Here is a 72,089-nt window from a genome sequence, read left to right as displayed (position 1 = left end):
GTATGTTACAAAAGTTCACACCATGGATCTGAGGCCATACATTCAAATGGAGCTTCTCTGCATTCTCTCATGCACAGACGTGATGTTGCTAATCTCAATCTTTTGTACAAATACTATTATGTATTCTTCAGAATTATCTGATTTATGACCTACTTCAGTTCCAGCTCGATTGACCTGTTGGTCTAGTGATCTCTATCAATTCACTGTTTTGATACCTTATTGTAAGAGATAAATATCAGTAGCTTCTTTCCAAGAATTGCATGCTTATGGAACTCTTCCTACTGACTGTTTTCCTCCTACCTAAAGCTTTGAAAAAAAAAAAAAAGAAGAAACACCCTTCGTAATCAGTTTTAATTTCCCGTTTTAATTTGTAATCCCTTGGAAATTATACTTTTTTTTTTCCAAAGCAATGTTTTGTTTTTGTTTTTTCAATTTTTTTTTTTTTTTCATAGAGAATAAAGACAATTGCTTTGGAGGAAAAATTTATCTTTTTTCATAAATGTTCGCGGCACAGAATTTTTCTGAAATATTTAACAGAAGGAAAAGACACGAAAATCCATATCTGCGCGAGCCTTTTCTATTCTCACACAAAAACATGCGTTCACATCTCAAGCTATATTACTTGTCATATACATACGCACACACAAACATACGCACCCACGTCCACACACGTACATATATTCACGTTCGCGTACATACACTCACATTCATGTGTATACTCACACATGCGCACACGTACGCACAAAAGGACAACGTCACTTCCCCTTTCAAAGGAAATCCACACATGCGCAAAAGACCACCGGAAACACCTATAAAAGAAAGAGCAATAAGCGGCTTCTTCCTTTTTCGACCTGCCTTCCGAGGTGGTTGGTCGGCGCACCAGCCACCGCCGTTTTCGGCAGGCATGCGCATACCACACACCACTTCTACTATGTGGGACAAAAAGCTATCAGACCGTACATACACTTTATGCGCTTTCTCTCTCCATGAACTGGATTGACATTCTCACTCTTTCTCACTCTATCTCCCCTTCGGCTTTGGTCCATCAAAACAGACATGTGCGCGACTCTCTACTGAGCTTAACCCTCTCTTTCTACAGGCCGGCTTGCCACTTCACGTTTCTCTATTGCATTCCCCTTTCCTTCCACGTGCATAGTCGTCAACAGCTGAATGAACACGTGTACACCCAAGACTTTCATTTCTCAACAGAAAATGAACGACATGTTTATTTTATTCCAGCATTTCATTTTTTGTTCCTCTGCTCCATTTCCTTTTCTTGCCACGGGCAACAGGAAAATGGTGACCTCGTTATTTAAAAATGGAATGGATGCGTTTGAACGAAACGCTCATACACACACAGACTCTCTCTCTACAACAACAAACTTTCCCTCTCACCAGCTAACAACAAGAGACACACGCCAAACTATAGACCTTCCCTCTCACCAGCTAACAATGAGAGACGCACGCCAAACAATATACTTTTCTTCTCACCAGTAAACAACGAGAGACGCACGCCAAACTAAACACGTGTTGTACCTTTTTCTTTCACTTGTTTCTTCACGAAATAAATCCTAGTTCGTTTAATTCAATTTAACACGTACTTCGTCTCTTTCTCAATTCAATTCATTAGTCTTAATTTTCACCACCACAACAAACTGGCGCCCGACTGACGCGAAACGAACAAGCATGGCGACCCTACCTTTTTGAAATTAATTGTTTTGAGAGACGCGCGTTTTATTTGATAAAGAAAAAAAACGAACTTTTCAACAAAGAAAAACAAGTGAACTACTACCGACAGAAATAACAACTACGAACTACAATGACGAAACTCCTCGTCAGACTCAGCAGAAAACAAACACGGAGCTCTCGACAAACATTTTCACGGTTTCCTGACATTACCCTGCAACAAACACGAGGAGCAAAATCACATAGGCCTATACACATTCCCTCCCGCACAGCAGACGCAACAACAAAGAAACAATTACAGGACATCCCTATCAACACATAGGAAGAATTTGAATCAACAATACGAGTTGAGATGCACCACGCACGCTGATAAACTCACAACTGGAATGAACACGTGTACACTCAAGACTTTCATTTCTCAACAGAAAATAAACGACATGTTTATTTTATTCCAGCATTTGAGTTCTTTGTTTCCTTCATTCAATTCGTTTCATTATTTTTTCTTGTAGCGAATTAGGGTATTTATATCCTAGTTTTCTACATATCTTTTTTCTTTTTCTTTTTTTTTTAAGTACCAACTTGCTGACGGTTAACTTAACTGTAGTGAACAAACAAAGAAGGCAAAAAAATAAATAAATAAAATTGTCAGCGTTTTATGCTAAGGTTTTTTGTTTTGTTTTGTTTTTCGTCAGTGAAGAAACTGCATTAGTTTGGACGTGAAGGTTCAGTTCGAGCTTAAAAAAGTTTCATCAATGTGATAATTGCAAAAACGTCGTGTTCTAGTTCCACACCGAGTTCATAAATGATTTTTTTTTTAATACGAAGATGTTTAATTTTTTTTTTTTAGTCAGCGTTTAGACACTTTTTTTAATGAATTCTCGAATCCTTCGTTCATCAGTGTTAAGAACACTGGTATTTAAACTCGGGCATACTTCGTGCGTTCTTTGAATCCTCGCTCGCCAGTGTTATAACCCTATTTAAAGGGTTACAAGGAAAACGGAACACGAATAGTAGGAAAATGTATTAAGAACATACAACCTCTGTTGGTCCGCCGGATATAGACTTCTGCCTTACAACCTTGTCTTTTGGTATTTATTATGTATGAATCAGTTCATTCATATGTAAGACACGTAGTTCCGCCACAACAATAATCACTTCCTCTTCAGTAATCTTTTTCTTATTCCGCCCAATTTTTCAAATCCTCTTGTGGTGTTCGCTATCAACTGAAAATCTCTTTAATCTTCGAGTATTCCTGCCCCGGTATTCGTAAACAGTGATCCAGTAATAAAAAAAATAATAAAAGTAAACAATTGATTTCTTTGCAAAACTTCTGAAAAATAAATATTTCTTTTCTATTGCAGCCGAAATCGTCTATTCCCATTTACCTTGTCGGCCATGACACCCTACCAGCACCCGTTATTATTACTGTCTTTTCTTCTCTCGGTTAACTTTTGTACAAGCATTCCAAAAATATGCTTCAATGATTACCGTGTTAACTGTGTGGTTGACTGCCTCTACTGTGTTGCCTCTAGATCGGAGAGGTGTCTAGCTAGATCCAACATCCCACATGGGATAAAAGATTGCAGCAGTCAGTGCAAGATCCGCCTGGATGAATTGCCAGAAGATTGGTGGATATTTATCTACCATGTGGCGTATTGTTTTATTAAGCCGGAGGCTACCCTGGAAACTCTTTACAAGTGCTTGTATGAGAATTTTAGAATGTCACGTCTCAATCAATACATGAATGAAAACTGTTAGTGAAGTGCAAAGACGTTACATTTTTGTAAGTGTTCATACTGAAAACAACTAACACTTACAAGCGCCAAAACTATTGAGCAGATTAAAGCACCTTTGGAATATAAAACATTGTTTTAATACTGCTACTTTTATTACATGTAATTCTACGTCTGATAGAAACTTAGTCCCTTGAAGAATTGGACAGAATTATACTACATTTAGCATGAAATATGCTAAGGATGCTAGGTGGATCATGGGAACTGAAAACTTACTGCTAATACTAATTATAAACACTTAAAGGATCCAAAAGTATTGGTTATAATTGCACCAAAATTGTCATGAAGAGCCTTTAAAATGCAGGATGTAATAAAATTAAGAATACTTATGTTTTAAATAAAATCATTTAAAAGTATTCCCTGACGGAACACATTCTTTCATGTGTTTTGATTTCTGACCAATTTGTAATAAAAAATATTTTAATTGTAAAGTTATTTGAATTTTTTAAGTACCTTTTTAATAACTTTGTAATACTTTTTTTTAATTACCTTTTTCTTTAATACATGTGCAATTATTAAAATACCTGTTTAATTAGCTTTTTAATACTTGTTTGTAGTACTTTTATTGGAATGCCTGTTTAATTTTGTTTTTTAGAAAAATTATCTAATTAGGATTCTGCATTTTTTTTTTTTTTTTTTGCACTCATATTCACCCGTAAGAAGAAATATTGCCACTTGAACGTAAGAAGCTATTTAGGACCATACCTAGGGAAGATTAACAAAATATTGGTTTACATTATATTTGATCTTCTGCATATTAGTACAGTCACGGTAGCAGGAAGGGAATTCCAAAGTCTAGCTGTTCGAGGGAAGAAACTATTAGAGTAGAAAGCTTTCTGGCATTTAGGGATACTAACAGTGAACGGGTGGGATTTTGTTGCTAAGCAGGTTTGTCGGGGATATGTACATCGAGGGAGCACAAGTGCATTGAGCTCACGAGAGGACATTCCATACTTTTTAATTAACTTTCAAGTTAAGAGTAGACACAAAAGCTATTCCAAATTGTTAGTAGTGGGTCGGCGTCAGTGGACTTATTTTTGTGACAAAATGGTCATTAACAGTGCTTTTTGTTTTTAAGTTTAACCTATTTCAAACTTTAACAAATTATTACGCAGTAAAAATATTTAAAGCAAATATTTAAAGCAAAAATCGTTTTTACTGATTACTAAATTTAAAGTTATTCTAGCAAATCCCTAACCATTTAATAAACTAAAATATCGTAAAAACTGGAGAATCTTTTGCAAAAAAAAAAAAAAAATAGCTATTTAAATGGAATTTTTACTTGATTAAATAATGCGAAATAAGAAATGATTTTAATTTAATTATTTTTACTGTGCAATAATTTATATCGGTTTGAAATATGTTAAACTAAAAAAGCAAACATTGTTAATGACTGTTTTAGTACAAAAGTCTGATGTCTGCTCACTGCTATGTGAGAAATTTTCCACGTACAACCGCCATATTGGTTTTGGCCGTCTACATGCTTTGTATAGTTTAATTTGAATGCGCCAATTTGTATTCATGTATTATTTTTTCAGTCTGAGAATGAACACAGGAAAGAGCAGACTCACAACAGCGGAGTTCTGTCTAGAGTGCCAGGATTTTACCTTCTTGGACACCAAATAGTGGGTGAACGAAGGACATTTCTCTAAATACAGAGACAACATAATTGCTGAACTTATTCTAATAAGGACATTCTGCTGTGTTCGGCATGATATATTTGATTATAGGAATTATTCCTATTTCTTCCAGAGGCCACGAGATCCCAAAATATGCCATATTGGGCAACAACATTCACGCCATATTCACCATGTACAACATGGATCCTTCTAAAAGGAAACCCGAACTTCGATTCCCACAGAGGAATCAAACTAAAGGCTCCATACGTATGGATAGCAAATTCAGCCACTTTTTTTGCAAAGGACTTACCGTGACCAAAGATCTTTCATTTCTGATACATTGTGAATAAAATTTGAGTTTAAAGGTATGGCTTTGTTTGTGGAATTTCATTTGCTATCTGCAGGGAGGAAATTGGGCATGTGGGAAAGAAATTTCTTACAGCTACGAATTCGAAATAGGGGTATGCGAACGAGAAATAGCGAAAATAGAGACAACAGCTACATGAGAGCCGAATTTGTGTATTAACGACTCTTACTTTGTTGTATCTAAAACAAAATTATCTAGACTCGCATTTAACAGTGACGACATATTAAAGGATTAAAAGTGGCTTCCGAAATCACACATCACAAACAGTGTAAGTAATTGTGAAGGAAACGTACCAAGAATGGAACGTAAAATTTCTAAACTTGTTATAAAATATCTATTAAAAATGACTGATTTTTTTTTTTTCGTTAAAATTCGAGAATTTACAGGTGTTTATAATTGCAGCCTGGTAACAAACAGGACGAAAACAGTGGTTATAATTAACAAAACGTATATTATCATAAGTATGTTGCAAAAGAACACGTCATAATTCTGAGGCCATAACTGCCGCCAACCGCTGCCACAACGTTTTAGTTACCCTGAAAATAAATGCAGTTGTAAGGAATAATTGTCATGGAATAATTCTATATCAGCTTACCCCATAGCAGTAATTGTTTTGAAAACAGATTTTCTCTGCGCCTTCTTTTGCAGACGTGATGTTGCTAGTCTTTTCTATAATACTATTATGGCATATTACCTGCTTCCTTTATTCCAGCTCGTTTGACCCGTTGGTCTAGTCGTCTCCAATTCACTGTGTGTGATTTTTTTTTTTTTTTTGATACCTCATTGTAATGCATCTATCAGAGTAGCTCCTTCCCAACAACTGCAGTCTTGTGGAACTCTCTTCCTGCTGACTGTTTTCCTTCCTACCTACAGTCTTTGTCTTTTCAAGACCAAGCCATTTCTTTGCAGCAATCATCTTTCGTTCTTGTAGCTCATTACATCAAGCGGCTTAATGCCTTGTCTGGGGGCGACTTTTTTTAAAAGTAAGAAAATAATAAAGTGAGGATCCAGAATGGGAATTTCTGCTATATTTCTAACGGATGTTTTACATGTTGATAATCGTCATTTTTTACATGTTTTCTGACTGGTGTAAAAAATTAATTTGAATTTGGAGTCGACTTTTGAACAAAAAGACTAAAAACTTTTACAACGGAAATTATCCAAGGATTTTTATTAACATGTAAATTAAATATTTCACCCAATGGGTCATGAATGTTTGTTGAAAATAAATTAAAAAAGTTACATTTCATTTTCATTTTCTACTTAAAAAGCCATTCTTAACATGGGGAGAGTGTTTTTAACTATTTTGTACTTTCAACTAACTATTTCATTAAAAGAAAAATATATCAAAATTTAAATTTATCTTTAAGTATTATGGTATCTGTTCAGTGAACATTTACCTATAAGTATGGCAAACCAGTTATAATTCTATGGCTGTAAGTTTTTGTTTTCAAAAATAAACAATTATAAGCAGAATGACTCATAGAAATCTATCTATATTCTTTTTTTCATTTTAATATACTTTCATAGAAATGTTTCTGCTATGTCACAGAAACCATTTTCTTTACTTCACAAGTGTCATGCTCATACATTAATTACATAGCTAATATAACATACTGACCCAACGGGTCACGGGTAGTCTAGTCTAGTATATATATATATATATATATATATATATATATATATATACACGATATGCAAAATTCGTACGGAAAAATAAACGAAGATATTGTGCTGTGAATATACATAATTATTTTAATTTTATTTTTTAAAAATATTTGTATATTTTACTTTGTTCATCGAAATACGGACCAAACTTATCAAAAGTAGTATTGTGTATTTTGCCAAATTTGAAATTCAACATTTATTCTTAAAATTTCGAATAGAAAAGAAACTATATTACAAATTGTTTTAAAATGTTCAACCTACCTTATATTACCAAACCGCCGACGAGGCCAAGTAACCATCATGTGGCTAGAGATTCCACAGACCCCCACCCCCCACCCAAAGATGGCCTTAAAGTGAATGCTCATTTTATATTAAATTAATATACAAAAGTGCATGCTTGAAAACCCAATGGTGGTAATTTTAAAGGATTTTTTCAGGGTGGAAAGATACTGCACTTTTTTAATTTTTTTTTTTTTTTTACATAGGAGTCACCCCTTATGAAGGGCCGGAGGCCACTAGAGGATAAGGATTAATGGGTGTACAGTAGTCAATGGGATTATAGTGTAGCAATCGTAAGTAGTGGAAATTTTGCAAATTGGATTACTTAGGGGGACGGTTCATCAAGAACATGTTTACATTGGACCTGAAGACAGATTGTAGTCAGCTGGAAAGCAGGCAAACGGAAGAGTTCCACAGGCGTACAGTTCCAAGAAAGAAGAATGGAATCCACGTTTAGGTTTAGGCACAGATAAAGCATAGGGGAAATTATTGATAGTGGTTTTAGCTAGACGAGTGTTTTTCCATGAAAGTTTGGCGAGGGGGACCATAGATTGGAGCTCAAACGAACACTTGCCATAAAAATAAAGATAAAGCTGAGAGGGGCTCGCAACGTCTCTTCTGTGGGAAAGAGGTTGCAGAGAAGAGAAAAGGGCATCCCTTACTAAGCTACGAAGTCTATTTTGAACTCTGTCAAGGCAGGATAAGCTGCTTCAAGCAGCTCCTGCCCAGATGTGGCAACAGTACTCCATCATTGGACGAACTGGCTTTTATATAGGTAGAGAATTGCATCAGCAGTGAGATATCTACTGGAGCAGTAGAAGGATCCTACCATTTTTCCAGCGACCTTGGCAACAGATTTGATATGTGTTCTGTTTCAGATCAAGAGTAAAAGTCAAGCCCAGAAGCTTGTCAAAACATAGAGCCTCCCCAAGACAAGAGCCATTCATTTCAATTGATACCAGATGAGGATCAGAGCGATGATGGGAGCTTGGTTTTAGGTGCATTAAAGTACCCATCCACTGCTTTCCCCATTCTACTACGTGCTCAAGATAAGAGGAGAGTCAGAGAGAACTTAGTCATTTACGGTCTTTGAAGTGTTGCCATAGATGGTAGTGTCGTCAGCATAAATGTCAACAAATGATCTTAGAATGTTATTTGGAAGAGAATTGGCCAATACTGTGAGCTTCTGATTTCTGCCCATCCACCACTACTCTTATGAACATATCCGACAGAAATGATTTAATAATTGAGAAAACATTTCCAGCTATAACGTAGTTGGATATCTTATGAAGTAGACCTTTATGCCATACCCTATCAAATGCCTATGATATGTCAAGAGCAATTGCTCTTCGTCAAGAGATTCACTAATTCTGTGATATAACCATTAGCACATCTGCTGTAGACCTAGTAGAACAGAAACCATATTGCATATCACTAAGAAGCTTATTTTTGCTGAGGTGGTCTGTACTGAGAGGAAGATGACCGATCACCTAAATTCTTAAATACGGAGCATCCTGATGAGATCTTCTAAGGTGTTGGGAAGCAATTCTCCTTAAGACAACGCTTAAACAGCTTTGTAAGTATGGTAACTAGTTTCAGTTGAAGCTTTTTCAGCACTATAATTGAATGCCATCAGGGCCAGTTGCGTTTACTGGAATTTTTTATTAGCTTGGCAACATCATGCACAGATATTTGCATGTTGCATCGTGTGTTTTCTGATACAAACAGAAATAAGAGAGGTTGACAGGCTTTGTCGCATAGGGTAAAATTAGCTGCAAAATTCTTGGAAAAGAGTTTGGCATTGTTTGATGCTGACAAGATTACCTCAGGTCCATAGATGATGGTTGGGATAGAGCACCCGTTTCTGTTCAGGACCCTGTTTGCTATTTGCTAAAATTGGTGGGAACCAGACCACTGCTCAACTACTTTGGACTTAACAGACTGAGCATACAACTCTCTTGTGTTCTTTATTACTCTTTTACAGTGGCTGCTGGCAGTTCTGAAAGCGGCTTTAGTCTCAGTATATCCATTATGTTGGAAGCAATGGAAAAAGTGATTTCTGTGTGCAATGGCAGCAGCACATTCTGGAGAGAATCACGGCTGGCTGTTAGGTTTTTGCTGGAATTTTTGGAGGGTATGAAGCGGTCTATACCTACAATTAACCATTCCGTCAGGTCTAATACTATAGAGGACACATTATTTTTAACCATGGAACACACAGGTTTTTAGTTTTGTTTTTGTTTTATGGCATATCAACCCTTTTCAGCTTATTTAATGCCGAATCCAGTTATTTTGAAGAAAAATTTTTAATAGAATATATTTCTTTTCAAGTCGGTTTCTATTTAACCCATAGTTAAGACCATAACATGTGCTACCACTCTGGGTCAGAGTGAACCTGGGAGCAATGGCAATTAAAAGGTGGCTCCATTCCCAAAGCCCGCAAGCTGGGGCCTCACCATCGGATATAGTTTAAGGTCATATCCAGAACCAAAACACAGAGGTACATCTGATATGAATGTATGAAAACTATCCCAGTCAGCCATAGAGTATTGATATACAGTACAATGGAGAGGTACGTCTGAGGACATTACATTTTTTTTATCTTAACTGATACAACTGAGTGGTCGGAAGATTCGTGTGGTTATATAACGGAAGATGAACATAGCTCAGGGCAGGTTGTGAGAAAAAGATCTAGGAGACTTGCATACTGACTGTCAGTATTGAGCACATGAGTGGGTTCATGAACAATCTGAGTGAGGTCATAAGCAATGGAGAAATTGTTACAGAACCTTCCCTCATCATGTCTTGTTTGAGTGGTTTAACCATCCCACATTGTGAACATTGAGGTCTCCACAGGCGTGAATGTTGACCGAAGGATGAGCAGGATGCGGTCAATTTTCTCAGATATGCTCTTAAAGATAGTAACTCCGATGTTGTAGGGGAGATAGAGGGCAAATATAAACGCTGTGGTGTGAGCAAGTGCAACATGGAAGCATATATAGGGTAAATTATAGTCCTCTCTGGAAATGTCCCCATCACATGGAAAGCCATCTTAAATGTAGGCACATATTCCATGCCCATTACGATCTTGGGGGGGGGTCACATTTGGATGCTGTTAGAGTATCCTTTAATTACAAAATCATCTAGGGAAATAGTCGGTCCAACCAATGTTTCAATCATAGTCATCTTTTTTCTTAGTTTTGCATATGAATTTGATATGTCCTAAGGTGGCCTATCATTCGGACATATCAAAGATAAAGTATTCCGTGAACGAATAAATAAATATACAAAGAAATATTAAAACTTTAAAATTATAGTTCGATACATTTTTATACTTTAAAATTAAGTACTTCTTGTGCGTTGAGTCTTATAGCTCACAGCCTAAATATTCAATGACCTCTCCCCTTGGTGCGGAAATAAACTTTTTTTATTTTGTAAACAAACGAACGTATTGTACTTATGGATGTTTGATACCGAAAGAAATATGAACTTAAAAAAAATAATGTTACTTTTATTTCATTAAATTGTTAGGTGAAAGTGCAAAATAGTTCACCCCACCTCCATGTTAAGAATGGCTTTCTAAATAGTTATTATTTCAACGTTGTTTGTACTCTCGGGGTGTCAAACATGTATAAGTACCTATTTTAATTCTAATTTATTTAATCATTTAAAAATGTTGAATGGTGCGAAAAAATGTTTGTAAATAAATAAGTAAATAAATTTAAAAAATGTTTGTAAAATTGAGAAAAAAATTCATTACAAAAACTTTTTATTTCCACACAAAGGGGGCGGTTATTAAATATTTATACTGGAGCTATGGAACTCAACACGCAAGGAGTACCTGAAATTATATTTTTTACGTTTTTATACAATACATGTTTTGCTTTTCATCTTTTTGTGTTATTTACTTCGTTATTGTATATTTTTGTGTTATCAGAAAAACTTGTTTATATTTGAGTTTCACAGAACTGCCGGTCAAAGAACAGGTGCCGATAATTCGTCTCTGTAAATTTAAGACCAACACTCAGTTCAGTTCATTTGCTTATAATTTTTGAAAATTTATTTGCATTAAATTAGTAACACCAAATCAAATTATTTGCCATCTTTTTTATTTTGAGATAACATTGTTGACTTTGTCAACTGAAAAAAAATACAAGTACCCCCATAAAAACGCTTACTTAACTGAACCACTACAAAAAAATAAGATAAAAAATAAAACGGTTGCATTTTGTCAAGATACTATCTAGTCAGAATATGGATAATAATTTTACATGGAATTTATATACAAAACTGATCCCCATGCTAAATTCTAAAGTAGTCGTTTTTCTTTTCTATTTAAGCAGTTCATAAGTTATCATCTAAAAGAAAGTACATTCTTATTTTTTAGGAGATGGGAGGAGAATAAGCTCAATTTACAATAATACAAAAACAAAACAAAACAAAAAGCAATAATTTAAAATCTTATGTTGTAACCAAGTCCACATAAGAACTGATTCAAATCTTTCCTGCCTTCTGTGTAGTCCCTGCATAAATTTTTTAGTCTTTGTTGCAAATCAGCATAGATTTTCTTTGTTTTCTTTTTTGGTGGCTCACCAATTGCGTTTGTTGCTATTACTGTACTCACAACAGCCTCTTCTTTTTGGATCATTTTTATCAGTTTCCAGATAGATGGATGCCGATGACCAACAAGATGATAAAATTTATTATTCCACCCTTCAGTTGTTGGTTCGTGAACAATTATTAATTGTTGCTTGATGTACATTCCAAAGTTCTGGTGGAAATTTGGGTGGGATACACCGAAGGTTTACTACTGAAAGTCCTGACTGGTTGTTTTGTCTTCCCGTGGAATGTATGTACCAGAAACATAGGTTTGGTCAAAATACAGCAGTAAAGGAACTGCTTCATCAGGGCATTTTGTCTTGAGCAATTGCATTCCCGCTGGAACATCTTCCACGGGCACAAATGCCAATGAGTCAATCTGTCCACAAAATTGACGAAAGTTTTCACTCTGTTTGTAATGCTTGGTGAGGCCAAGTTCCTGTATTTTTCTCCAAGTACTCTGAGTCAAATGGTAGAAACATCCTTGTGTGCGTGTTTCTGGTCCTAATACATTGTTGATGGCTTGGATTGTCGCCCGTTCAAAGTCTACAATTATTGTTGACGGATCAGGAAAAATATTAATATTATGACAGCGATCTATAATTGCTTGTAGCTGTGTTTCATATGTTTCTTGGGTCTTATTCTGCAGACAAGCAAAAACTTTAGAAACTGCAGTGTTCCCAATTGGAGTTCGTATTACATAAAGCTGCAGAAATCCATGTGGCACCATTGTATAGTTGCCATCCATCAGCCATGTATCAGCAGAAGCAAGTAACTGTAATGATTCATCAGAACCAGATGCTATGATGCGGTTGGCAGTGTTTGGACCACTGTCAAAGAACAAAAATGGTTTGGGCTCAGGAGCAGAAGTAGTTGTCCACTCTCCAGTAAGATGCAGATCTTCCACTGTGTCTGGAATTTGTGGATACCGTTTTGCTCTTTGGTTACGTAAAGTTCTTTTTATAACATCCTCACTTGGAAGTAGTGCTTTTGCATCGACCGGTAAGTAATCCAGGTTGTTGCTATAAATCTGGCTAGGTTTATCTTCTGTTTCTGATGCTCTACTCTTCATTTTGTCGATGCATTTTGCGGATGCAATTTCTGCATAACTAGGAGCGTGGTTGTGGTCATTAGCTGGTACAGGATTAGTCATCTCACAGCTTGTGGTCAAGGTACCTTTACAAAAAGATGTTCTTTTTACACATCTCCATCTGAACGTGCAACCTGTTTGGTATACATATACCCTTGGAAGCAAATTTTCTCTTTTCCTTTGTTCGTCTTTATAATTTCCATGATAGATTTATGATAGTTCTTCCTAGTTTCTTTTGGGGCTGATGTTGTTTCTTCTTGTAGTTCACTTTAAGTAGTGGCGCTGGCAACTTCAGTGAGTCAAAACTGAACTCTGTCATATTTGGTCAGTAAGCTGTTATTTATATTGGAATCAGTTTATAATTTTATGTCAGAAATATACTCAGTGACCGATTGACCCCAGAAATGTCCCCAGAACGGTTTCATACTCAACTGTGAGCATGAAACTGAGATGAATTGGTCATAAAACCTTTTCGCGCGTATACGCGACAACACTTTCACTTTAGTTTATGTGTCTGTTGAATTTGTTAATAAAGCAATAAAACTATTTTTGGTAATTAACAACATTGATACAATTTAGCTTTGAGAATTTTGTGTTACTGTTCCCATTCCAGCTTTGGACTACTATTCTCATCTTGAGTATTCCTATTTACTTGCTTCCCCAAGAGGGCAAAGTTAGACACAAGGTCGTTTTTTTATGTGGGCAATATCCAGCTCTCCTACAAGAGGAACTCTGGATCAGAACAAAAAATAAAATTGTCTTAGTCTGAAAGGATTTATTAATTCTTCATTGAACGGGGAGATAATAGGTGGAGTGTAGCATCAGAAGTGATACTACACTTTGTTAACGTATCAGTCGATGCAACCTCCGACAGAAATTCTGTGCAGATTCTCGAGTTCAACAGAAACATTCCAGAGTTCAATATTTATTCAATAATAGTAGTTTTGGATAAATAAGAAAAAATGGCAAAGCCCAACTTATCAACGATAAAATACATTCAATGATAAAATAAATTTAGAGTGCACCAAAATTAGTTTTTTCTTTTATCAAAGATAAAAGCCGGTCGAGGATAAGTGTCAACCAGGGAGCTTTTAATTACACTAAACAAAGTGCATCTTTTCTGGATCATTTTTATTTTGTTTTGTTTTAGGGAAAAAAACTTATCCCCGTGTGTGTTTTATCCTTGATAATTAGCGATTCATTATGAGAAAAGAACCCAAAAATACAACTACAACTTGTCCAGAAAAGATGCATTTTGTTTAGTGTAATTGAAAACTTCCACATTAACCCTTATCATCGAGTGTGTTTTATCGTTGATAAGTTGCGATTCATTAGTCCTAAGTACCCCATTTTGGGGAGCTAGATAGTCACCAGATTAAAAACCAACATTGTGTCTAACTTTGCCCTCGCGAGGTGCAATTAAATAAGAACCTTTAGATAAACAATGCTTCTAAACTGAGGTAATTGTAATCTTTTGTTCCGATGAAAACTGCCCCTTTGGGGGGGGGCTGGATATTAAAAATCGACCTTGTGTCTAACTCTGCCCTCGTTGACGGCAAGAAAATAGGAACTTTTACAAAACCCAAAATGAGGTTAGAATTTGGGACCCCATAGCTTCAGTAACACCTTTTGGTGCCATTTTTACCTAGTTATTCACTTGTGCCATTTTTACCGGTGCCAATTCTACCGAGCACCCATTCAGTAATACAAAACCCGGCGGAATTCTTAATTCCGGCTTAGGGGAATAACTACGATCCTTTATTTCCGAAAAAGTCAAAGCAATTTATTCTAACAGTACTCATGCACTTATTGATCCGTGCTGAAATAACGTTATTTAAACGGCCATTTTTAACATGGGGAGGGTGTTTTGTACCTATTCTGTACTTTAACCTTACAATTGAGTAAAAAAAAAAAAAAATCATAAAACCAACTTAGAAATAGGATTTCAAGAGCGGATCAGTAAGTGCATTAGCACCAACAGATCAACTATCAATTGCAGTTTGAAGATTTTAAATTCAAGTCGCTTCTGCTTTTCCATAGTTCATATAGTTAACAAGTCTGACGTCACGGGATTTCATGCGCTCCTTTCTTCACAATCGTTTGGCAGAGCCCAGTGACAACTTTTCTCTTCAAAAATATAAAATATAATATAAATAAAATATAAATAAATTTAAAAAACAAATAAAAATAAAATCCGACTCAAATATTACAGTCATTAAAATAACTCGTTTAAAAGCGACATTTTTCTTTTCAAATACATCTGAATTTCAGAGTCCGGCACTCGAATTGCCATTCATAGTCTATAGAACGAATTTTCCAAGTACGACTTGCATGTGCATATTAAAAAATCTCCACCGCCCGACAAATTATCACAAAGTCGGAACTTTGAATGCGTATTTAACTTCTCCATAGAATCAAATTTTCGCAAAATCCGGCTTTTGAATACGTATTAGTGATGGGAGGATTCCAAACTTTTTCCCGATTCCGATACAATTACCGATTCCGATTCTTTTAAAATTTATACATATTTAATTAGAGATTAATTTATATGGGCTACTAACTCTCCATCCTAAATTCTAAAATAATTTTGTTTTTAGTGGGTTCACAAATATCGCTCAAAAGTAGAATTTCAATGCAGGTGACTTAAATGTAGATATATTTTTTTTCAATTTGAAAATTTTCTAAATGTTTTCTCTTTATTTTATCCAGACTTTGATAAATTCATTGTGATACGTTCATGTATATTTTTAACGTTTGCGAAACCGAGAATGATACCATAAAAACAGCCGGTGTCAGACAAAGTGGCTCCAGGAAAATAAAACTCGTCCAGTCGTTTGAAATTTAACATTAAACTGAACTCCCTGGGAAGCGGCCTGTAAACATTTGGCAACTAGGTGCGAAAAAAAAATACTTGACCTTTTGAAACCGTTTGATAAGGGGATGGACAAGTAGCCTCTAAAACATTTACTTAAACCAATAAAAAATGAAAGATTCCCCTACAAAAATACAAAACAAAATTGTTTTTCGCCATTCCTTATTTGCCAATGCCAAGTAAGGGAACGGACAAAAACCTAACCGGACAAAAATCCAACAGTATTATATTCTACTTTTGATTTAATTAGCAATGTTTGATATTTTTCTTGGCAAAATATTTCTTTAAATTTAAAGAATTTTTTAAATACCTTGAAAACAAATTGCATCCTTCTAAAGGTTATCTAGCGAATTTAAGTTTTATTTTGTTTATTTTACGCAGATAAAATAAATTTAGATCTTTTAATGTTATGATCTAGAGGTTAGTTTTACTAATAGTTTAAAAGGAATAAATATCGGTATCAGCAATGAAAAATTAACATAAAATATTAAAAGAAACGGTTTTGGAATCGGAAATTGGGCACAACTTTTTCCGATTTCCCGAAAACTACAGATTTCGATGAATCGGTACAACACTAATACGTATATAAAATTATCCATAGCATGAATTTTCACGGTGACTTTCGAATGCGCGTTTACCATTCGACCGAATTGTATTCCAACACGTTCATTTCACGACGACAATTAAAGAGGAGTGTTCAACAAATCCCACTGGGAATACCAAATAAGACAAAAACGGTCCGACTCACTTCATATCTTAATCTCTGACCACAACTTACTAAAGTGTTCCCTTTCTCAACGCGTTATATTTTTTAAAGTTCGACACGAATCATTTTAATCTTTCCATTTTTCAACGCCTTCTATCCTTCCAAAATTCGACGCATGCCATCCAACCATCGTAGTTGGATTCATTTAATCTTTCGCTGTCAAATTCCGATGCGACTCGTTTAATTCTTTCTTTGACAACGCTTTCAAATTTCGTCTCGGTCGCAGTTACTTTATTTTTCAGGCCGAAATAGCTTCTACCAAAAACAACCTATACTTGATTCTTGTCGCCATTCGCATATTCCCGTTCAGTCCGGATTGCCGGCCTTATATTCCCTCATTCCAGTGTCTTGCCTCATTGATATGCAAATCACATCAAACCACAATTGGTTACTATATACTAAGGTGAGAATCGGCTCTATGCTTATGATAAATGTGTAATCTGCATAAATTAAAATATATTTAAGAGTATTATACGATTAGGCAACGCCGGGCGGCCTGCTAGGATATATATAGTGAAACAGCGGCGACGTGAAACACAACATATGTTGGCAGCAAGTAACATCAGCTCTCTAGTACGTGACTCTGAAACGTAAGTAACCATTTTCTTTGTAAAGACTCGCACTGCATATTTGATAGTTCACGGGAAAAATATGCTTCTCCAGTGTTCACGATTCATCTAGATATATTAGTAAAGTATTCACGTAAATCGTACACTTATGTCAATTTAATTTTCACGTGCACACTCATCAAATAATGGACAAAATGTTAAGATTTTTTTTTCTTTTTTTTTTTTAATATATTTTTTCTAACATGTTTTTGTTTTTAAATATACTTTACTTTATTTCAACCTGCGCTGTCTATTACAATTGTGACCGATTAAAGTTTGGTACTCCTGCACTTATTGATCCGTGCTGAAATAACGGTATTTTAAAAAGCCATTCTTCCCATGGGGATGGGAGGGTATTTTGCACCTATTCTTTAATTTAATCTTACAATTGAATAATAAAACTTTAAACTTGGAAATACGATTTTAAAAAATAGCGTGGATCACTAAGTGCATTAGCACCAAATTTTTAGTTAACTATAATTTAGGTTTATTTTTTCACCCCCTTGAAGTAAAAATATATAAATACATTCTTTATCAATGGATTTTTATCGCACATCTTTTTCAAATAACTTTATATATACATATTTTTTATGCGATTAAAAAAACAATTACGTATTATGGGGGGGGGGAATAAACGTAAAATTTAGTTAAACTATATTTAATCGGCGACGATCGTAAGACTGCGCAAGTTCAAAGTATATAAACCTGTCGCCATCTTTGAAACTTAGATCTCGTTTTATGCACCATTACCGTTTGCGTTCCCAACTTAATTCTGGTTCCTTTGGATACAAATATTTTTATTTAAGAATTCTTTCAAATTCGTTATCATTTATACCTAAGGTCCGTCAATAAATCTTGCAGTCATGATAATTATGTACTATATATTTAATGACATTTTACGATTTATGTTAATTTCAACTATACCGTTGACCGTGCGGTTTGTTCTTGGCTAATGCCGTCAATAGGCTTCGTGACCGGGTTTGAATCTCCCGACGGCAATAATCGTGATTCCCTGCACTGATGATTCTCGTAAATATGAATGCTAGTGCCTGTAGGTATTAAAAATAACACGCACACACTTCATTAAATAGAATAGACGTTTTTGTCTTAATTCTATTTTCGGTTCTTTCCAACTTCCGAATAAGTGTTCACTTCTGGCGGGAACTGGCTGATGTGATCACCATGTTTATCATAAGTCTAGGTACTTTCCAATCCTTCAGGATTCGTCAGGTTAAAATTAATTTAACTGGTTTTGAACAATTTACAAACTTAAGTTGTCAATTATCTTTTTCTATTGGTTAAAATGAATAGCGTTCTGAAATGTTTGCAAATATATTAAAATAACTCTACAAACACTTCAGAATAACTATTGCTAAAGTTTATTTTAGTTATAGATTTTAATGCTTCTAGTATTGATTCAAGTATAGATGTGTTAACTAAAAAATTTTTCCTAAATTGGGAGGGACAGGAATGTTGGTTAGTCAAATTGTTCAAAACCAGTTAGATTAATCCTGAAGGATTGGAAGTACTCGGACTTATGATAAACATGGTGATTACATCAGCCAGTTCCCGCCAGAAGTGAAGACTGTTATTCGAAAATAAAATAGACAAAACGTTTATTTTAATGAAATATGCAACAAACAATGCTGCCTAAATATTCATCCCTACATATATTATGGATTATATTATACAGTAGAACCGAGATATAGCATGAAAAATTAGTAACCAAATACAGTACAGCATATCAAATAACATAAATAACACCATAAGACGAGGTAAATATCGTAACCGGGGGGAACCCCGTATCTTAAGGCCACCGTATCCTGAGGTTATATATATATATATATTACATTCTAGTCTATGTAAATAGATTTGCCCCAAAATGTGTAGGATCTTAACCCATAGGAATGCGTATAATTTAGTCGTATACATTTAGTAAAATCAAAGTACCTTCTATCGCCTGCAAAAATTAAATCTACAGTATTAAGTTTTGTGCTATTTTTGTATAAGGTACTAAAGTCATGTTCTGGATTTTGCCTATTTCGAGATTTTATGCCATCTTAAATCTCGGGTTTTATAAATTTATCACCCAAAGTAGATTTCTATTGCTATAGAATTTCCTTTCTTGGTGGAAATAATTTCATTTAAACACTTTAGCTATAGCTTTACTTAAGGGTTTAGTGATGGAAATCTTTGAGGCGACAATAAACCAAAGCGCTAACTGGTATCTTATGCATTCTAGGGATCCAAAACATAATGGAAGATTTTTTTTCCACCCCTCTATTTAGTCCAAATTTTGCACCAGAACAATGCTATCGAATCCATTACATTATTTCTCGTAGCTGAAACCACCAATAATTCTTGCTTCTTACAATAAGTGTTATATAATCTTGCATATAAAAGCTATATTTGCTGCTTTATCAATGGGAGCTATCAAACTTATTTTGAAGTTCCATAAGTATTTGGTGATTAGTTTTTGTCGGATGCTTAGGGTTTGTTTTTATTTTTTTGTTTTTATTTAACCTTCAACCTTATTTACAAATTTAAGTACATTCTTGCATGCATCAAATGTAGACTAATGATTTATATTTTGCCATGGATATAACACTATTAAAGGATTTATTTACTCCATTAACTCATTCGGTGTAATTAAAGATTTAGGTTTTCTAGTTTGGACCTTAACTAAGTTTTTCATCTAAATTTTTTCTCAGGTAATCTTTAAATTACCTGTAATATGTCCATCTTATTATTGCATATAACATTTTAACAATTACGGAAATGGACCAATAATAAATACTTGTTACATAGCCAAAAATATTCGTGTGAAAGTATATTAAAACGAGAAATATTAATCTTTTGCCTATTCCATCCATTTTCAAATCTTCTTGGTGTTCAGCAAGTGAAAATCTCTAATCTTCGAGTATCCCTGCCCCGGCATTCATAAACAGTGATCCATTAATAAAAAATACTACTAATAAAAAATACTAATAAAAGTAAAAATTTCTTTGCAGAACTTCTAAAAAATAAACTTTTCTATTGCAGCCGAAATCGTCTATATCCTTGTCGGCCATGACACCCTACCAGCACCCGTTACTATTACTGTCTTTTCTTCTCTCAGTTAACTTTTGTACAAGCACGTCAAAAGTATGCTTCACTGATAAACGTGTTAACTGTATGGTCGACTGTCTCTACTGTGTTGCTGCTATATCGGAGAAGTGTCTATATAGCCCTCACGTCCCAATAACGGGGATAAAAGATTGCAGTAATCAGTGCAAGATCCGCCTGTATGAATTACCAGAAGTTTGGTGGCTATTTGTGTTCCATGTGGGGTATTGTTATAATCAGCCGGATTCTACCATGAAAACTCTTTCCAAGTGCTTGTATGATAATTTTAGAAAAACACATCCCAATAAATACATGATATTCATGAATGAAAACTGTCGTTAGTGAAGTGCAAAGACGTTACATTTCCAGTGTTCATACTGAAAACCACTAACACTCACAAGCTCAAAACTATTGAGCAGATTAAAGCACCTTTGGAATATAAAACATTGTCTTAATACTGCTATTTTATTACCTGTAATTCTACGTCTGATAGTCCTTCGAAGAATTGGACAGAATTATACTACATTTAGCATGAAATATGCCAAGGATGCTAGGTGGATCATGGGGACTGAAAACTTACTGCTAATACTTTTTATAAACACTTAAAGGATCCAAAAGTATTGGTTATAATTGCACCAAAATTGTCATGAAAAGCCTTTAAAATGCAGGTTGTAATAAAATTAAGATTACTTATGTTTTAAATAAAATCATTTAGAAGTGTTCCCTGACGGAACACATTTTTCATGTACGTTAATTTCTGACCAATTTGTAATAAAAATTTAATTGTTATTTGAATTTTAAGTACCTTTTTAATAACTTTGTAATACTTTTTTTTAATTACCTTTTCTTTAATACATGTGCAATTATTAAAATACCTGTTTAATTAGCTTTAATATTCATTAGTACTTTTATTGGAATACCTTAATTTTTTTTTTTTTTTACTCGCGTTCACTCCCCCCCCCCTAAGAAATATCGCCACTTGAACGTAAGGGGCTACTATTTGGGACCATACCTAGGAAATATTAACAAAATATTGGTTTACGTTACATTTGTACTTCTGCATATTAGTAGTCAGGGTAGCAGGAAGGGAATTCCAAAGTCTAGCTGTTCGAGGGAAGAAACTATTAGTAGAAAGCTTTCTGGCATTTAGGGATGCTAACAGTGAAGGGGTGGGATTTTGTTGCTAAGCTGGTTTCTCGGGGATATGTACATCGAGGGAGTAAGAGTTCACGAGAGGACATTCCATACTTTTTAATTAACTTTCAAGTTAGGAGTAGGCACAAAAGCTATTCCGAATTCTTAGTGGGCCGACGTCAGTGGACTTATTTTTGTAACAAAATGGTCATTAACAGTTTGTTTTATTTATATAAGTTTAACCTATTTCAGACTGATAACATTTTTCACAGTAAAAATAAAGCAAAACTCTTTTTTTTTTTTTTTTTTTTTTTTTTTTTTACTTGATTACTAAATTTAAAATTATTGTAGCAAATCCCTAACAATTTAATAAGCAAAAATATCGTAAAAATTGGAGAATCATTTGCTAAAAAAAAAAATAGCAATTTAAATGGAGTTTTTACTTAATGTGAAATAAGAAAAATGATTGATTTTTTTACTATGCAATTTATGTCGGTTTGAAATGTTAACCTAAAAAGCAAACATTGTTAATGACTTTTTGGTACAAATGTCTGTCTACTCACTGCTACGAATTTGAAATAGGGGTATGTGAACGGGAAATGGCGAAAATAGAATCGAAGACAACAGCTACATGAGAGCCTAATTTCTATTGCGCGAGCCTTTCCTAGTCTCACACAAAAACACGCATTCACATTTCAAGCTATATTACTTGTCGTATACATACGCGCACAAACATACGCGCCCACGTCCACACAGGTATATATATTCACGTTCGTACATACTCACATTCACGTGTATATACACGCACGCTAACGTACACACATGTACTCGCACACGCGCACACAGATGGACGACGTCACTTCCTTTCAAAGGAAATACACACATGCGCAAAAGACCACCGGAAGCAGGTATAAAAGAGCAATAAGCAGCTTCTTCCTTTTAGGACCGGCTTTCGAGCGGTCCAGTCTACGGACTGACAGCGTGGCTGTTCGGCAGGCGCACACCTCACGCCATTTACTATGTGGGACGAAAAGCTAACAGACCGTACGTACAAATTCACACTTTCTCTATCTACTGCTTGTCCCTGAGAACACCACCGCGTAGCTGACTTCTAACATGGCGCGCAGTTTAACTGATGTCAACTCTCTATCCTCTTTGTCTACACGCTGGACTATCATTCCAATTTCCACTACATCACTCACTTCTCTTCCGACGCGCGAACAAACGATAGTGAGATAAAAACACTTTTCCTTTTATAATACCAATCCCGCAACAAACGATGGTTACACCTGCGCGGACATGAACACGTTATATCTAAAACATTTTTTTCTTTCAACAGTAAATAAACGACACGTTTATCTTATCCATCAATTGAGTCTTTATTTCCTTCAATTTCATTCGTTTCATTATTTTCTTGTGGCGAGTTAGGTTATTATATCCTAGTCTTCTACAGTATTAACGACTTTTACTTTGTATCTATTGAAAGAAGCTTCCGGAATCACACACCACAAACAGTGATAGTACCTATTTACAATGCCTCCCCACGGGACAGAGTTAGACACCAGGGTCGTTTTTTAACGTGGAGAAAAGGTACAAAAATAAAAATTGTCTCAGTCGTGAAGGACTGCTCCTCCACCGAAAGAGAACAAGAAATTGAAGTGCAGTATCTGAAGAACAGATACTACACTTTGATCTTGGCGGCCAAAAGGCCAAGTAAGTAAACGTACCAAGAATGGAACGTAAAATTTCTAAACTTGTTATAAAATATCTATTAAAAGATTTTCTCGTGTGAATTCGAGAATTCACAAATGTTTATAATTGCAGCCTACTAACAAGAAAAAAGTGGTTATAATTAACAAAACGTATATTATCAAAGTATATTGTAAAAGTAGTTCATAATTCTGAGGCCCTAACTGCCGCCAACCACTGCCACAATGTTTGTTACAACTGCATTTATTTTCAGAGTAAGGCCATTAATTCCTGGAATAATTATATATCAGCTTACCCCATAGCAGTAATTGCTTTAAAAACAGATTTTTTGCACCTTTTGCAGTCTCCATCTTTTCTATAAATACTATTACGGCATAACTGCTTCCTTTATTCCAGCTCGTTTGACCCGTTGGTCTAGTGGTCTCCAATTCGCTGATTTTTATACCTCAATGAATGCATCTATCAGTAGCTTCTTTCCAAGAACTGCAGTCTTGTGGAACTCCTGTTTTCCTTCCTACCTAGTCTTTTATTTTTCTTAGAAAATAAAAAAGAATGAGGGTTCAGTATGGAATTTCTAGAATATTTCTAACGGACACTTTCATGCTTGATAAACTTACTTTTTTTTTTTTTTTTTTTTTTTTTTTACACCAGTCAAAAAAAAAAAAAAAAAATTTTTAGAGTCGACTTTTGAACAAAGACTAAACTTTTACAACGGAAATTATCCAAGGATTTTTCCATTCTCTCAAAACTTGAAAAGTTGTATTATAAAATACTAGCACTTCGCCCGGCTGTAAGATACGCTTAAATATGATAGTATAATTCATGCAGAATACATATACAATTCTCAATTATTGTATTGAACCTAATATATCGTGAGATCAAAACTAATTATATAAGACTTGGGTGCCATCAGCTAGAATCGAAGTCAAAGCATAAATCTTCTTCCTTATTCCTTAGCCTCTGTGCGTGTGCTATTCGGACGAAAAAAAAACCCGCAGATATTGTGCTGTGAATATACATAATTTAAGTATTTGTATGTTTTTAGAGTTTGTTCATCGAAATACGTACCAAACTTGTGAAAAATATTTAAACGTAATATTAGTTGTTTTGCCAAATTTGGAACTCAACATTTATTAAAATTTCGAATAGAGAAACTATTACACAAATTGTTTTAATGTTCAACCTAACATTACCCAACCGCCAACGAGGCAAAGTAACCAGAATGTAGCTAGATTCCGACCGTGTTCACTTACTCAACCGCCGCATTGGAACCTTGTCCAGGGTCAGCACGCCCCCCCCCCCCCGCGAGCATGAACAAGTGCTCGAATTGCGTAACGTGAGTCCAGTCGCTGGAGGAAAGTCGAGTACCATTGCAAGTGCGCCGTAGCCCAAGAAGCAATAACGTGCAAGAAAATACCACAGCTGTTCTCGGCACTGAAAGCAGCGGTATATCGGAACCGGCATCAGAATTGTGATCAGACAAAATGGAGTGATATATATATATAATCTCAATATCAATTTGTATAATTTCTTTTTATTCGAAATTAATATCTATATATTCCATATAAGAACACAAGTTTAGAGATTTTACGGTACATTCTTGTACGTTTCCTTCACAATTATCGCTGTAGTGTGTTGATTCAGGAAGCTACTGTCAATCCTTTAATGTTATCACTGTTAAATGCGACTCTAGATAATTTTGTTTTAGATACAACAGTCGTTAATACACAAATTCTGTTCTCATGTAGCTGTTGTCTCCCTAATTCTTTTTTCACTTAAGAATATATAAAGTTTGAATTTCAAACTTGCCAACATGCACAACTGATATTACGTTTAAATACTTTGGACAAGTTTGGTCTCTATTTCGATGAACAGAACATATGCAAATACGTTTTTCTTGAATTTTACTTAAAAAAAAATCACAGCAAAACTTATTTTGTGCAAATAATTTTGCAATATCGTACGAATATTTTTGCAAACGTGCGTATATATATATATATATATATATATATAGTGTTGCCCGATCGTGGAAGACAAGATTCAAGAAAATTGCAAGCGCAAAAAAGGGGTAGTAGGCAGGCAGGCTCGAACCCGTACCACGAAGGATGAAAAAAAACTTAACGTGTTAGCTGTTGCGCCCATCGTCAAACCGGATGATGACGTAGGCTTGAATTAAGGCTAGACAATCGAAGAGGCGATGACTTTCGAAAATATCTGCGAAAAAAGCAACCCCTCCCTGTAGTAAAGTGCGTAGTTGAGGGTAAAGGAATTAATGGTTTGGGCCAATTTTTCGATATTTGTCGTCCGAAGGGTTGAGCTTCAAAATGATACCGATCTCTTGAAAATCCAATCTGTTAAAAGTTTTTGCGAGACATACATATATTCATGCATACATTTAAACACAGGTGAGATTTATATCATAGACCAATATGTTAAAAAAATGACTCGTGCGCCATCATTGAGAATCGAAACCAAATATTTATGATTTACTTTTTCCTTTGTTAATGCATGGACTACGAAAATGTTTGCAAGGCGAAAAATTGAAGCATGAACTAATAGCTATTACATCATTCATGCATATTCGTAATGCTGTCGTTCGACCTTCACTTGGCAAATTTCATTTTTAATTTTCACTTTTGCATAATTTTCCCCGACTAAAACCTCAAGTTTCGCATTGGTTTGAATACCATATATACATTAAAAATTTGGTATTAACCAATTCACCCTGCTACAGGCTAACAGTTGGGTGGAGTGTTCGATATAGGGTATGAGAAATTTGTTTCTCAAAGTCTGGAATGTTTCTTTTCTAATATGATAAAGAAGTGAAGTTGACATGGCGACGAAGTCTGCTTGGTTGGCTGGAAAAGGTTGTCATAAAGTCACATGGTTTAGTTAATTGTCAAACCACTAAGGGAGCAAGAAACGAAACTTGGAAAATGCGAGAGTTAGCTGATAAGTTAGTTTGGACAGATAATACAGTTTCTTTGAGAGAAAAGTAGTTTGAATTGAAGACAAAGAAAGGATAAGGAGGCGGGGGGGGAGAGAGAATTAGATATGTTTACGAAAGAGAAAGAAATTCACAAAAGAATATAGAATAGGATAGAGGAAGAAGGGATTCGGAGAAAGTAATCTTCAAATGAAAGAGGGGGAGGAGAGCAGTCGATTTAATAAAAAAAAACATTGTTTTAGAAATAGGGTCTTTTGCTGGTTAGCATCGAGGCGTGCACATCGCCGTGGCGTCCCGCCCGGTGGGGTGGGGTCCAGAAACCCCATGAAAGCTAAGTTGAAAAACTCTTGTTCTAAGCGAGGAAATTAAATGAACTTACAACCTTTTTTTTTTTTTTTTTTTTACACAGTGATCACCACTTATCAAAGCCCGGAAGCCACTCAGGGATAAGGGTTATTGCAAGTACATTACGTTAGTGTGGAGATTTGATGAAGTGTTTACTTAAGGGGGCGGTTCATTAGGAATTTGTTAACGTTGGACTTGAACACATCCAAGTTGTAGTCCGGTGGGAAGCAGGCAGACGGAACAGTTCCACAGGCGTGCAGTTCTAAGAAAGAAGCTTTGTTCATGGAATCCGCGTTTTGATTTAGGCACAGATATAGAGTGGAGGAAATTTTTCACAGTGGATTCAGCTAGACTGGTGTTTTTCGTGAAAGATTGGTGAGGGGGGGACCAGAGATTGGAGTTCAGACGAGCACCTGCCATGGAAATAACGATAAAACAAGGATAGGCTCGCAACGTCTCTTCTGTGGGAGAGAGGTTGCAGGGTAGAGAAAAGGGCATCCCCCACTAAGCCACGAAGTCTATTTTGTACTCTGTCAAGGCAGGATAGGCTGTTTTTAGCATCTCCTGCCCAGATATGGCAACAGTATTCCATCCTTGGACGTACTTGGCTTTTATATAGATAGAGAATTGCATCAGTAGTGAGATATCTTCTGGAGCGGTAGAAGGAACCCACCTTCTTTCCAGCGACCTTGGCAACAGACTTGATGTACGTGTTCCATTTCAGATCAGGAGTAAAGGTCAAACCCAGAAGCTTGTCAAAACACGGGGCCTCACCCAGACGAGAGCTATCCATCACAATTGATGCCAGATGGGGATCAGAGCATTGATGATGTAAGGATAGGAGTTTGGTTTTGGATGCATTAAAGGTAACCAGTCACATCTTCCCCCACTGAAACATGCGCTCTAGATCAGAGGAGAGAGAATCAGAGAGAACTTTGTCATTTACAGCCTTTGATGTGTTGCCGTAGATGGTCGTGTCATCAGCATAGATGTCAACGAATGATTTAAGTATGTGTTTAGGGAGGTCATTGATGTAGATCAGGAAGAGAGTTGGGCCCAGGAGTGACCCCTGAGGGACTCCAGCATTTATATTGCAGGCCGATTTTTGTCCATCTACCACTACTCTTATGAGCCTATCGGAGAGAAATGATTTAATGATTGAGAAAACATTTCCAGTTATACCGTAGCTGGAAATATTGTGAAGTAGACCCTTATGACATACCTGCATCACAAAGCTGTTAGGAACCCAAAGAACTGAACTTTAAACAAGTTTTACCCTGAATATCTAAAAATGATTTATAATTATTTTGTTTGGTTTATAAGAAAATAACCTGAATTTCTTTGTTTCTCGATTGCCGGCCTAAATGAAGATGTAGTTTATTTCAGGTATACCTGACGTCAGATGATGAAAGAGACAGACCAGATCCAGCATGAAGTTGAAGCGACGGCCGAAGTGGACAATGTTGCCACACGGACTTAGGGTCATGCACGTTTCACGTGCTCTGAGCAGCAGAACAGTATTTTCTAGTGAGCAGTGAGTCTAGTCACCCTGTGGGGTCCACCACTAGACAATTAAGAATGTAGTTCTGCTGGGTTGCATTTATGGTCCTGTGAGTTGGGAGTGAACAACACGCCCAGGGGTACATCACAAGTATGCTCCCGTGGCCCGGAGGTGATAGGGTTATAAAAACACTGGTAGGCAAAATATTTTAAACAAATATATATATATACATAAATATATATCGAAAGAAATCTGTGTTTACTGTAATCTTATTACGCAAGTATAACTCGTGTAGAATATCTGCATGAATATAATTACACGCAATAGTTAACTAAAAACTTTCAACACATAAACTGAAAAAACTAATAGGGAATTAATTAAAATGAATGTTTAAAAAATATGCAAATTAGCTAGATCTTTTACAAATGAAGGCAATTCCACGGCCCATATATAACAAAGTTGTATTTACTTTTTAAATAGAAATAACGGTTTTTAATATAAATATCAATACACGAAAAAAGCCAAATTCTAGGAATCTGTATATAATATATATAAGAAAATTTGAAAATGTTTCAGGTTTTCAAATTTTATTTAAATTCATTAAGTTTTCTAAAATGTGACTTTACATTGCTTATATAAGTGAAAATGTTTGTACATTTCTCTACCAAATGACTATCACTTCAGTCTAGAGACTCGAGATTTGGCATAAGAGGTATTGAGATTTGGGAAAATCTTTTTAATCAGTTTTCGGACACAAATTTGGCTGTCAAAGTTCAATAAATTGACCTTTTGAGAACTCTACAAAACTCCTCCGCCAATTTTGGGCTAAACATTTAAAATTTTAAATGTAGGTTACTTGAACATGGATCAAACTTTTTGATTTGAGCCCCCCAAAAATGTTAGGGGGTTAAAATTGGGTCAAAGTTAAAAAAAAAAAATTTACTTCTGCGGTCTCTACCAAATTATTTAGCCAATTCTGGTTGTAAACATTTGAAATTTTGCATAAAGAGTATTCAGAGATAGGGCAAGCTTTTAATTTGGTTTGGGTCGAAAATTTGAGCTGCCAAGGGGTCAATGTTCAAAAGATTTGACTTTTGCAAACTACTCAGCCAATTTTGGGTCTAAAAATAACGGGTATTCAGACATGTGTGAAGCATTTTAATCAGTTTTGGGGCGAAAATTTTGCTGCCAAAAGGTCAAAGTTGAAAGAGTTGACCTTTGCAGATTCTACCAAATTTCTCCAATTTTGGGTTTAAAGACTTGAAATTTTAGATGTAGATAACTTGGGCATGGGTAAAACCTTATTTTGATTTAAGACTAAAATGTTAAATGGGTCAAAATTGGGGCTCAAGTTATAAAAGAATTACCTCTGCGATCTATACGAAATTACTCGGACAATTTTTGGTTTAAACATTTGAAATCTTATATAAAGCATATTCACATGTACGGCAAGTTATGAACATAACATAGGGCCCAAGTAAAGCCGGGCTGAACTGCTAGTATATCCATAAAAGTGAAATTGTGCACATTTTCCTACCAAACTACTGTCAATTTTCAGTTTGCAGACTCAAGATTTGACATAAGGGGTATTGAGATTCAGTAAGATCTTTTTAATCGCTTTACAGCCAAAAATTTATGTCTATGGGTCAAAGTTCAATAATTTGACCTTTGTAAACTCTACCAAATTCCTCCGTCAATTTTGGGTCTAAATACTTGAAATTTTAAATGTAGGTTACTTGGACATGAATCAAACTTTTTGATTTGAGCTCAAAACAAATGTTAAGAGGTCAAAATTGGAGTAAGTTTTTAAAAATTGACGTCTGCGGTCTCTACCAAATTATTCAGCCAATTTTGGGTGTAAACATTTGAAATTTTACATACAGTGTATTCAGACATTCAGCAAGCTTTTTAATCAGTTTTTGGGCGAAAATTGGGCTGCCAAGAGATCAAAGTTGAAAGAATTTACCTTTGCAAATTCTACCAAACTCGGATCTAAACACTTGAAATTTTAGCTGTAAGTTACCTGGAGATGAGTCAAACTTTTTAATATATATGCACACACATATGTACATACTGTTATGGTGCTCGAGTAAAGCCAGGCTGAACTGCTAGTATATATAAAAGTGAAATAGCGTGTGTGTGTACATTTCTCTACCAAACTGTCAATTTTCAGTCTACAGACTCGAGATTTGTCATAAGTGGTATTGATTTGGGAAAATCTTTATAATTAGTTGTCGGTCAGAAATTTGGCTGTCAAAGTTCAACGATTTGACCTTTGCAAACTCTACCCAACTTTTCTGCAAATTTTTGGTATAAACAGTTGACATTTTAGATGTAGGTTACTTGGACATGAATCAAACTAAATTTGATTCGAGCCCAAAATAAATGTTAAGGGCTCAAAATTAGGATCAAAGTTAAAAAAAAAAAAAAATTGACCTCTGCAGTCTTTACCGAATTACTCGGCCAATTTTTGGTCTAAAAATTTGAAATTTTACGTGAAATATATTCCGACATTGGGCCAGCTTTATAATCTGTTTTTAACCGGAAATTTGGTTGCTAAGGGGTTAAAGTTAAAAAGACTTTTGAGGTCTCTAGCAAACTATTCAGCCAATTTTGGGGCCTAAACATTTGAAATTTTACATAAAGGGTATTCAAACATGCAAGCTTTTTAATCAGTTTTTGGGCGAAAATTTGGCTGCCAGGAGGTCAGTTGAAAGAGTTTACTTTTACAGACTCTACCAATCTTCTCTGCTAATTTTGGGTATAAACAATTGAAATTTTAGATGTAAGTTACTTGGACAGGAGTCAAACTGTTTAATATACACATAAAGTTATGAACATTACATAGGGCCCGAGTTTTTTTTTTCTACTAAATTTCAAACAATTATTACAGTTTATAGATTACCTTCTCAGCTATATTGTGAAAAAAATTTTCAATTTTTGTTTAGTAAAACAAGTTTTCTGGTGTTCAGAATTGCAAAAATATGTAGGGAGGTGAGTGACACTTACGACTGATTTCCGTAGCAACCACGTTGCTTCAGTGACTACTGCTGCTACTAATTCAAAAAGAGAAGTAACAAGTGAAACAGAATGGGAGATAATTGGGGGGATTCTATTGAAAGCAGACGAGTACCGTACATTGTTATTACATGTGTTTATCGGGGCAAAAAAATAAGACTGAAATTAAACAAAGAACAACTGAATTCATTGGAAGCCTCAAAAAATAATGGATTACAAAAGAAAAATGCGAACATGAAAAGTAATATGGTTAAGCTTAAACATGGAAAAGTGATGTAATGGAATAACCTAACATCCCTTCATAGATGAAATGAACTATAGATCTATTGACCCTCTCACGTGACTGAGAGAGAAGGAAAAAAGACAGGAAGAGAATAAGAAAAGATGTTGAGTAACTCTGATGTCACATGTATTCCCTTGTAAATAAACCCCTTTGTCTTTCACCCATAACGCCGTGTTTCTTGCTGTATTCTTATTTAAAGTAAGGATATAACAAATGGCGACAGGATTCGAATTCACTAAAAGGAAACTTTAAGCCAAAAACATTGGAAAATGAAGAGAAAAAATACTGCACGGAAAAATTCAACTATTGAAGAAAAAAAAATCTAAGAAACACACAAAGTAAGTTATATATATATATATATTTTTTTTTTTAACTCAGTCTGTTACGGTCCTACTGAAAAAAGAAAAAAAAAATTGACATTTCCCGAAGCATTGAAAGGAACAATTTTTGAAAGTTGTCCATTTCAAATTTCTTTTTGTTTCATGAGAAAAAAAAAAATACGGCTGCAAGGAACGCTTGTATGCTGTTGGTTCAGTGTCAATTTCGTGTGTAACCCCCTCCAAAAATCTTGTCTACAAAAGAATTTTTTTTTTTTTTTGTTTAAAACAAAACTATTCAGTGAATTTATTTAATGCTTTGTGCAGGTACTATTAACCTTTTGTTTTATTACTATGTTTAAAAAAACACATTCTTCAACATGGAACAATTAGCCAAGTTTACAAAAACAATACAATTAGCACTGGCGACTCAACAAAGCCAGATGAAATTTTTACAAAAAGAACAGTTAAAACAAAATGAAGTATTAAAAACAAGAAAAAAAGGATTGTCGGTTCTCTCTGGAAGGAATTGCAAATTCGCTGACAGATTCTTTATATGAACCAACTAATGGCTTAAAGTTTCCAGCATATTATTCTAGATACAAAAATATTTTTTTCCAAATGATGTCAGGCCTCGTCGGATGAAGAAAATATTTTACTGTTGCAAAAACTGGGTTCCCATGAAAATACCAAGTATACCAATTTTATACTCCCAAGGAAACCCGAAAATATTTCTTTTAAAGAGACTATAGAAATTTTATCAAACATTTTTGGGGAATGGGATAGCTTATTTTATACTCGCTTTAGGTATTTAAATATTTTGAAACGAGATGAAGACTTTATCGCCTATGCTGAGGGTAAATGCCCAATGCAAGTTATTTAGGTTGAAAGACCTAAAAAAAAAAAAAAAGGGACATGTTTAAATGCTTGATATTTGTGCAAGGGTTAACATCCTCGAAGGATAAAGAGATTCGTTCTAGGATATTATCCATTATGAACCAAGACATAGAAATAACCTTACAGAAAGTTACTGAGGAATGCCAGAAACTGTTAAATTTAAAACAGGATAATACTAGTAGCGAAGAGAAATGTTGACAAAACACAAAGGGTAAAGCAAGGTGACCACTATGGGAAAAAAAATGTAAGACGTGTGGAGGAAAGAATCACTTCACAAAAGAGTGCTACTTCAAAAGCAAAATATGCTATAAGTGCGGGCATAAAGGACACAAGTCAACAGTATGCAAAAAGGAGAAATACTGTAAGCCTGAAATAAAGGCCATTGATTCTAAAAAAAAAAATCCATGTATGGTAAAAAAAGGAAATATATGGAAGTTAGAATTAATGGCCGGAAAGTAAAGTCTTTTGGATACTGAAAGTGACATATCGTTAATTGATGAAACAACATGGAAGAAAATTGGTTCTCCAAAGCTGCAAAACACAAAGAAAATTGACAGAGGAATTTCTGGAAATAGATTAAAATTTAAGGGTGAATTTTATACTAATGTCACCCTGAATGAAAAGACGTTAAAAACTAAAATGTATGTGATACCTGGGAAAAATTCTAATCTATTCGGTATACATTTGATAATACTTTTCAATTTATGGGAGAAATCAATAAACTCATTTTGCAAAAGAGTAAATGTGACAGGATCTGAAAGTTCCAAACTGCCAGGAAGATTTGTTGGGGATTTGAAGAAGGATTTTAAAAATGTATTTTCTGAATGTCTGGGTTGCTGCACTAAAACGAAAGTGAAAGATGAAGCGAAACCGGTGTTTAAACCCAAAAGGAAGGTTCCGTATCTGGCATTAGAAACAATCGAAAAAGAATTAAATAGACTCGAAGAAATCGGAGTAATAAAAAAAGTGGACTACTCTGAATGGACATCACTCACAGTTTGTTAAAAAGAAAAAAATCAGGGTATGTGGAGATTTTTCGATGGGACTGAATGAGTCCTTAAAGGATCAATCATAACTATCCACTCCCTATCACTGAGGAAATATTTTCTAAGTTAAATGGAGGAAAAATTATCACAAAAATTGACTTATCAGAAGCATGTTTGCAGGTCAAAGTCCACGAAGAGTGTTCTAAATACCTGACAATGAATGCTCATAAAGGATTATTTTCTCTAAAACAATTGCTGTTTGGGTTGAAAGTAGCACCAAATTTATTTCAACAAATTATGGATGCCATGCTAGTAAGCTTGGAATTTGCAATGGCTTATTTAGATGACATTTTGATAAGAAGCAAAAATGTTGAAGAACATAAAAACCATATTCGGAAGGTATTTGAGAAAATAGAAGACTACGGATTTAAAGTGGCTCTCGAAAAATGTAATTTTGGTATGGACAAGATCGAATATTTGGGACAAATAATTGATTGGAAAGGTAGAAGACCTAACCCAAATAGGACAAGCAATTAGACATGACTAGACCAGACAATGTAGATAAGTGTCAGTCATTCTTGGGTCTAGCAAACTACTATAATTCTTATATCCCAAATATGCATGAACTAAGAGTACCATTAAATGAATTATTGAAGAAGAATAAAACATGGCTCTGGACAAAAGAATGTGAGGAAGCCTTCCAAAAAATTAAAAGATGTTTGTTATCGGATTTAGTGTTAGCACATTACGATCCTAAAAAGGATTTAATTGAGTGGCAGATGCGAGTGAATATGGTTTAGGAGCAGTGCTCCTACACAGAATGGAAGATGGATCTACTAAACCAATTTCTCACGCCTCAAGGGTTTTATTACTCGTTGAAAGAAAGTAGTCAGATCGAAAAAGGGTTTGGCGATTGTGTATGCCGTGAGAAAGTTTCATAGATTCATTCATGGAAGATCTTTCATCTTGGAAACGGACCATAAACCATTACTATCGATTTTTGGTTCGAAATAAAGGGATTCCTAATCATACGGTAAATGGATTACATAGATGGAGTATTATTTTGCTCAATTACGATTTCAAAATGAAATACCTAGCATCTAGTAAAATTGCACATTCAGATGGTTTGTCGAGATTGATCCCCAGTAAAACTGAATTTGAAGAAACTGTTATAGCAGCACTAAAAGAAGAAAATGAACTAACAGATATATTAATAAATACTGTTAGGGAACTTCCTGTTACACTTGAGGAAATAAAGAAAGCAGCGAAAACGGATAAAAAAAACAAGTGGGACAAGACGAAAAGAATAGAAAAGGATTAAGTTTTTCCATTTTCTATGTGTGATAAAGTATTACACAAGAAAATCCTGAAAGAATTCCACATGGGACATCCTGGAATCTCCAGAATGAAGGCCCTAATGAGAGGATTCACATACTGGCCTGGAATGGATCAGGACATTGAGAAAATGGTGAAATTATGTAAAGGTTGCCAACTAGCTGCAAAGTCTCCCCCCCCCATATGGATTCAACCTTGGCCTAAAACAGATGTACCCTGGACACGCATCCATAGCAATTACGCAGGACCTCTGAAGGGATATTATTACCTAGTAATCATAGATAGTATGTCAAAATGGCCAGAAATTTTTAAATACAAACACCCTACAACGGCAAACACAATAAAAGCACTGGACAAGGTATTTAGTCAGTTCGGAGTTCCAAAAACAATTGTTAGTGATAAAGGCACTATGTTCACAAGTCAAGAATTCAAGCACTACTGTAAGGCACTGGCCATGGAACACATTACAACACCAACTTTTAACCCTCGATCAAACGGACAAGTGGAAAGATTTGTCGATACTTTTAAACGAGCTTTAAAAAAGAATAACATTGACACAGAAGAAAAAAGCATTAAAAATTTTTAGCAATATATAGGATAACATCAAATACAAATGCTAAATTATCCCCAGCTGAAATTAGTTTTTTGGAAGAAGGCATAATCTCAAGAACTGGGAGAATGGTTTACATTATAAAAGGGCAGACTTTTTTCCACAAAAAACATATTAACCAAGTGAGACCCCGATCCATAGAAACAGTCAGAAACCAAGAGTTACCAATGGAAGTGCTATATGACACTTTCTATACACAACCTCCAAACAAGGAAGTACCAATAACTCAGAAATCCTGTCACTCTCCAAAAGTAAAAAATCGGCAAACACAAATCGTGAGGAGAAGTGAAAGGAAAAGGACCGAATTTTTTGGACAAAGTCTAAAAAGGAAAAAATGGTAGAAACAAAATTCTATGGAAGAATTTAGCTTGGGAGGAAGGTGATGTAATGGAATAACCTAACATCCCTTCATAGATGAAATGAACTATAGATATATTGACCCTCTCACGTGACTGAGAGAGAAGGAAAAAGACAGGAAGAGAAGAAAAGATGTCGAGTAACTCTTATGTCACATATATTCCCTTGTAAATAAACCCCTTTGTCTTTCACCCGTAACCCCGTGTTTCTTGCTCTATTCTTATTTAAAGTAAGGATATAACAAAAAGTAAAAGACTAGTTGTTCAAACTGCAAAAGAAAAGGACAAGATATTCTAATAAAAAATGTGATAAATTTAACTTAAAATATTGCAGCATTAACATTTTTTAATTCAATTTATAACATTATATAATCAATTCTTAATGTTGCAATATTTTAAGTTATAAATTTATTATATTTTTTACTAGAATATCTTGTCCTTTTCTCTTCCAGTTTTAACAACTTAGTCCTTTACTTTTCTATGTTTAAGCTTAACTATATTACTTTTCATGTTCGCATTTTTCTATTGTAAAATATATATATATACCCAAAAACTCTGGCCTTAATGGAGAGGAGATTGAAACTTGCTGCTATGGTTTCAAATGATCTAAAATAACAAGGGGAGACTTTATTCAAAATATTTCTTGTGTTATATCTCCCCCTCTTTTTGAAATAGGGTACGATTATGAATATCTCCAGCATCAAATAATCTTTATACACTGAAATTTACTTAATGATGAAAAATATTTGGAATCAAGTCTCCCCTCCATCAAAGCCAAAGGTTTTGGAGAAATATCAGATATTTTGTAATTCATATGCAAAACTAGGAAAACAAATGACTGATTCAAACATCGGTAAAGGTGCAGTATCTTTCCACCTCAAAAAGACCTTTAAAATTATCAGTGTATGGGTTTTCGAGGGTGCTGAAAATTCTAGGAAATGAGTAGTTTTCAAGATACAAATATATTTTCAAAAAATGGGGGATCACTTTTCTATATTTATTTAACATAAAATTGACACCCACTTTATAGCCACCTTTTTTGGGAGGGGCGTCTGTTTTTGTTTTCTTTATTTTAAGGGTTGTTGATTTGGTGATCGTGGCCTGCTTAGACCACAAAATCTACCTTAAAAAACTTGTTTTCAATAGGTTTTCGGATTGCTGAAAACGAATATCACATTTAAATTTTTTGCAAATAAGTATTTTTCCAGGTATTTAATAACGTAATTTATGCAAGCGCACAAGTTTTTGCTAAATACCCGGAAAAATACTTATTTGCGGAAAAATTAAATGCAATATTCATTTTCAGCACATCCAAAAACCTAAAGAAACAAGTTTTTAAGGTAGGTTGTGTTGGTTTACCAGGTCACAATAAACACCGGCCCTAAAAAAATAACAGACTTCCCCTCCCAAAAGATGGCCATAAAGTGAATGCTCATTTTACGTTAAATGAATATACAAAAGTGATCCCCCACGTTTTGATATAATTTCTTCATATCTTGGAAACTACTAAAATTTTAAACATTATTTTCGTTTTCAGCATCCTCGAAAACCCATAATGGTAGTAATTTTAGAGGATTCTTTTTAGGGTGGAAAGATACTGCATCCTTTGTTTTGACATAGGAGTCACCACTTATCAAGGCCTGGAGGCCACTCGAGGATAAGGGTTAATGGGTGTACAGTAATCAATGAGATTATAGCGTAGTAATAGAAAGTGGAAATTTTGTAAATTGGATTATTTAGGAGGATGGTTCATAAAGAACTTGTTTACGTTGGACTTGAAGACAACAATATTGTAGTCAGCTGTAAAGCAGTCATTTGTTTTCCTTGTTTTGCATATGGATAACAAAATATCTGATATTTTCCCAAAACCTCTGGCCTTGATGGAGGGGAGACTAAAACTTGTGGCTATGGTTTCAAATGATCTGAAATAACAACGAGTGGAGACTCGATTCCAAATATTTCTCATGTTATATCTCCCCTCTTTGGTTTTCATACATAAAGTAAATTTCAGTGTATAAAAATTATTTGGACCAAGTAAAGAATAGATACCCCGTAGCAGACGACGCCGCCTGGCGGTGCCAGGCGCACATTTCAACTAATACCGGTGATTCGACCTTGACATTGGCACAAGCACATGGCGTCGGTTGTTTTTAAACACGTCAAATAGCAAACATGCTCGAATATTCACCAGCATTTTTTTTTTTTAAATATATTTACAAAACCTTTGAAGATTTAAAAGAAAAAGTATATATTTACAAAACATTTTTTTAAAATAAGTAACAAAACGAACGTATTTAAATAAAAGATATTTAAATAAACGGGTGTCTCTTTCTGTTTCGGATTTTTGCGACCAAGATTGATTTTTATGTACCGTGTTTTGTGAGGGTGGGGGTGGGGGTTCTGTGTGCGTTTTTAAGACAATTCAATATTTATTCTTTAAAACATTAACTTCGGCGACAATTAATATATTTTCAAAATAATATTTTTAAATATTAAATTTTTACGAATATTTGCGAGCAAGATTTTTTTAAAAATAAAAGATATTTCAATAAATGTGTGTATTTCTGAGTGCGTATTTACAGAACTTTTTAATTACTATTTTATTCTTTTTATCAAGCAAAAATAGAACTTTTATAATGACATATATATTATGGACTGTTTCGAAATTTTAAAATTAAAGTTAGTTTTATTTAAAAAAAAAAAAAAGACGGTGTTTTTTTTTTTCAATTAAATTATAAACTTTATTTGAACTTTCAACAAACTTTTACAGACATAAAAATAGACTTTATAGATTATTTCATTATAAAAGTTCTATTTTTGTTTGATAAAAAGAATAAAACAGTTGATAAATAAAAAAAACAAAAAAAAACAACAACAGTCCATTAAGTTCAAATAAAGACTGTTTGAATAAAACTTATAAAAAAAAGGTTCATTCTATACGGTTTTGGCCATTTTTTTTTTTTTATTTTTTTTTTTGTACGTTTTTAATACAATTCAATATTTATTTACAGTGCGATGTATGTCGGTGGTCAGTGAAGGAGAAATCCTTTTAGGCCGAGGCAATTTTTTATGCATAATAAAATCACAAGTATAAACAATCGAGATAAAAAAAAATATATTATTTTATTCACATATCTTTTTATAACTTTTATTTTTATAAAGATGAAATGTAGTATCACAAGATAGAAATCTTTTTATAATTTTTATATTTATTTAAAAAAACGCACTCAGAAAGACACCCATTTATTTAAATATCTTTTATTTTAAAAAAAAAATCTTGCTCGCGAATATTCGTAAAAATTTAATATTTCAAAATATTATTTGAAAAATATATTAATTGTCGCTGAAGTTAATATTTTAAAGAATAATTAAATAAATATTTAATTGTCTTAAAAACGCACACAGAACCCCACCCCCTCAAAACACGGTACATAAAAATCAATCTTGGTCGCAAAAATCCGAAACAGAAAGAGACACCCATTTATTAAAATATCTTTTATTTAAATACGTTCGTTTTGTTACTTACTTAAAAAAAAAAAATGTTTTGTAAATATATACTTTTTCTTTTAAATCTTCAAAAGTTTTCTAAATATATTTTAAAAAAAAAATTGCTGGTGAATATTCGAGCATGTTTGCTATTTGACGTGTTTAAAAACAACCGACGCCATGTGCTTGTGCCAATGTCAAGGTCGAATCACCGGTATTAGTTGAAATGTGCGCCTGGCACCGCCAGGCGTCGTCGTCTACTACGGGGTATCTATTCTTTACTTGGTCCAATTATTTAATACTGAAAATATTCATAATCGTACCCTATTTCCGAAAGTGGGGAGATATAACATACGAGAAATATTTGGAATCGAGTCTCCCCTTGCTGTTATTTCAGATCATTTGAAACCATAGCAGCAAGTTTTAGTCTCCCCTCCATCAAGGCCAGAGGTTTTGGGGAAATATATATATATATAGTTCAACAGTCATCCCGTTTCTTAAAAGATGGAATTGCCCGATTGTCGAAGACAAGATACAAGCGAGCAAGGGTCCGTTAAGATTTATAGATATGTACTAGCATGGATACCCGACGTTACCCGGGTAGACATGAAATTCGGTTTGGACAGAGCTGATATACTAAGGATATTGAGCACCCCCCCCCAGGAAAGAATGGAAGAAGTAGGTAACAACCTCGACCCCTCCCCTCCCCCCTCCCCTCAAAAATAAATCAAAATAATTTTCAATAAAAATAGCAAGTGCTTGTGCAACCAAAAAAAAAAAATTAGATGCGTAAGCAGGCTTGAATCTAAAATGAAAAAGAGGGAAAGAAAAGAAAAAGGTAAGTAGCAAACGCCTTTGCCAACCGTACTATGACAACTTATGACGTCATGACCCTGAAAAAAAAAATAACGTTTATAAACATAAATGCACATGTGCCTTGCAAAAAACGGCGTTGTGAAAAGTGACTCCCCCCCCTTGCAAGAAATGGTTCAGTTGGCTAGGACAGAATTAATCATTTTTCTAATTCTCAGATAAATCAACTTTAAATATCTTAAATAGAACACTTAAAACAATTCTCTCGCTATAAACAGTAACTAACACACAGTTATTGAGTAAGATCGATTTTACTTAATGTAATATGCAAATGAGGTTACCTCTTAATCGTATATTTTGCAAGAATCGTCTTATAAGTAGGAATAAGAGGACAGTAATGGACTTTTTGTGCAGCTCATATGCAAATTGAGGATACTGGCCCTGCGTGGAATTGCTCTGCCTGGCAGTGCACGCGCCAGGGTTTCCACGTATGCCGATGATGTTACATGCTGCGTCTCTAGCCATCATTAAGGCTCACAGGCAGTATGAAGAGGTTACTCCAATGGCCTAAAGTTGGCTGCCTGGAGAGGCACTCCTTCGCTTCCAGGTCAATTTAATTGGACCGATGGCCCGGTTCGGATCCATGGCGTTTGGTTTGAACCGGGTCTCCATTTGGACAAGAATTGGTCGAAAGTACAGTCAAAGGTCAAAGTGTCTGTAAGGATTTGGCGTCATAGGGGTCTTTCCCTTAAAGGTAGGGCAGAGGTGTGCTCCACTTGCATCTTTCTGCTAATTTTTTATCGACTGTCTGTACTACTCCTGTATGTGGATTGGTTAAATGCATTAATGCGTTCCCTCTTCTCACTCCTTTGGAATTGTTCAAAGACAGGTCTGCACTCAAAGACTGCGTGATGAGGGCTTAGGAATGCCGGACTTAGCTAGCCACAAACATGCTGAGTAGAACTCTGACGAAGCCCTGTGGTCGATGATGCTTTTGTTGACCTCATCCCCAATCACCTGGCTGAATGCCTTCGGAGGCCGAGGGGTCAACCACAGTTCCATAACGAATGCCAAGCAGCGCTTTAAGTGTTGCTGGAGTTTAGTGACCTCGCTCAGTCTAGGAAAGCACTATATCGCTGGTGGGGACTGCTTCGGACCAACTAGGGGAGCGACTACAGTTGAATTGGGCACCAGGCCAGAGTTACCTAAATAATTCGGAATATTCTCTGACCTGATGATTGGTTTGTAATGCACTATGCCTCAATGGCATGCGCTTCAGGATTGGTCGGACTATCGACCCCTTTTTCCCATGTTGTCTGGAGGATGAGGTAGAAACAGTAGAACATGCATTCTGTAATAACTCTAGACTGCGTGAATTATAGACGTGTCAGTGGGGTAACAGCTCACATCATCCCTGATCAGGTTACGTGCCTGGACTTGAAGTCCGTGGTCTACAACATGGATCCATTGTGGCCCAGAGAGGAACGAATGTTGTTCCTAGCGATCTTAGGCATAGTAGTGTGAGTTTCACGCATAGAGATATGGCATGGGGGGTCGCCGCCTTCTCATTACAGTCTGATTTCGTATTTTAAGTATCAGCTTAAAATCAAAATCAGATGTGATAAAAGGAGGTTGCCTCTCGCGATATTTAAACGGAGGTGAATTCACACCGCGAGCTTAGTTGTATTTATTCGAAACAAATTTGAGTATGTGTTCCCTGCCTGAGCATGGCACATACCGCCCTTAGGTCCTGACACAGCAAAGACTAAAAGAACTATCCCTTAGTTAATTGTGTGAATGTGTCACATCCCCTGTTTATTTTAGGTGTTAGAATACCTCCAGAATGCCCTTTCTCATCAAAGTTATTTTCACTCCTTGACCCATCCCCTTGGTACTTATTTTGGAGGTCACCGCATACCCCAAGGACCCCATCCCGCCTTTCTTTTGCCCATAAATTGCCCACTCCTATTTAGGAAGTGTCTGGCTTGTTTTCGGCAATTGCCGGAAAACAACGAGTGCTTCAGCAACCAGAGTAGGCTGGGAGGGCCCACAGCTAACACAACATAGCATTTTGTTATGTTCATTTATTTTTCTTATTGTTATTTTTCTTTATTTTGGCGTGTATTTAAGGCATAGACATGTCCCATCGCCCATCATTCAGCATTTTCTTTTTTAGTTACATGTACAACTTTTTGTTTTTTCGCTTATAAATGCTTTGATTTCTTTTTGCTTTTGCTTTGCTTGAAAAAAATTTTTTCCTGTTTTTGTAAATAAAAAATGTTATTATAAATGAAATTTTGAAAAACATTCACGCATGTAGGGAATTTTAGCTTAGGCCCACAATGAATGAGGTATTATTGTTACATGATAAGGGCTGCCCCCTTTTCATGTAAGTATAAAAATAGAGATTTAGTTAAAATGAAATAGAATAGACGAAATTCGAACCTCGTAAATTAGGTTTAGAAATAGATTACGAGAGAGAATTAGAAAATGGAATGTAAAACAAACCATTGTTTAGCTTAGAGATAAAATAGTTTCAAGAAAAGAATGCGTTGTCAATTCTGTTATGAAAAATTCAATTGAGGAATGCAACTATACAAGATAATTTAATAAACATGTTTTTAACATATTGGAAAAAATAGGTTACTGGGAATATAGGTTAAAATTCCTTTTGTAAACAAAGGAAAACGTTTTGGACACGCATGTCCAGAACACGTGAAAGAAGGCACATGTTTTAACATGTGTATGACGTCATGGAAAATGGGAAGTTCTAGATATAGAGAAACTGGGGGAGAAACTCAGAGGGAGTCTGAGGACGACAGACGACAGTCTAGACATGGACATTCGAACGTCTAGAAGCGAGACGGTCACTTTTGAAACTTAATATGTGAAGCTTTGAATTCTTGACTCAGAAAACCACGGCCGGTCGTGAGAAGAAATAAACCCATCATGTGTTTTTATAAACGTCGTCTTTGTGTTGTAATTCTACCAAAAGGTAAAGTGAAAATTGTTATTATATGTCTATATATCTGTGTTATAAAATGTCTTGACATATACATCTCATATCTACAATGTGAACTCTATATCTCCTCACTCTAAGAGCTTCCATCAACACATCTAAGTGAACATTTTAATATATATGAATATCTTTATAAAACGAACAATCTCTCTTACAACAACAAACTCTCTAAGACTCTCTAAGCATCACTTTTAATAAGACCTAACAACGAACAATAATAATAACAAACAACAATAATAATAATAATGAACTATATATATAACATTATGGTGAGTGATAAACTACAATGAATGAGGTATTATGGTGAGTGATAAACTATAATGAATGAGGTATTATGGTGAGTGATAAACTAGCTTAAGGAATAGACAAAGTGGATGATCTCCCGACCCCGACCCCCACTTCTCCCCCCTCCGCATTCCTTTTGGCCTTATGCCACATTTTTCAAAGGAACCCCCTCCCTCATTCTTTATAACATATTTTAATAAAGTATTGTATAAAAAATGGGGGAGGGGCTTGGCAATAAAAAAAAAGTAATGGACCTTTTGTTTATATTAATCAAATTGTGAACAAACGGACAGAAATACGAATTTATATACAAAGATTAAAGAAGTAAATGCTGAAAATTTCATTAAAATGTGATAATGCTAAGATTTTTAGTAATTGAAAAAAAAAAAATCATATTGGCTTGTTTACAATTTATAATCTCCAAAATTTCGAAAGGTGGGATGAACATCTAGCATCGATGTTATTACTTTGAGGTATCTTTTGATTGCTATAAAGTTTTTATGAATTGCAATCTGTTTTCGCAAATTTTGACTTCAAAAGATGCAAATGAACAGACCTGTAGTGGACTGGTGGATATATTATACATATATCCCCCAGTCGTTAGGAAAAATAGGAGAAATGAATTGAATTGAGAAAGGAGAAATGAATTGAATTGAGAAAGGAAAAATGAATTGCTTTGAGGAAGGAACGAACAATGCGTTTACTTGAATTAAACGAACTGGAATTTATTTTGTGAAGAAACAAATGAAAGAAAAGGGTACTACACGTGTTTAGTTTGGCGTGCGTCTCTCGCTGTTTACTGGTGAGAAGGAAAGTCTATTGTCATAGAGAGAGAAAGAGAGAAAGTCGATCCAGTTTGGTGTGCGTCTCTCGCTGGTAGCTGGTGAGAAGGAAAATCTATTGTAGTATAGAGAGAGAAAATAAGAAAAAGTCAATTCAGGCCATGGAGATAGAAAACGTGTAAGGTGTACGTACAGTCTGTTAGCTCTTGTCCCACGTAGTAGCAAGTGGCGTGAGGCACACGCCTCCTGAAAGGGAGGCGGCTGGTTCGTCGAACCTCTCAGCTCGAGAGCTGATCCGAAAAGGAAGATGCTGCTTATTGCTCTTGCTTTTATAATTGTTTCCAGTGGTCTTTTGCGCATGTGTGGGTTTCCTTTGAAAGGGGAAGTGACTTTGTCCATGTGTGCGTACATGTGCGCGTATGTGAGTACATGTGTGTACGCTAGCGTGTGTGTGTGTATACACGTGAATGTGAGTGTATGTACGCGAACGTTAATATATCTACTTGTGTGTACATGTGCGTGTATGTTTGTGCGCGCGTATGTATATGACAAGAAATATGGCTTGAGATGTGAACACATGTTTTTGTGTGAGACTAGGAAAGGCTCGCACAGAACTGTTTCTTAATTACAGCCATTTTCACACAAAATGTTGCTAGCCTCTCTCTGTTGCATCTTTATGCTTATAGTAAGTGTTCGACTGAGCTCCAATTTTTTGTAAAACATTCACAACAAGAACTCGCCTAAACGACCACAAAAAAGAACTTTCACTTACTGGATCAAAGTTTCATTCCTAGAATATCTCATTTGTGGAATAAAATACTATAAGGCTGCTTGCTAATAGATTACATTGTCGTCTTCAAGTCTAATGTAAACAAATATTTGAACTGTCCTCTTGGATAATCAATTCCACTTTAGTAATCTTTTGCCTATTCCACCTATTTTTCCAATCTTCTTGTGATGGCGTTTATCATCCAACTGAAAATCTCTTTAATCTTCGAGTGCGCTCCCTCCCCGGCTTCATAAACGGTGGTTTATTTAATATAAAAAAATGAATAAACGTAAATAAATTTTTTTCTTTGTAAAATTTCTGAAAAATAAATGTTTCTTTTCTATTGCAGCCGAAATCATCTGTTTTCGTTCGCTTTGTAGGCCATGACACCTTACCGGCACCCATTACTATTCCTGACATCAGTTCTGGTAACCAATTTCTGCTATCGAGCAGTTTGGACCTTAAACTCAGTGGGAGTGGTTCATAACGTTACTTTGCCCTTCCAGTTGAGCGGAGTCCCACTCAACCAATATGTATTTCTGTATTTTTTGTTAATATATATTTCATTTCACTGTTTCCAAACCTTCTCGTTCTTAATTTATTTTTATTTCGGACTATTATTCTCATCTTTTATTAGTTGTGGTTTTTTTTCAAGATGTTTCGGCCAACTATTCCTCTGGCCTTTGTCAGGTGGTAACCGCGACGGATAGGGACTTCGAATCTCCTAACTGCATTCTCAGCAATCACTGCCATCTGTAGTTGTTGTCGTCTCACCACGTTTTGGCCAAGTAAACCTCTGGCACGCTTTGGGTAGGATTGAAACCGCTATCTTCAGACAATGTCCATCTGGAACCGTAGAGATTCAATGTCTCTATCAACTGTGTCATGGGCCCCGAAGGGCGATCAAAGTAGGATTCTTTTATCTTATAAATCCACGTTTATTTATTATCTGATCTTCCATAGTCGGGTCCGTACCGATTGGTATATATATTATTCCTTAATTAGAATTCATTTTTGAGATGAGCATTATATATATTAATTTATTTTTATTTCGGACTATTATTCTCATCTTTATTGGTTGTTGTTGTTTTTGTTTTTTTTCACAACGTTTCAGCCAACTATTCCTCTGGCCTTCGACAACAACTACGGATGGCAGTGATTGCTGAGAATGCAGTTAGGAGATTCGAAGTTCCTATCCATCGCGGTTACCACCTGACGAAGGCCAGAGAAATAGTTGGCCGAAACGTTGTGAAAAAAAAACAACAACCAATAAAGATGAAAACAACAACTAATAAAGATGAGAATAATAGTCTGAAATAAAAATAAATTAATATATATAATGCTCATCTCAAAAATGAATTCCGATTAAGGAATAATATATATACTTCTCGTTCTTCTTTCAACATTTAAGCCACAACAATTCTTGAGTGCCACTGTTGTGGGGCCAGTCGTCCGGGGAGAATCGACCCAACAACTAACAAGGTAGACACAGCCAAAAAGTAAACAGCAAAAATGTCCATTGCCTGTTTTGTTGGCGTTTTGTTAATATATTTAAATTCCGATATGTGTAGCGACGTTGATGATGAAAAGATAAAGGGTAGGTGAATGAATTCACTGAACCCAGATATATTCATACGTTAGCTCGCGTTTAGCCAATCGTGTCCTTTGGTTAAGGTAAGGGAAGCAGCGGGGGCGAAGAAAGAAAGAAAAAAATGGAGGCGGTGATATTGAAATTGCGACAAGGCCCTCTCCCTAGATAATTGATCATTATCAATTAATAGATATGTCTTGTGTTGTGTCTCGGCAGGGTTGGTTAAGAATAATGGGTGAGTGCAAGTGGATCTACACGATTGTTCGTCAGTCTGCAAGTACGTCTGCAGAGTCTAAGTGAAGTATGGTTGAAGTCAGATGCACGAGGGCTTGCAAGCAAGTCTGCAGTGCCTAGTACAAGTGAGTCTGTACTGGGGTCAGTGTGCATCATTCGTGTTGATCGGGTCCCCATGCATCGGTTGAATCAATGAACGACCAATGTGCGTGGAGCAACTAACTCATTTTTGAACTAGTGACTTTTTCCATAAGGTCCAGTTGTTGAATTTTTCCATGTGCACGTCGCAGTTAACTCAAACTGATGTGAGTTCAATGTTGGTTGTTATTGCTGTCCGGATTTTTTGCATGTGGCGAAAATCCATGAGGGTTTGGGTTTGATGAATTAAGTCGTCAGAGAAAGTTGGTAGGCCTTGAAGAGTGTTGTCGATGTTTGCAGAGCTTAATTTTTTACATCTTGTATGAAGTCAAAAGCTCGGTGTTGGTTTTTGTGCTGAGTTGGTTGAACTGTTTGACCATGGTTGGTTGGTCAAGTCTGGGTGAAATGTCATCTTCTTTGAACAGCTTCAGCCTGCGTCCAAGGATAATGTGGGCTTTATCGTCATCTTCCTTGCCTACTGTTCCTTTCTGCATGTGTCTTAGAATCACGTCGGAGTCACCACTCGTTGCGGGGCCAGTCGCCCAGAGACAATCGACCCAACAACAAGGTAGATACGGGTAAAAAGCAAACAGCAGAAAGGTAAAGAAGAATGACAGACACAGGGTTCGGTTTTTACCAAATAACCTGTATCTGTCATTCTTCTTTGCATTTCTGCTGTTTACTTTTTGCCCGTGTCTACCTTGTTGTTGGGTCGATTGTCTCCTGGCGACCGACTCCGCAACACCACTCTAGACTTCATAAATGTGAATCCATTAATAAAAACAATGAAAAAAAATATTTTTTTTTTTTTTTCTTTGATGCAGAACTTCTGAAAAATGTTTCTTTTGTATTGCAGCCGAAATCGTCTGTTTCCATTCACTTTGTCGGCCATGACACCTTACCAGCATCCGTTACTGTTACTGTTCTTTCTTCTCTCAGCTCACCTTTATACAACAACGGCAAAAAGATGCTTCCGTGATCAACGTATTAACTGTGTGATTGACTGCCTCTATTGTGCTCTGGATAAAGACAGGTGGTGTGCAATTAAAGATCCCGTTGCGTATGAAATATTATATTGCAGCCATCTTTGTAAAATCCACCTGGATGAATTACCCGAGAAAAATTGGTGGAAATTTGACTACCATGTAGGGCATTGCTTACTTGTGTCTGGGACCACCCTGGAATCTGTTTATGATTGCTTATATGATCATTATAGGAATAATTTTCCTCAAATATATCTTCAATACATCCAAGAAGCTTGTTACTAGTTGTCAAATGCAAAGCCATTACATTTTTTGTAAGTTTTAATACTGAAAACAACACTTACAAGCTCCAGAACTACTGAGCAGATTAAAGGACCTCTGGAATATGAAACATTATGCTACTACTGATACTATTATTATCTGTAATAGTACGTCTGATTACAGACACTTCTCAAAGTGTTTCTCAAAGAATTGGACAGAATTATATTAAATTTAGCATGAAGAACCATAAGAATGTTGAGTGGTTCATAGGGACCTCAAACTACTACTGACTAAAAATTACTGCTAATACTAATTATAAACACTTACAAGATCCAAAAGTATTGGTTATAATTGCACCAAAATTGGCATGAAGAGCCCTTGGGATGCAAGATGTAATAAAATTAAGAATACTTATGACGTTTAAATAAAATCATCTAGAAGTTTTTCCTGACACAGTACATTCTTTCATGTATTTTGATTTTCGACTAAGCTGTAATAAAAAAAAATATCTTAATTGCAAAGTTGTTTGAATTTTTTTTTTTTAAATACCTTTTCAATAACTCTTTTTAATGCTTGTTTAATCAGCTTGTTTTGTTTTGTTTTGTTTTATTCAATTTTCACCCCAAACAAGGCACAGTGCCACTTTGAAGTAGGGGACTACTATCGGGGACATAAGTTGCAGGGGTATTAGGAAGGGATATGAGTAGCAAGATGTCTGTTCACATTACACTTGAACTTCTGCATGTCAGTGCAGTTGGGAAAGCAGAATCCTGGAAGGGAGTTCCAAAGTCTAGCAGTTCTGTGGAAGAAACTATTGGAGTAGAAAGCTTTCTTACACCTAGGGATCTCTACTGTGAAGGGGTGGGATTTAGCTGTTTGTCAGGGGTATTTACATCAATGGGGTACAAGTCTTTGTAGTTCGTCAGAGCATTCACCATTAAAGTATTTGTAGAACAGGCAGAGGGATGCAACATTTCGTTGATGGGACAGAAGCTGAAACCTAGATGACAGTTCAGGACCTATCAGGTTGGCGACTCTCTTTGAACCCTGTCCAGGAGTGAGACAAGTAGCAGATGCACCAGCTCAAATGTGACAACACTACTCCATACATGGGCGAATGGTGGCCTTATAGAGGTACAGGATACTTTCAGGCATAAGTAGTTTTCTAGCACAGTAGAGAGAGCCCACTTTCTTTGCAGCAGCCTTGGCAATGCTCTCAATCTATCTATTCCAGTTCATGTTCCCTGTAAACGTTAGGCTGGGGAGTTTAAAGAAAGTATTTTCAGGTAATGTGTTCTTGGCCATTGCTATTGGTGGTAGAGAAGGTTTATTGTAGTTATTGGATGAAATGAGCTTAGTGTTATTTGCATTGAATGTGATCATCCATTTTTGTACCCATTCACTACAGATTGGAGGTCATCCTCTAGTGCTTCTGCGATTTCTTTAGATATGTGTTTATTTGTTTCCCCCTCATACCTGTTATAGAGAGTGGTGTCATCAGCAAATATATCCATCTTAGAAACAGTTTTATCAGGGAGGTCATTTATGAATATCAAGAATAATAAGGTCCAAGGATAGACCCTTGAGGTACTCCCGCATTTATATCATATTGTTTAGATGTACGACCATCGAGGGCAACCTGGATTTTTCTCTTACTTAAGGATTTAATTACATTACGTATTCTTCCAGTGATGCCATATGATCTAATTTTCCTTAGAAGACCATCGTGCCATACCCTGTCAAAAGCCTTAGATATACCAAGGGTTACCGCTCTACCCTCCCCTGTTTTGTCCAGTGAATGGTATATATGTTCAGAGATTACAGTTAGGATATCTGCTGTGGAACGGGCTTGCCTAAATCCATATTGATTGTAAGTCAAGAGTGTAGCAGGTGATGGACAAGAGCTTGATTAATTAAGGACTGAAATATTTTAGCAAAAAGAGGGAGAAGGCTAATGGGGTGATAATTTAATGGGTCAGTTCTTTTGCCAGAATTCTTGAAAACTGGTACCACAGAAGCGGTTTTCCAGCAATCAGGACAGCAAGATTCGTTAAGACATTTGTTGTAAAGTTTGGAGAGAACTGGAGCAACTTCAGCGGAGCATTTTTTTCATAGCACAGCCGGGATGAGATCAGGTCCACATGCTTTTGAGGTATCTAGGTTTTTATGATACCATCTACATGAGAAGAGGTGATTTTCAAATCATCTAGTGTGGTGACTGTCTACAAAGGAAAGTCAGGGAGGGAGTAGTGTGCCAGGTCCAATGTGGAGTTTGAGGCAAACTGACTGGCAAGCAGGTTAGCCTTCTTGGTTGCCGTGCAAACAACCTCATGATTGTTTGATAGTGGGGGGAATCATTGACTGCCCATATTTACTACACTGTTTTAGATTTTCCAAAAATCACGGGTTTCTAATTTCTATGTTTCGATGCGTTTTCTGGTGGTTTGTGTATTCTGTCTTAGCTGTCGCTATTTCTCTCTTACAATTACTTCTAGTTTCTATATACTTCTGTCTGTTTGAACTGGACTTATATTGGTTGAATCTGTGGTACGCATGCTGCCTTTCATCAATGGCAGCTGCACAAGTAGAAGTAAACCATTGGGGAGAGTGGGGTTTTCTATAGAATTTCCCTGTGAGAACATGTGCTTCAATTGCAGTTTTGAATCATTCAGTGGTCTCATTTGCACAGTGTTCCACTGGAAGAGAAAAGATATTTCCCCATGGGGCATCTCTGATGAGATCCCTCATGGCTTCCCAGTCAGCCTTTTTGTAATACCTTGTTATTTTGAGCAGTGGGTCTTTGGTTTTGGGTCGAGAATTAAGGGCAATTTCTACAATTATCACAGCATTCTGAGTGGGCTGTGGGCATTTGTTATACAATCATCGGGAACTGTGGTCAGAAATAGATCTAGAAGTGAGGCATGTCGATCTTGCTGGTCTGGGAAACGTGTCAGAAATGTAACCGTCTGTGATAGGGAATGAGATATAGAGAAGCTGGGCGTTGTGCTACCAACTACGTCTCTGTAAGTAGAGTCCAAGCCAGTTACTGTGGTGGACATTGAAGTTACCAAATACATGTACTTGTGCGCTAGTATCGAAGGAGAGTACTATTTCTATGCTGTCAGAGACTTTCTTTATTAGAGTACAGTCCTGGGTTGAGGAGGAGCGGTAGAGAAAATACAAGTAGCTAATATTATGTTGCATCTTTAGTCTGAAGCACATAAAGGCTTGGTCATCTGATTTTAGTTTTGTTTCTCTAGTCAGGGAAAAGTGTTACGAATATAGACTCCAAGCCAATGCATATGTCTGTCTGAGTCCTTATGGCAGAGTGGTGGATAATCAGGCATATTAAAATGGTTAGAGGGAATGGAGGAGTGTAGGTTAGTTTCACTTAATGCTAAGATATCCAGGGTGTTTACTAGAAGAAATGATTCAACATCATCTAAGTTAGTTCGAAGCCCGCGGATATTTGTAAATGCAAATCTTTAGGGAGGAGGCAGGTTGGTTTTCTTGGAGTTTAGTCCTGGTTTAAATGTAATTTTTGATTGAACTGTCATTTTCATTTTAATTAATTTTAAAGTTTTAATTAGTAAGAGTAAGGGGTGGTGGACAAGTGGTTGTGCAGAATATCAGACATGCAATACAAGTAGACAATCACCTGTCTCCTCACCTACAGGATGAGTGCAGAATCCCTTTCCATGCATGACATGGCACTACAAGCATCTCAATATTATGATGGAGCAGACGCTCTAAGCGCTACCAAAGAGTTAGGGCTCGTGTACTATCAGTCGGAAACAGCAATCAGGAACTGTCAATCTGGTACCCTCAACCCATCAGACAAAAGTCAGCCCAGTCCAACTGGGCTGGCATATATGGTACTGAAGCACCCCGACAGTGTCAAGTTTAGGGAGATGGGATGTGGCGGGAGTGGGGAAAACGGTGTTCATTGCCCTAGTCAGGAAACAAGGTCGACCACTGGGTGATTCTGTCAAGTCCCTGTGATAGCACCTCTATGCCTGGCTAATAGGAAAAGGAGTATGAAAGCCAGATGATAGACATAGCCTATCTCTTCCTTAAGCAGTTTAGGTTTGTCAACCGGTAATTTGTTTGAGTGACCAGCTCTAGGAAGGTTATTGTTCGGGATTAAAGAGGCCTCCCTCCCCTAGGTTTAGCTTCAGAGTTTTCCTTCTCCTAGACGGATGACCTCAGAAGATTTATGGATCCATCAACACCGAGAGGGTTCGCCCCATGCGTGGGTCCTAAACCAGGTATTTCTGCGACCCCCGCATGGGTAGTTAATGTTAATCGATTATTTAGTAGGTTATATATCTACTGAAAAGTTACACTCCTCAAAGTGATTAAAAAGGACATTGCTATGCTTTTCATTTTCATTGTTAATGGAAGAGGGGATAAGTAGGAATTCATGCAGTGGAAGCAACTAAATTTGCAACAGGATTGGTTTGAGAGAAAGAGGGGGGGTTAATGTATCGTTTGGATATAGTTTATATGTTAGTTTAGGATAACATGTTAAAGTATGATTAACTTGATATTAGGAATTAAAATTTGGTGTCCAAACTGAGTGTTTAAGATAACAGAAAGATAAGATGTATGCTCAATATAGATACTAGTAGTAACATTTGATTTGGAGTACAGTTCTGTGGCGTATATGCGAAAGGAAAAAAAAAAAAGTACTATTTAAGGCTAGGTTATGGTTAGAAACAAAACCAAAAAAAAAAAAAGTAATTAAATGAGCTGGTAAACAGCAAAACAAAATAAACCAAATATAATACGCAAAAGTCCAGCTAGAATTTGTCACTGACAACTTTCTCTTTCAACTTCCAGCACGTCTCTGCCAACTGCCTCTGCCAACAGACATTTTATCAGAAAATTGACCCCATTCCATTTGCATACATGTGAAGTGGAAGATGAGATCTCGTGAGATTCCACGAGACTACACCTTATAAATCTTTGGCTGCTATCTTTAATTTCTCTTTCTCTCAGATCCCATCCGAAAGTAAGTTGTATGACCGCATGACACATACACACACACATTTAATTCTACACTTCCCCTGGTCTCCAGACCACATATTTGGTGGATGTGGTTGTTTGTTGCAGGCACTCCTACAAAGGGGGATTGGCTGGACTACTTCATCTTCATTAGAGCTCTCAGAAGATGTCGGAATCATTAGCATCAGCGTTAGGGCGTACAGTCATACCATCAGGCTGGACTTCTTCATCTTCATTAGAGCTCTCAGAAGGGGTGCTGGGACTATCGGCATCAGCATTAGGGTTCACAGTTGTACCATCGTGGGGAATAGGATGGATCCACAGATCATCGTTAGACGATTCACCATCACTGCTACTCGACAACTGGTTCGTATTCAGGGCAGGCCGGATATCCTTCACATGGCATGGAGTACCATTGACTAGCACGGCTTGCTCACTGACGATGCCAATGATTCACCCTCTTTAAAAGCTGCTGGTGCATCGATTATTGGGAGGGTTCACCCAAACAGTGTCCCCTAACTCATACGGCCCTCGGGTTTCCTGCTGATCAGGCAGACGGGCGTCAATGTCCTTGATGCGCACTAGTCAGTGTGCTTGCAGCAGTCATGCCATCCTTTGGAGTTGCATTATATCTATAGACTGCCTCTGTGATCATACATTGTTTTCTTGCTGCGATCTTCTTCACACTTTGATGGCACCGCTCTGCTATGCCGTTACCACTTGGTACATATGCACATCTGTGTCTGAGTTAGATCCCCCACTCCTCTGCGAAATGTCTGAACTCCCCACTGCAGAAGGCCGTGTCATTGTCTGTGAGGATCTTTTCAGGCGGCTCCCTTTCATAAAATATGGACTCCAATTCACGGATTACACTGGAGGAATCCTGTCTTATTAATGGCGCCAAATTGCAAATCTTGTCGGTCCACAATCGATCAGGGTGAGGAAGTGCTGGCTGCCATAGTGGGTTATGTCCATACCCAATTGGCTCCAAGTCGCGCTTACTCCCAGCTTACCTTTCCGCCATCTGGCTGGGGCGTGGTCGATTGACTGGCATGTTTGGCAATCCTTGACTACCGCTTTCACTGCACTTTTGGACACCGACGGATTGGACAACTGCACAAAATAACATGTCTGTCTCACTCCGGGGTGTCCACTGAGGTGGTGTATCTTCCTGATTTCATCCACCACCTCAATAGAGGTGGCATATAATGGTACTGGCTCGGCTTTCTTCTTCATGGTGTCATACCATCTCTGTGGCACACGAGTGAGCCTATCAGTAAGGTTGTAATTTGAAGTGACCAGCACCGCATCCACAGACAGGTTGTACTCTGTTACCAGCTTTTTTACGGTCTCCAATCTCCGCCTGATCAGCATCTTGCTGGCTGCCTTAGTGTGCACCGTAAGCTTGCCTGTCAGTGTGTCTGATATCCAGTGGTACACGCATAATGAATCTGTGTGTATGCGTAATTTCCTGACTTTCCACTGGTGTGCCAGATTGATACCTTTTATCACCACATCGAGCTCTGCCAAGTTGATATGAGCAGCGTCACTCGCCGATCACAACCAGCAAGCATCCTCAATTGCAGCACCATTCTTCTCCAACAACACACCAATTGCCAGAGAGCTTTCATCCACCCACACATTCAGTTTGTCTTTCTGCATGCTCCAGCCTCCTTTGGCGGGGTCATCCTGCTTTACCCTTGCGATGGTCTCCTTCACCATGCAAACCAACAGATCGTTGGCTGTTTCATCATCCTAACCTTTGGTGACTGTACTTGCCCTCCTTTTTATGATGCCTGTTGCCACACAAGTACATCCACAAACTGGTAGGTGCCTCACAAGTTTTCCACACAGGGAGAATACTGCTCGCCTCATGAAGACATTGGGCACTTCAGAAACTACAGTTCCGCACCTCCATTTCAAAGTCCCTCACTCCTGTCGAACGTTCAGGCCCAAGACATGAATGCCATTCACCAAACGTTTTGGATCTTTGCACGTCAAACCAAACTCAGCCAGTTTGGCCTCACACGTGATGATGACACAATGTCTTCATTCACATATATGTCATCAAAGTACGCCGATGTCCAATCTTTTATTGTCTCTTCTTGTGACAACACAGTGTTAATAAGGGTCTTCATTATTTGGGGTGCCACGTTCAGTCCAAAGCCTAGTCTGGTAAGGCAGTACCTCCTGCCAGCAAATGCTACCGTCTGAAATAGCCACATTGTTTCACTGATTCGGACCTGCAGGTATGCTTTTCTTAGATCCAGCAGGGACACATTAGAACACTGCTGGCGCCACTCTCATAACTTGCTGGCACAAACGTCAGCATCTGCTATGAACGCATCAACATGCGCGTTCAGTTCGCAATAGTCCATCACTGGCCTCACCTTTGTTTTGTTGTGCTGAGTGACCGCCATCAGCGGAATCAGGCCTTTGGGAGGTCCAAGTTTCTCATAGGGGTAGGGAATCAACCAGCCATCCTTGATCCAATCACGAAGTTCCTCTTTATATGCAGGCCTCATTTGGTCAAGCACATGGTACTCTGCTACCTCATTTTGCAGTTTGGTTGGTTCCTGGTTTTCCGACCACTTCCATGCGGCTGTCTAAGCCTTCTGCTGCTGGTCAAACTCGACAATAAAGTCTGGCTGATCAATCTTCAAAGCAACACACACTGGAACCTTCTCCTGAAACTGTATCGCCCCTGCCTGCATTATGTGAGCACCACCTAGGACTCTGATGGCATCATAGCCAAGGAGCAGGTCAAAGCTCAGTGGTTTCTCAAGTACTACCAGCACTTCGATGTTAGCTGAATTGCCAGTTTTAGTGTAAATGTTCACAGTGCTCACCCCGCAACATGTCCGCATCACTCCACTGAGGGTGGTTAATCTAGTAGTCTTCTTCTTCCAAGTGCAGCAGAGACCCGCACTCATTACAGTGCAAGAGCATCCAGAGTCAAGGAGTGCTGAGCACAATGTCTCATTGACGTAGATCTGAATGGTCGGAAATGCCTCATCTAATTTCTGTTTGGAGAAGAGGTCGAAGCTGGCACCTTGTCCCCAACCCCGTTTCCTGAACAATCCCGGGCCATATGACCAGTCTTATTACATCGGTAACAGCGAATAGCTGTCAGTCGCCACCGGCAGTTCCTCGCAATGTGGCCCTGGTCATTGCACCTATAACACATGATTTCACCGTGCAGGACGCGCCCCTGGGATAGTCTATCCTCATTTAATGTGCGCTGTGCAGCAGCGACTACCGGTTCTCCCATCTCATAAGTATTCTTCACCACGGTCCTGGCCCGGTCTACCTGGTCGTTAAGGGACAATGAAGCTATGTTTGAGCTAGCCAGCAGGAGTTGCTTTGCTCCGGTTGAGAGCCTTGCCAAAAATTTGCATGCCAAGGCCCGCTCAGGTAGCCCACCAAACAACACCATCAATTTCGTAAGCTCGGCCAAATAAACGTTGACAGTTTCACCGGGATGCAAGGTTCTTCCCTCAAATTGATCCGAAGCAGTGGCGAGGCCGATAGCGAACGCCTTGTATAATGCCGCCTTAATCCTTTCATAATCCTGTTTTTCCTCAGGACTAAGCTGTTGATATACTGTGAAAGCCCTTCGGACAGATGTAGAGGAACCACATGTTTAATGTTCTTCACACTAGACAACAGGCAATGTAGTTCCACCTTCTCCACCTAGTCAAGTACCAGGGTTGAGTCGTCGAATTCCGGTATTAATTTAAGGTCGAACGAATAGCTTGATATTAAATGGGCTGGTAAACAGCAAAACAAAATAAACCAAATACAATACGCAAAAGTCCAGCTAGAATTCGTCACTGACAACTTTCTCTCTCAACTTCCAGCACGTCTCTGCCAATTGCCTCTGCCAACAGACATTTTATCAGAACACTGACCCCATTCCATTTGCATACGTGTGCAGTGGAAGATGAGATTCCATGAGACTACACCTTATAAATCCATGGCTGCTATCTTTAATTTCTCTTTCTCTCAGATCTCATCCGAAGGTAAGTTGTATGACCGCACGACACACACACACGGGGGTGCTTTCCTATTTGATTATTACATTCAACTCTACAGTAATATACGACATACCAGGCATATCTGCATTGCTCTTTGGGAAAGAAGAAGGAAAGGATGGCTAGCTCATTTATACGCCCAAAGGGTATCTTGGGAAGGCAGAGCATGATGGGAGAAGCTATTTATTTTTTTTTTCTTGTCTCTTCCAATTTTTTTTCTTTTGATAGGAGGATAGCTGGGAAAAATTGCCTGGAAGACACAAAAAGAAAAGAGTCGTGAACATCTCTTGAAAAGTATTTTGTGTTGCTGATGTAATCAGAGTTTTTTTTTTTCTGTCTGTTTCGATTTACTCAAAACCGCACGCACCTCGTCTTCTCATGTATCGTTCTCTTCTTCCTCTTGCTCTTTTTCTTCTTTTTTCTTCTCAGTCGTCAGAAGCGTCGTCTTTGTCTTGACTACGTTTTTCCTTCTCCCTTCTTGCTCACCGTGACCCGTTTTTATGCTAAGCTGAACTCTCGTGTGTGCGAGAGAACACGAGATTTTGCGTGATTACTTGGCAATATTAACCGGCCGCCGCCATCTTGCCATTTTTCTTTGGACGTGCCCGCTTTGCAGAGTGCACACCTCAAGCGTTTGTCAGGTAAGCCCGTCTGTTCGCAATTTATTACACACTCCCCCCTGATATCATTATCACAGAAAGAGCAGGGAGGCGGTGGCCTTTTTCTTCGAGTGCTTCTTCGGAGAGGGGGATTCGGGGCTTCATCATCGTCTGCGCTGTCTTCCGTGACACGAAGGTCGGCGAACCTAAAGCTGAGCATCGCAGTATCACTGTCCGGGTCTTCATCAGCAGGAGGGTCAGTATTTTGAAGGCTACCACTCTCTTGAAAAGTATTTTGTGTTGCTGACGTTCAGATTGTGCAGTGTGACATTGATGGCGAGATGCCAGATGTGGTCGATTGGAAAAGAAGAGGGCAGAAACGTGCTGTTGTCGAGCGAGTGACTCACTCCTTCCTGCACCCCAGAACCGAATCCTGATTGTAACCTTAGAAGTTCAGTATAGGTATAACTGGAAAATATATAAGTTATGGCATATTCTGTAAGTATAATTTAGTATGAATGGGTAAATGGTATGTTTTCAGTAGATACGAATATATGGAATTTTAGATATTAAGTATGTTTTTCAGACTTCTAAAGAAGGAAGATATCTTCGCCTTTCTTTCAAAATCCGGAAGTTTGTATTTTGTATAACAATGACTATCAGCTTAGTTTTTATGTATTAATTATTGCAATACTATCTATCAAAGAGAAAGAGAGAGGGTTGCTATTTATTATAGGTTACTTTTAAATCTATGTATAAGACTACGGCTAGTAAGTATCTACTTTAAAGCTTAGCTATGGGATAAGAATATACTCTTAAGCATGCCTAAGTAGAAATCTTTAGATGTTAATATGTAACGATTATGAAAAGTCAGTCTGCTAAGGTTTAAGGTTGAGAGTTAAAAAACCCTCTAAGTTGCGTGCAATGGATTAGATTTAATGGCAGCTTGAGAAATAGAGCAGTTGTTAATGATCAGGAGAGAGGGTTTAAATAACTGTAAAGTCGAACAGAATGAAGGAAGAAAGCGACCATGTGTCTGCGCGTGTTGTCTTACCTGCTGGGAGGATCACAGGGAGGGCAGAAATTAAAAATGGCGGCTGTGGTTTTTGTAAGATTATTGAGCGATGACGTCAGGCTTCACGTGACTGTTTTTCTGGCCGTCGATTGGCTGATGACGAACGCTTAGACAATAAAAGGAGTATGTTCAGAAGATCGAAAACAGTGTGTATCAACTGCATCAGTGTGATTAGAAGTTCGACGTGTGTGTTAATCAACTGCCGTAGTTGTGAAACGAATTCAAACTTTAGAAGTTCGACATGTGTGTTAATCAACTGCCGTAGTTATAATTACACGTTAGGATATAGAATTTTGGGTAGAGGTTTTTGGGAGAGAAAAAAAAGGTTTGGCATGCAAAACACACAAAGGCAGTCGTCTTGGAGGTAGAGTATCTATAGGATATAATTGGATATATGTAGGATACTAGCAGCGGTATTTTTACGGTTTTGAGAGAAATCATAGGTACATAGTGTCATGGTTTATTGCTCTAATCCATAATTTAGGCCAGGTACAAAGCATCTCAAGGGAGTCTGATATTGTAACTGCGTCTGTCTAATTTTTTTTTTTTTAAGTAGTTGAATAGAGTATTATAATGTGTTTATCTTAGTGTAAGGAGAGAATGAAAGTTTAAGGTAAGATTCAAAGTGATATAAGGAGTTATATCAGATTAGATGTACGATCACTGGATGTTGAGCTGATCGGGGAAAAATTTTGTATATATTCAGAAAATGTCTTAGTAGTGATATAAGATTTAAGAGATTTACAGTACAAGGATACTGAAAGTAAAATGTGAGCTGTCGGGGATCTAGTATAGTCGATTTGATATAGGTAGCAAGATGGTCATATTTTAGTATGTACAAATTGTACATGTTAAGTATACTATTTAAATAAAGTTCTTCTACCCTCTAACGTAAAAAGTTTGTTTGTAATCTTTGTATGATTCTGTATTCTTGTTTATTACTTTTAATTACCCTCCGATTTTGCTTTAATACCTGTGTAATTAATTATTTAAATATCTGTTTTGTTATATATTTTATATACCTGGTTATATTATTTTTTTATTAATGTTTAATTGACTGTTTGGTTAGTCAGCTAACGTACTTCCTAATTTCCGAAGTAGAGCTACCGGATGTGGTGACAAAGCAAATCAGTTCCTTCGCTTTTTTTTCTCTCACACCTATATCTTCCCTGTGCATATGCTCTTTTTTTTATGACGATTTTCCGATCGTTCTTTTTTATTTAATAATCAGTGAAAAGATTTTTCGATCTTATTTTAATTAATAATTATTGAAATTAGTTTTATTATTTTAAGAATTATTGAAAACACTTTTTGAGCTCTTTTTTTTTTATTTATTGAAAACATTTTTTTGAAAATCTTTTAAAACTATTCTGTGAATATTATGTATTGGATACGATTTTTTGTTTTATTATGCTTGAAATTTTGTTATCCAGATTTCAGTAATTTTATTTTTATACTTTCATAAACATATATTTATTATACAACTTCTAATAAAAAAAAAACTTTTATTTTTTAAATTAAATAAAAAAAGATTTTATTTTTATAATTTCATGAATATATATTTCTTATAAAATTTCAAATAAAATAAAAACTTTTTTTAAAAATTTTGTTGTTAAAAGTGCAAATTAAGGCTAATTGTGTTATTTTTATCTTTTTTATAATTTTGTCAATTCTTTTTGTGTGTATTTTTCAAGAATGTCCTTTCACTATATTTTATTACAATAACTCGCTTCACAATAGAAATACTGAATTACAATAAAAGTGAGGAAACTGATTTGCCTTGTCACCGCTTCCTGCAGCAGACACACCGGAAGTTAGGAAGTATGTTAGCTGACTATAATTGACTATTTAAATACTTTATTAATCTTTTTAAATACCTGTTTAAATTAAGTTCTTCCTGTTTTATTACATTTTTTACATACTTACCTAATTACCATTTTTAAATATTTTTTTAATTAACTTTTTTAATACCTTTATCATTACTTTCTAATATTTATATTAGTATTTTCAAAGTACCTGTTTAATTAACTTTGATTTTCTAAATACCTGTTTAATTAATTTTAAAATAGATGCTTAATTAATTCTAAGTACCTGCTTAATTTCTTTTTAATAGATACTAGCAGTTCAGCCTGGCTTTGCTCGGGCCCTATGTCTGCTCATAACTTGCCCTACGTGTGAATACACTTTATGTAAGATTTCAAATGTTTAGACCAAAATTTGTCTGAGTAATTTCATAGAGACTGCAGAGGTCAATTTTTAAAAACTTTGACCCCAATTTTGACCCATTTAACATCCATTATTTTGGTCTCAAATCAAAATACAAAGTTTTACTCATGTCCAAGTTACCTACGTCTAAAGTTTCAAGTCTTTAGACCCAAAATTAGCAGAGGAATTTGGTAGAATCTGCAAAGGTCAACTCTTTCAACTTTGACCTTTTGGCAGCCAAATTTTCACCCCAAAATTGATTAAAATGCTTGCCGCATGTCTGAATACCCGTTATGTATAAATTTAAAATGTTTAGACCCAAAATTGGCTGAGTAGTTTGCTAGACACTGCAAAGGTCAAATCTTTTGAACTTTGATCTCTTGGCAGCTCAAATTTTCGATCCAAACCGATTAAAAAGCTTGCCCTATCTCTGAATACCCTTTATGTAAAATTTCAAATGTTTAGACCAGAAATTAACTGAGTAATTTGGTTGAGACCCCAGAGGTCAATTTTTTTTTTAACTTTGACCCCAATTTTGACCCCCTTAACATTTATTTTTGGGGGGCTCAAATCAAATTAAAAAGTTTGATCCATGTCCAAGTAACCTAAATTTAAAATTTCAAGTGTTTAGATCCAAAATTGGCGGAGGAATTTAGTAGAACTTTGACCCCTTGACAGCAAAATTTCTGGCCGAAAACTGATTAAAACGATTTTCCCAAATCTCAATACTCCATATGTCAAATCTTGAGTCTTGAGACCAAAAACTGACATCTATTTGGTATAGAAATGCGCGTGCACACACACACACACACACACACACACACATGCATTTTCACTTTTATAGATATATAGATTTAATGACTTTAAACAACATAATTTGATGATCTGCAATTTTAATATATGTGGTGCCTTTGATAAGTTTCCAAACTTTTTTTGTACAAGCATTTAAAATAGTCGTAGACTTGAAAATTCAGTATGTTATTGCTTTACATCTTATGAGATGGCTGATCAATGTTTGTGATTTCAGATTTAAATGAATAGCTACAGCAGGAAATGGAATACATGCTACCAAAGCCTGATTGTCACACCTGGTGAATTTTTTTAAATTCAATCTGGACGTGAGGACACTTTAGAAGAATGATATGCAATAAAATTCTATTTTAAACTTGGAAAAAAATACCACAGAAACGTATGGAATGCTTCAGACTGCGTTTGGACCATCTTGCATGAATTAAGCATCAGTTTTTGAGTGGCATAAGAGATTCAAATAAGGCAGAGAGTATTTGAGGGATGATGAGAGGTGTGGTAGAATAAAAAAAGTCAGAACACTAGTTGATTGGCCAAATAAAGAATTTCATGGATAAATCACTCCATACTTGTCACAGACTATTTGACCAAGATGGGCATCAAGGCAGTTCCTCGCCCTCCCTATAGTCCAGACCTTGATCCCTGTGACTTTTGGTTATTCCCTAAGCTCAAGAGGCTGCCGTTATGAAACAATTGAGAAAAATGAAAGAGGCTGTGATGCCGGTCATTGACATTTTCACACAAGAGGATTTCTATGGGACCTTCCAGAAGTTGTTGGAACGGTACAATAAGTGCATTGCAGTCAGAGGAGATTACTTCTAAGGGGATTAGAGTTTCATATGTATACTATCAATAAAAGTGCCCATATGAAAAAAGTCTGGAAACTTATTGAAGGCGCCTTGTATGATAACTTTCCTCATCTATATTAATATATCAGCCTTCTTATTACTTTTGGGCTAATTGATGAATTAAAGGGACAAGAATGAAGAGAAAAGAACTGTGTTTACTCTAGCGAACTAACCAATCAGATTTCCTGTTATTACTTCTTCCATTGGCCATTCTACATTTTTCTCAAACAAGGGCCTATTTATATCTATAATAGCGGGGGATGCGGCTTTGCCCGGTCGTAAAATATGTTTAAATATGATATTTTAATTTGCCCAGATTTCGTATATATTATTATAGTCATGATTTCAAAAGTAAAAAAAACAAATATTTAGGTGCCATCAGTTAGAATCGAAACTGAAAACAAAACTGTAGCATTCAAAGCTGGTGACGTTACCACTGTATCAACGTGACATACATATAAACTGATTAAAAATTAAAAAAATAAACTAAGATGAATGTACAAAATGTATAATGATTTTTTTCAATTTTGATTCATTTTTTGACCCCTTAAAAATTATTTTAACCGGCTAAAGACCCATAAAAGAATGGTCCATAAAAAATCCAATAACTTGAGGTCCCTAGCGTCGCTCTGCGATTCTTAGTTTCGGAAGAGATAGTTTGAAAATATGGAGACAGACAGACAGACATAGTGCCTTTTACATATAAGATTTGTATATGTATATTTATATATTTTTATATGTATCTTTATATATTTTTATATGTATATTTATATACAGAGAAATACTGGCAGATAAAGGATGGCTCTACACTTCCCACATTGAGCCCACACTATTGGATGTGGCTCCATGTCATTCAGAGGAAAATTTCTATTTAACCCCTAGATGGAAGCCTGACAGTCGCTATCATACCAGCCAAGTGAACCTGGGAACAATGGCAACTAAGGGGCGATGATGTCATCCTCAAAATGTCCAAATTGACCCCTCAGTAACAGATGTAGTACAATGTCATACTCATGAATAAGAATGGTTCACTTAGTAGCACAACAGTTGAAGTAGCTGGGAATGTTGGTAGGAGAAGACCAAGAAAAACGTAGGAGGAGGTGATAAGAATGCGTTTGATAAAAGGAGCAATAAATAAAGGCCGCTTAGAGATAGGTTAGTTTGGAAATCAGTTTTGAAAAGCCGTCCAACACGTGTCAGTATGTAAAACGGACGTTAAACTGAATATGATGACGATAATGAGGATGATGAATATTACGAGAAATAGACGATTGCAGTAAACTGATTGATTGATTGAAATAAATTAATATTAATCATAATTAGTATTATTACCAGACCAACCTTGTGATTATGTCAATTTGAGACACGAATCCATCATTGCTGACCTTGTCATAGTTTGGCATTAAGATATTTAATATTATTAGAAGGTCAGAGGTGACTGAGAAATACTGAAGCATGATTTATCAAACTGATCGCATATTAATTTATTGAAATGAAATGATTAAGTTAAAAGAGTAAGCACAAAACGATGCTTGGTGACAGGTGGTTGTATGGTGATCCATTTTCCAAGGCCATCTGGAGAAGATGAGAAACAATGAAAATTAGAGGGGAAAAATAAATCTTCCATGTATGTATTCAGTATCCGCCCCTTTTTCTGAATCTATTTAATTCCTTATTACATGTAATAACGGAAAAGCAACATTTCCTTTCTTTTTAAAATCTGATTGAATATTTGGTTTTTAATCAATTTTTTTTTTTTCATCTTAATAGTCTACCAGAAAAAATAGGGAAAGCTTTCAATTAATTCTTTCTTCAGTCCCTCTGTTTCGCCATTCAAATCTATATTTTTTTTTTTTTTTTTACACAGTGATCACCACTTATCAAGGCCCGGAAGCCACTCAGGGATAAGGGTTATTGCAAGTACATTACGTTGAGATTTGATGAAGTGTTTAATTAAGGGGGCGGTTCATTAGAAATTTGTTAACATTGGACTTAAAATATGGAAAATATGGAAAACAAAAGCAATTTATAGTCATGAACTATAATTGGAATATAACTATAAATGCTTCCCTTATTTATCATAAATCACTTTCCTTATTTTGTCTAGTTCTCAAATTCCATGAGCTATGTTTCTTACAAAAGGGGAAGAACTGCTGTTTTTTGGGTCGGGATATATCTAACTCACATATATTATTGGCTGTTTTTTTACCTTGAAGTAGTAGCTCATTACACCCAGTGTCTTCATGCCTTGTCTAGAATGATTTCCATAAAAAAAATTGAAATTTCTTCATCTAGTTTATGCCTGAAATATTATTTGAGTTGTTCATTGCAAACATTTTCAATTTCCAAGTTTTTCTTTTTAATGTAACTTTAGTTATTAGCTCACCTAAAAATATTTATTTTCCAGTTACGCTTTTGGTTACATTTATTTATTTATTTATTTATTTTTTTTTTTTTTCAGTTCTCATCAAATTTGGTTTTTCAATTTTTTTTTCCACGCTTTACTGTTGACAAATCCGAGCTTACTTTCACAAACTTTCTAATATTTTCAACTTCGTCACTTTTAGCAATTTTAATAAAACTTAGTGTTTTTATTTTTAACTGGTTTTCTGCTTTATTTTTAATTTTCTTATCATTTTATTCTAGCTGGGGATGGGGAATCCTACCTGATTCCAGACATTCGCCTGCTATCTCATACATTCCAATCAAGAGATTTCTTTTTAAGATTCCAACCATCTTGCAATTGCTTGTATCTCTCCTGCACTAGGTTCACTGGGTATATTTGGCAGGTAGTTTTTGAAATTCTTTTACATCAGACTGGTTGCTCCTATCATCATGAACATCTTCCTAAGATTCCAGTTTCTTTTTGTGTTATATATAAGACCTTAGTATTTCGTTATCCTTTCACTCTCAGATTATGTAATTTGAAATATATCCACATTTCATGTTTTGGAATTTGGGAGGTGAGGATAATTTGTATGACTGTTCGTATCTTGAATGTTATGTTCACAACGTTTTGACCGATGTAGCCTCTGACCCCCAGTTGCATCTTGTCAAACTTGGGAATTTTTGTCAAACTTCCTTTCCTCTTGGCTTGTAGATAGTCGTCCAACTAGCTGCAATGACTATGTTAATCAGGTACTCTTTTATTTTCGAGGATTGGAATGTGAGTCCATAGTCCAAATAGTTGTAAGCTTTCTTGCAGCCATTTGGCATCCCTTGATGCCAATCACCATGAAAATCTGGTTTAGACATTTTATAGCAGACTTAGAGCTGAAAATAAAAGATTTCAACTACCTGGGTGCAGTTTTTATAAACAAAGTAGATGACACCAAAGAAGTAAGACGACATATTGCAATGGCAAAGACAGATCCATTTCACAATGCACAAAGAAATGACTCCTGCAAGCTTTGGTATTCTCAATAGCAACATATGGAGCAGAATGCTGGGTCTTGAAGAAAGTCAACAAGAGGAAAATTGTCACTTTTGAATTGTGGTGTTACCAAAGAATTCTTCATGTAAGCTGAGTGGACAAACGTACAAACGAAAGAGTTCAGGAGAAGATTGGACCATGCCGAATACTGCTGGACAACATCAATGATAGGAAATTGCAATTCTTGGGACATGTGGCCAGAACAGACGGCCTAACAAAAGATCTGCTCTTTGGTACAACCCCTGGCAAAAGAGGGCGTGTACTTACCCTGTACCTGTAGCCACATTCACCTGAGATGGGTTGAGTCGGCCTCGATGGTGTTAACTACATCTTGCATCAAAGCCATCCACTCCTGTCAGTTGACAAAAGAGTTAATGGCATGATCTAGCTATTCACGGTTCCAGTGACACACCAAAAATGCAAGAACCGGACATCATCTCCATATCTGCTTTTATTATTGCAAGCCAAATCTTAAGTTGGTCACCTTGGTGCTTCTTCCAACCAGTAGGTGCAATGGACGCCACTAATTAACGGACAAACTCATCCCCTGGCTGGCGCAGCACATGACCGAACCACCAGAGTCTCCTTTTCAGCAGAGTTTCTTCCAGGCCAAAGACGTTATATCTAGCACATATGGTCGAGTTAGTGATCCGGTCGGAGAGGTGAATGCACAGGATAGAGCAGAGGCAGAAGAGATGAAGTCTTTCATCTCTTCTGCCTCTGCTGTATCCTGTGCATTCACCTCTCCGACCGGAGAAGATCCTCTCTGTGTAGTGACCAGGTCTCACATCCATAGAGAAGAATTGTTCTGATCATGGCTTTGTAGATCCGCAGCTTCGTGGTATGTCTTATCTTCTAGCAAGACCACAGTCATTTTTGAAGATGAACAAAGGCTGCTCTAGTCAGGTGGATGCGGGTGATATGGTGCTGCAGTTATAAAGTGGGGGGAAGCATGTACAGAATGGAGATGACTGATGAGATGGGTCGGAACTAGATAGAAACACCAGTTGTCATGCGGTGCTATAAATTAAGGCTAGTCTCATACTCAGTAGACTACTTAAGTCCACTTTACAGAGTTGAAGCATAAAAATGTTTTCTAAAATTATTGGATTTAGCATTAAATAACTCAAAAAGATTTGAAATGCCATAAAACAAAATAACCAAACCAAACATCATGAATAATTTTTGTTTGCTTTCTTCAAAATTTTTGTAACCTATTGTAAATTACCGCCGAAAATTTTCCCACGCAGTAAATAAATAATAAAATAAAATTTATTAAATTTGTAGAGTATTTTTGTCTTTTATTCTATAATTTCCACAAGAGAAAGTCATTACTTAAATTTTTATTAAATACTGTAGCTTTAAAACCTCATAGGTTAACTTTCTAGAGTTATTTCCCTTGCATTAATAGGAAAGTTTTCTCCCTTGAAATTCAAACATGTCATTCGCTATGATGACGCGATGTATGTGTGCATAAGAAATCGCAAAATCCCTCTTATTCATCTTATATATATACTAGCAGTTCAGCACAGCTTTGCTATGTATTGTTCATAACTGTGTGTGTGTGTGTGTGTGTGTGTGTGTGTATATATATATATATATATATATATATATATATATATATATATATATATATATATATATATATATATATATTAAAACGTTTGACTCGTGTCCAGATACCCTACATCTAAAATTTCAAGTGTTTAGATCCAAAATTGGCGGAAGAGTTTGGTAGAGTCTGCAAAGGTCAGCTCTTTCAACTTTGACCTCTTGACAGCCAAATTTTCGCCCAAAAACTGATTTAAAAGTTTGCTGTATGTCTGAATACCCTTTATGTAAAATTTCAAATGTTTAGACTAAAAATTGGCTGAGAGGTTAAATTTTTTTAACTTTGACCCCAATTTTTACCCCTTAACATTTATTGTTTTGGGCTCAAATCAAATTAAAAAATTGATCCATGTCCAAGGAGCCTACATCTAAAATTCCAAATGTTTAGACCCAAAATTTACGGACGAGTTTGATAAAGGTTTCAAAGGTCAAATCGTTGAACTTTGACCCCTTGACAGCCAAATTTCTGGCCGAAAACTGATTAAAAAGATTTTCTCAAATCTCAATACCCCTTATGTCAAATTTCGAGTCTGTAGACTGAAAATTGACAGAGTAATTTGGTAGGGAAATGTCCACACACAGACAGATGCACACACAGAAAATTTCACTTTTATATATATACTAGCATTTCAGCCTGGCGTTGCCCGGGTGTTGGAGGTGTATGTTGAACCAAAAAAAAAAAAAAAAGCGGTCAATTTTTTTAACTTTGACCTCTATTATGACCCCCTTAACATTTATTGTTTTGGGCTCAAATTAATTTATTAAGTTAGATCCATGCGCAAGGAACCTATATCTAAAGTTTCAAGTGTTTATACCGAAAATTGGCGGAGGAGTTTGGTAGAGTTCTCTAAGGTCAAATCGTTGAATTTTGACCCCTTAACAGCCAAATTTCTGGCCCCAAAACAGATTACAACGATTTTTACAAATCCCAGTACCCTGTACATCAATTTTCGAGTCTGTAGACTTAAAATTGACAGAGTTATTGCGTAGGAAAATGTACACAGACACATACACACACATAGACACGTTCACGTTTATATATATATAATAACATAACATGACGTGCTGTTAATATGTAGACTTTTACAACTGCACTAAATTTGAGGCAAACAAATGAAAGCATATAGAAAATTTTAATCCTTTCTCTTCCCATCGAATTATCATTATTATATTGTACTTTAAATCATTGTCAAAGGAAATTATTACTTCATCTTTCAGTTTTCATGTTGAGGAATTGTACAGTAAATTGCGACAATGTGTGAACCGAAAATAAAGCATTCTTCATCAGTCATACTCTTGTTCCTCATTTTCAAACTCTTGCTACCATTATATATATATTTTTATTTTTCTGGTTTAGATAATGTATATTTTATTGAGATATTACTAATTAGATATCAGACATACGTAATTTCAATATGTAAAAAATTAACTAAATATTGACAACATCGAAGCGAAAGCATCGAACACAGGGATATTTTAAGAAAAGTAACCCCATAAAGTAAATGTGGTACTCTGGAGATTGTTGAAGTTAAAGTTAAATGATAAAAAAAATTAAAAGAACAGTGCTTGGACAAATGAGTTAAAATGTATCTAATTAAGAATTGAGTAGATAGAAGATGGACACATGCTTCATAATTTTGTCTTATACCTCATTTTTAAACAAATTATTTTTTTTATGTATAAACATTTGAAATTATTTTTTGTATTATTTGGAGTATTATTCTCATCTTGGTTGTTTTTTCCACAACGTTTCAACCGATGTAACCTCCGACCATCTTCAGATGCCTTCACACTGGATGTTATTAGTGAATGGTGAATAATGTTTTTTTGTTTTTTTTAGTTTTTTTTTTTTTTTTTTTGCTTCCTCAACGAACATAGGCATTATAAATTCAAAATGTAAATAGCGCCAAGTCTATTTCTTTTTCTTTTATATTTTAATAAATCCGGGTCCATTCTGGGTTTTTATTTGGTTGTTTTTTTTTTGGGGGGGAGGGGTTTATATGATGTTTGTGTATTTTTAAGATGAGAACTAATAATTATTTTTTGTATTATTTGGACTGTTTGGACTATTATTCTCATCTTGGTTGTTTTTTCCACAACGTTTCAGCCGATGTAACCTCCGACCATCTTCAGGTGCTTTCACACTGGATGTTATTGGTGAATGATGAAAAATGTTTTTTTTTTATTTTGTTTTTTTGCTTCCCCAACGAACATAGCTGTTAGTAATTCAAAACTTAAATAGTGCCAAGTCTTTTTTTTTTTTTTTCAATAAATCCGGGTCCAGTCCAGTCCATTCTGTTTTTTTGTTTTTTTTATATGATGTTTGGATAAAAATTACTACCAGAACAGTAGCAGAAACTCGCCATGAAGCAAGCAAACAACAAAAGATATGTAGTGCTACGTAAGTGGATGTGCAGAGGCTGCGTGTTGCTTTTGTATTCATGGTCGCCAATGTAGGACTTACCGAGGTAGCACTAACTTGTAAGGGTGTGAGTCAATGTCCACCAATTCATAATCGGGATCTATCAATTTTAAGATTGAGATTGCAGGTGCAGGAATCTGTAGAAGTCGAAAGAAGTAGCGTATCCACGGCACTGTTAAAAGTAAATTTAACAAGATCTCCGATTAACAACAGGTCTTCACCAAGTCACATCCTCACATACATAAAAATAAAAACATAAATAATTCCAAAAAAAAAATAACGACATTTGACAAAGAACTCGAGATCGCTGTATTAATATGAAATAATAACATTTATTTACATATATGAAAAATTAGCTCAAAGTGTTCCAGCGTCAATGTTTTTGTGTAATGAATGTCACACATGGTTTATATATAAATGTGATTATTTTCTGAGAAAAACAGTCATTAAATCATGTAAGCGAAATGCGTGTGTGTGTGTGTGTGTGTGTGTGTGTGTGTGTGTGTTATCGCATCAGAAAGCAGTAGTTCAAAATAAAATTTGTTTAGGAAGAATTAATTGTCGTTAATTTCCTATGATGAGAATTAAGGTGCATGACACGCACAAAGTCATGTTAGGTGATTTAACATCTCACAAGGATTTTTTTTTTTTTTTTACATGGAGGTCACCACTTATCAAGGCTGGGAAGCCACTCGGGGATAAGAGTTATTGCGTGTACAGTAATCAATGGGGTAGTATCGTAGTAATCGTTAGTATTGGAAATTTGATAAAGTGTCTTACTTAAGGGGGCGGTTTGTCAGGAATTTGTTTATGTTGGACTTGAAGACATCCAAGTTGTAGTTAGGTGGGAAACAGGCAAATGGAAGAGAGTTCCACAGTCGTGCACTTCTAAGAAAGAAGCTCTGCTCATGGAATTTATGCTTGGATTTAGGCACAGATAAACATGTTGGGCTGGAAAAATCTGGAGAGAAAACTGATTTGATTTTCGCGGGCAAATCTTCATATAGAGACATTCTGGAATTAAATTCTGCACGTGCAAAAATGGTGGTATCTCCGATATGGCTGGCGTGACCATTGTTGATGCGAGAGCATTTGTCTGCATTGTATCATGAGTTTCTTGGAAGATTCATTATTAAAAAAGGTGTTGATAATCACTGCTGGCAATGGCGTAGGTAAAATCCTGTTGGTTAGCGGATTTTCCAACGTGCTGGTTACAGGACTGTTAATCCGTAGGAGGACTGTGTGTTTGGTGCCAATTCACTGTAGTCAAAGACAGATTCGTAGGGAAATCATATTTTGTTTAATTTTCGATTTTTGAGCGATTATTGGTATAGATCACTAATTTTATTGAGACCAGTGTCGCTAAAGGCAGGTCCGTGGATACGCATGGTTGATTTACTGACATCATATTAGATGATTGGAAAAGAAAGATGAGCTTTGTTCTTTTTTTCTTTTCCTTTTTGAGTTGAGAACCAAAAGCATAGAGTCGTCTATCCAAAACCGTAGGACTTTTACTGATGCAAGCGTAGTCAAATTTGATGACACTGTGGTGTTCTCCATCTGTACTGCACGAGTGTTCTGGTCCACCGCTCGTCCGGTAGTTCTTTAATGACAGTCCGTACACTGCAGGAATTATGATTTACTAAATTTCAGCGTCGTTATTTATTCAGTGACACTATTCAAAATGAGTGATCTTTGTTGTGTCCGAGTAGTCATCAGTTTCCGGATTCACATGCAGAGTCACCAATTTGTAGGTCTCCGTGTGTCGGAGCGCCAAGGTCGCATGATGAGTTTAT

General features: G+C 36.2%; 2 protein-coding genes across 2 annotated transcripts in view; both read left to right on the top strand.

Moving 5' to 3' along the window:
* Positions 1–3,914, top strand: part of LOC145243994 (uncharacterized) — an 11,443-nt gene extending 7,529 nt beyond the window's left edge. The window contains exon 2 of the mRNA XM_080107141.1: positions 3,048–3,914. Coding sequence (XP_079963267.1) covers positions 3,082–3,444 — 363 coding nt within the window. The 5' untranslated portion in view covers positions 3,048–3,081 and the 3' untranslated portion in view covers positions 3,445–3,914. The remainder of the gene's footprint in view (positions 1–3,047) is intronic.
* Positions 3,915–16,641: 12,727 nt separating this feature from the next.
* Positions 16,642–48,773, top strand: LOC145243993 (uncharacterized). Its single transcript, XM_080107140.1, has 2 exons — positions 16,642–17,329; positions 47,865–48,773. The coding sequence occupies exons 1-2, from the start codon at positions 17,283–17,285 to the stop codon at positions 48,274–48,276; spliced, it is 459 nt and encodes a 152-aa protein (XP_079963266.1). The 5' UTR covers positions 16,642–17,282; the 3' UTR covers positions 48,277–48,773.
* Positions 48,774–72,089: the final 23,316 nt, after the last annotated feature.

This window comes from Euprymna scolopes, chromosome 22 (assembly GCF_053919585.1).
Source record: "Euprymna scolopes isolate OS-2025 chromosome 22, ASM5391958v1, whole genome shotgun sequence".
Taxonomy (NCBI): domain Eukaryota; kingdom Metazoa; phylum Mollusca; class Cephalopoda; order Sepiida; family Sepiolidae; genus Euprymna; species Euprymna scolopes.
The sequence above is the reverse complement of the archived record's forward strand: the minus strand, read 5'-3'. Positions and strand labels throughout refer to the sequence as shown.

What these genes read in the sequence shown, in the direction of transcription:
- LOC145243993 (XM_080107140.1), top strand. Translation starts at nt 17,283, where the DNA reads ATGTTGGCAGCAAGTAACATCAGCTCTCTAGTACGTGACTCTGAAAC. An exon ending in CTAGTACGTGACTCTGAAAC is followed by an intron (nt 17,330 to 47,864) that starts GTAAGTAACCAT and finishes TTTGTATTGCAG; the next exon opens with CCGAAATCGTCTGTTTCCAT.